General features: G+C 44.2%; 1 protein-coding gene and 1 long non-coding RNA gene across 6 annotated transcripts; one reads left to right on the top strand and one right to left on the bottom strand.

Annotated features, from left to right (window-relative positions):
- Nucleotides 1-11135: 11135 nt before the first annotated feature.
- On the bottom strand, nucleotides 11136-14626 carry LOC131925798 (uncharacterized). Of its 5 annotated transcripts, XR_009383350.1 has the most exons (4): nucleotides 14395-14626; nucleotides 13912-14141; nucleotides 12718-12822; nucleotides 11136-11622 (listed from the first exon to the last, which is right to left on the bottom strand). It is a non-coding gene; the product is annotated as an uncharacterized LOC131925798 (long non-coding RNA). The 5 variants fall into 5 exon arrangements; XR_009383352.1 differs by lacking the exon at nucleotides 12718-12822 and having other exon boundaries at nucleotides 11136-11639; nucleotides 14395-14624; XR_009383351.1 differs by lacking the exon at nucleotides 12718-12822 and having other exon boundaries at nucleotides 14395-14624.
- Nucleotides 13352-45074, top strand: Acbd3 (acyl-CoA binding domain containing 3). The gene is made up of 8 exons (XM_059281156.1): nucleotides 13352-13697; nucleotides 26558-26699; nucleotides 27411-27551; nucleotides 29864-30022; nucleotides 32025-32199; nucleotides 39833-40019; nucleotides 41445-41729; nucleotides 44559-45074. Exons 1-8 carry the CDS (start codon nucleotides 13415-13417, stop codon nucleotides 44768-44770), a joined length of 1584 nt encoding a protein of 527 aa, XP_059137139.1. The 5' UTR covers nucleotides 13352-13414; the 3' UTR covers nucleotides 44771-45074.
- Nucleotides 45075-60948: the final 15874 nt, after the last annotated feature.

The following is a 60948-nucleotide window of genomic DNA, read 5'->3' as shown; positions in this document are numbered from 1 at the left end:
ACCATGCCTGGTTAAAACGTCACTTTCTTTAATAAACTGATTTTTTTTTTTAGGCATTTTGTCACAGCAGAAGAAAATGATACTCAGTTCTCTCCATCCACCAGATGGTGTCTCTTCATCTTCAGCAAGAATCCAGTTCGGTCAGTTTAATCAGAATCCCCTTGACCGTTGGTGCTCCCTCTGGTAGTGCTCCACCCACTGCCTCCATCCTGCTCCATGGCTGCCCATTCACACTTGGCCCTGGTCAGTTGGCATTGAGCCCTAAGTCTCCTAAGCCCTAAGGAGACTCCATAACAGTCTTCTTAACTTCACATGGGTCCCCCGCACTAACAGGCATCACTGAATTTTTTTTTAAACCATCCAGCACAACCACCTTTTGTGACATGGCCTGCGCCCATTCCCAGGTGTGTCTGGGAGTCCTCTCTGCTTAGGTGAGTCCGTATGCTTGTCTGCTGTTGGCCAGGATATTTCACAGGGTGTAAGCGCCCTCTTGGAAACTTGGTAAAATAAACTGGCCTATGTTAATTCAAAGAGTATTTAGACTCCACAAAGAGACTGTGCTTTTTTTTTCTTTTCTTTCTTTCTTTCTTTTTTTTTTTTTTTTGTTTTTGTTTTTTTTTGTTTTGTTTTGTTTTTCGAGACAGGGTTTCTCTGTGTAGCTTTGCGCCTTTCCTGAACTCACTCTGTAGCCCAGGCTGGGCTCAAACTCACAGAGATCCACCTGGCTCTGCCTCCCGAGTGTTGGGATTAAAGGTGTGTGCCACCACCACCCGGCTTTTTTCTCTTTTTTTTTAATAAATCATTTTTTATTAAGTGTTCCACCTGTATGTATGTCTGCACACCAGAAGAGGGCACTAGATCTCATTTCAGATGGTTGTGAGCTATCATGTGGTTGCTGGGAATTGAACTCAGGACCTCTGGAAGAGCAGCCAGTGCTCTTGACCTCTGAGCCACTTCTCCAGCCCAAGACTGTGCTTTTTAATGTACTATTCCAAGAAGTGAGATGAAGAGTGAGCTGCCACGCAGGGTGGATAGTGCATTTGTGGGGCTGGAGAGACGGCTTAGTGGTTAAGAGGACTTGAGCTCATTCCTAGCTCTCACATCAGGCACCTGACAACTGACTAATTCTCCAGTTCCAGGGAATCCCATGCCCTCTTCTGACCTCAGCAGGGACTGCATTCACACACACACACACACACACACACACACAAGCCCATACTCTCTTATACACACATAATTAAAAACTGAAACTTGGGGTTGGGGATTTAGCTCAGTGGTAGAGCGCTTGCTTAGTAAGTGCAAGGCCCTGGGTTCGGTCCTCAGCTCCAGAAAAAGAAAAAAAAAAAACCTGAAACTAAAAATAAACTTTTTAAAGGCATAAGTGGGGGTAAATCCAATGATATGCTCTAAAAAAAGAGTTTAAACTAGGTGTGCGGTGCACGCCTCTAACCTCAGACACTGAGGAGACTGAAGAAAGAGGATTCAGATTTGGGGTCCAGTCTGAGCTACCTTAGGAGACTTCGTCTCAAAAACTAAGTAAGAGATAGATAAGATGTGGGGGAGGATGTATAAGGAAGAAGATTCCTTGGGCCCAGGGGTCGGAGGCCATTCTGGGTAATCTAATGAGACTCTATTTATAGAAAAGAATGAGGATGAAGAAGAGGAAGAGGAGGGAGAGGAGGAAGAAGAAGGGGAGAGAAGATGAAAGCAGCAGGGCATGATGGCTTATACCTCTGATCCTAGCACTCGGGAAGCTGAGGCAGGAGGATTGCTATGAGTTTGAGGCCAGGCTGGCTATGTTGTGAGTACCAGGTCCACCAAAGCTACGTAGCAGACCCTGTCTCAAAACTACAAATGACTGAGCTGGCTGGGGATGTAGGTAGAATGCTTGCCCAGCACGTGTGAGGTCATCTTTGGCTACATAGTCAGTTCAAGGCCAGCCTGGTGAGACCTTGTCTAAAATAAAATGAAAGAAAAGAAAGTGGAAAGAAAGAAGAAAAAATTACAAAAACAATATCACTTTTTAAAAATGAATAGATGCAACTTGACACGCAAGACTGTGCCTAGGGGAAGCCTGGTGGCCTGTGCCTTCAGTCCTTGTTATGAGGTCTTTTATAACTGAGGCTCTGTTAGCACCTCCGTATCTGCCTCAGCCGGAATCCTGAGGTCTGACACCTGGCAGCCAACACGCTGGCCTGGCTTCGGCTTGCACACCACATTTCCCTGGACGTCTGACTCCTGCTGCTAGGAGATATGCAGGGAGACAGCAGCCAGACCAGCCGCAACCTCCCGCTCTCCCCGGTTCCCCTAGCACAATCAGGGAGTGTTTCCTCGAGGCAGAAGCCTCTGCGGTGGCTCAGTCCCGGGGGTGGCAGATGATCCACGGTGCACCGGCAGGCTCACCCACCATGGTCTTAATGTACACTAAAATTTCCAGTGAAGGGTCAACCATATAAACTAATTTTTTTTTTTTTTTTTCCCGAGACAGGGTTTCTCTGTGTAGCTTTACACCTTTCCTGGAACTCACTCTGTAGCCCAGGCTGGCCTCGAACTCACAGAGATCCACCTGCCTCTGCCTCCCGAGTGCTGGGATTAAAGGCTTGCGCCGCCACCGCCCGGCATAAACTAATTTTTTTCCTTAGAATTTGTTTATAATTTAGAAGATCGTATCTCTGGGCTAGGGTACAGTGGTACAGCACTTGCCGAGAGTGGGTGAAGCTGGGTTTCATTCCTAGCACCACAGAACCCAAACAGAAAAACAAAACTCAAGCGACACCCACAAACACGCCACTCACTGCTATCCGCATACATCCGTGGCAGAGGTTTCCTCGATGCTTCTTCCATGGAGAAAGGCAAGTATCTCCTCTTCACTGTGCTCAGAGGGGTCATGCTCCAATATTCACAGTTCTATTAGGCGCTTTCCCCATGTTTCTCTTTTATATCACCATCAGGACACGTCCAAAGTCACTGTGTAAATACGCTTTTGGATGGATGAGTTTCCTTGAGTTAGTAAAAAAAGCTACTGAAAAATGATCTGCTTGACAAAGAGGCTTTAGGAAATGTTCTCTGGAGGAAAATGACCTGAATATCATGTTTGCTTAAACCACAACAAATGTTTATTCAGCATCGAACATGTGTCAGGCAGCAGGAGGTATGGCAGCCGTAGACTCTGACAAAAGATAAGAAGCCAGGTGTTTGTCGAGGCGCGGCGGCGGGGCACACCTTTAGTCCCAGCATTCGGGAGACAGCGGCAGGCAGATCATGGGGAGTTCAAGGCGGAGTCGCATTCAGGGGACAAGACAGAAGGATCTCCAGTTGAAGGCCAGCCTAGTCTGGGTGTACAGCTGGGGACATTGAGGAAGGAGTAAATATCCCAGTAAATATCACCTCTTTTTTCTTTGTTTTGATAGGAGCTTATTCTGCAGCCCTGTCTGGCTTTAAACTCATGGTAATTCTACTGTCTCAGTATCTCAAGTGCTGGCATTATTGCACTTGAATTTGTGAAAAGTGCTCAAACATTTGTTGAATGAATGTTTTCTCCAGGGAATAATACATTAAAAAAAAAAAAAAAAGCAAGATCAGTCCCCTGCCCATCTCTGTCTTCTTGTCTTGCCATGGAGTCCCTGGCACTGGCATGTGATGCCACCCACTATGTGGAGACAGCACCAAAGGGGCTCTCACCAGAGGCCAGACATTCAGGACCACTGATTCTGGACTTTCAGCTTCCAAAACTGTGCACTGAGTACCCCATACCCCATACCCCATACCCTATACCCCATACCCCCTACTCCCTACCCCATACCCCACACCCTGTACCCTGTACCCCACACCCCATATCCCATACCCCACACCCCACACCCCATACCACACATACTCCCTTTTTAAATAAAGTGCCAACTTCAGGGATTTGTTGTAACAACAACAACAACAAAAAATGATAACCATATCAAGCTGATAAAAGAATATGCTGGCTGTACTTCTAGGAGAGGAGGCTAAAATCTTTTTAAACTATGGATTAGCCTATAGAAAAATGTCTGCCATAAATCAAACAGTGAAGGGGAAGATGAACAGGAATCTCACTTACACAACTTAAGTAAAACATAGCTCTCTGAACAGATGAAGACAGGTTTCTTCTGTATCCCAGAATCTAATCAGTATTTATATGTATAATTCAGCTATTATTTGGCTTAAAAGGGCTTATTGGGAAATGTTATCATTTTTACTATTTTCTACAGAGAAAATATTTTCCAGTTTCAAATAACCCTGGACTTTTGAACTATAACCTGTTTTTATGTTCAAAAAAAGTCTGTATGGGGAAAAAAAAAAAAAGCCTGGAAGAAGGGGGAAAAAAAGATGAAGAAAGAAAGCCTGTCTAGGAAAAAAACAAAAACAAAAACAAAAAACCCAAAGGGAGTGGGGAAGGGTGTAGCTTAAGTTTTCCTGCCTGGCCCATGGTCAGGGCAAATCTCTCTCACCTGCCAGTCCCACAGCCGCTCAGACCCGACCAAGTAAACACAGAGACTTATATTGGTTACAAACTGTATGGCCGTGGCAGGCTTCTTGCTAACTGTTCTTACAGCTTAAATTAATCCATTTCCATTAATCTATACCTTGCCACATGGCTCGTGGCTTACTGGTATCTTCACATGCTGTTTGTCATCTTGGCGGCTGGCAGTGTCTCTCTGACTCAGCCTTCCACTTCCCAGCTTTATTCTCCTCCTTGTCCCGCCTACACTTCCTGCCTAGCCAATGGCCAATCAGTGTTTTATTTATTGACTAATTAGCAACACATTTGCCATACAGAACATCCCACAGCAGAAGGGATTAAATTATATTTGTTTATTCAGTGTGGGGGATTGAGAGGGATGCCCTGGCGTGGAATTGTGGAAGGAAAGGCACAGCTCCAAGGAATGGGTCCTTTCCCACTTGTGGGCCCCAGAAATCCAATGAGCTTGTTTAGCTTTCTGGCAAGGGCCTTTACCATTTCAGCCATCTCCCCGGCTCCAGTGGAAGGGATTAAAAGAGTCATACAAATAGAACGTTATAATGACAACAATTATATTTACTTTGTTCACTAAAGCAAATAATTGGAATCAACCTAATTGGCCATCAACAGATGAATGGATAAAAGAAAAATATAGATAGATGATAGATAGATATAGACATAGATACAGATAAAATGTAATATTACTTAACTCTAAAGAAAAATGAAGTTTAAAAATTTATAGGAAAATGGTAAACTTAGAATATACAATATTGTTTAAGGTTGGGAGATGGAGAGATGGTTAAGAATACTTGTTCTCGGGCTGGAGAGATGGCTCAGTGGTTAAGAGCACTGACTACTCTTCCAGAGGTCCTGAGTTCAATTCCCAGCAACCACATGGCAGCTCATAACCATCTATAATGAGTTCTGGTGCCCTCTTCTGGCATACAGATAGAACACATGTAATAAATACTGTATATATAATAAATAAATAAATGAAGGAATAAATCTTTAAAAAGAAAAAAGAATACTTGTTCTCTTTCACAGGACCTGAGTTTGGTACCCAGCACCCACATAGCAGCTCACAACCATCAGTGGCTCCAAATCCAGAGGATCCAATCCCTGCTCCTGGCCTCTAAGGGCACCGGGAATGCACATGGTACACATACATACATACATACATACATACATACATACATGCAGGCAAACGCTCATACACATAAAATAAATCTAAAAAAAAATAAAAATATTATGTAAGGTCACACAATCTCAGAAAGCACTCCATGTTCTCTCTCATATGCAGACTCTAACTAGTAAAACATGTGTGTATGTAAACAAATGTACATGTGACATGTGATGACCAGAAGAGAACAAGAGAGGCTGAATATAAGGGGCTGAGGAGGAACTAAATGTTGGTGATGGACATGAGTTATGAAGAAGGATAGAAAGCTAATTGATTTTCTAGTTTTAATTCTATCATGGAGTGTTTGGTTTTGGTGGTGGATAAGTAAATAAAATATATTCAATACCAAAAACTGTGGAATTTTTGTTTTGTTTTGTTTTTTCAAGACACGGTTTCTATGTATAACAGCTCTGGCTGTTCTGGAATTTGATTTGTAGCCCAGGCTGGCCTTGAACTCACAGAGATCCACCTGCCTCTGCCTCCTGAGTGTTGGGACTAAAAGTGTGCATCACCATCTCCTGGGCAAAAGTGTAAAATTTCATATGAAACTTCACAGCTTCCATTTCAGATGCCAATTCTAACTGTATAGTTCAAACACTGGGTCTGGTTAATTCTGGTGTGTAATGTTTTTATTTACCTGCAAGGTTTTTTTTTTTTTTTAGTAACAAAGTTTATAAACTAGAAATATAGAACAATTATAACAATATATTGTAATCAAAGTTACAAAGCTGTACCCTCCCAGTCTTACTGTGTGTGGTATGTTCACTCTTCTTTCAATGATAGATGAAACAATACCTGTGTGAGGATGAAGGTATTGAGACACAGCATTAGCTACCATGTAGGTGCCACTCACCACAGCCCTACTGTGTCAGGACTCTGCTAACAGAGAGAGCTAAGTGCCTTACAAGCAAACGATTATGTCCTGGCCGGATTGACCGGAGAGCATATTCCATCTTGCTACTAAGAACAGTGTGAAATTTAAAACTTATGAATTATTTATTCTTGAAATCTTGCCATTTACTATTTTTGGCCTGCAGTTGACCACCAGTACTTGAAACCACAGAAAGTGACAGCAAGGATTTGAGGAACGAGTGTATAAGATCAGAACACTCAAACACCAGAGTCATGGTGTAGACCTGTAATCCCAGTACTCAGAAGGTAGAGACAAGCAGGTCATGAGTTCAAGGCCAAGCTGGACTACTGGACTACACAGTGAGATTCTGTTTCAAAAAAAAAAAAACAGCAACATTAAATAGTACAGTAGAAATAACAGGTCAAGCCTCCCTCACCGGTCCCATCTGCTGTGTATGTGCATATGTGGAGGTCAGAGGTCAACTTCAGATGCCATTTCTCAGGAGCCATCCATCTTGGTTTTTTTGTTTGTTTGTTTATTTGTTTTTTGAGGCAGGGTCTCTCACTGGAGCATGGGACCTATTGACTAGGCCAGGCTGGCCGGCCAGTGACCTCCCCCCAATCCTCTTGTCTCCACCTCAGCCAGGGCTGGGATTACAAGTGTACATCACCACACCCGGCTTTTTACATGGTTCTAGGACCAAATTCAGGTCCTTATGCAATCATTTTGCCAACTGAGCTATCTCCCCAGCCACACGCAATCCCTTATCTTCTTGTCTCTTAAATCTGCGTAAGTGTTTTAACCCCAGAGAACTGTTCGTCCTGTAGCCTGGGTGTGTTGGCACACAGCTGGAATCCCAGCAGTGAAGAGACTGCAGTGTAAGGATTGAAGGAAGTTTGAAGTGAACCTGCTACATGTGGAATTCCAGGCCAGCCAGGCTACACAGCAAGACCTTGATTCAAAAAAATGAAGCCCAACAATAACAAAAAGAATGATTCTATAAAGCCACACTGTGCCTTCATGTATTTGGAGACTTTCCAGGCTCCCTGCCTCCTTAGAGCAATTAGAACATCACTGAACAGATGTTCCACAACGCACGTCACTTGGCTCTTATGAACAACACTCACTAGTTCCTATATTTTGAGTCTCTATCTTTGCACAGTTCTGAGAGCTGTCTGCATTAAAATCTCCAAGAGATGGGATTTTAATGGTGTCCTCTCCTGGGCAGCCCCAGGCAGAGAGAGGAGTGGCCTCTGTTTCTCAGCTGCTGCCACCTCTGCTGGCTGGACGTCTCATCAAAAATCACCTCAACAGCATTGATGGAATATAATTGATGGAAGCTCTCCGGTGGCAAAACCCTATGGGATTGTTTCTTTGTATTTTCCTATGTTAAAATACCTCCTATGCCAAAAAAAATTACATGTATAGTAAAAAGACAGACTTGGATAAAATATGAAGTGTGGGCCTGGAGAGATGACTCAAGGGTTAGGAGCACTTCCTCTTACAGAGGACCAGCTCCTAGCACCGTGTCAGAAGTGCATTGTGTATAGACCCTGGCCTCGCAAGGACAGAGCCCCTTGAAGAGTGTTCTCATTAAAGGCCTGTCACAGTAGCCAATGGAAGAGTGCTTGCTTCACAAGTCTGAGGCTCTAGGCTTAACTTCAAGTACTTCTAAAAAGAGAATGCCTTTATTCATGAGAGATGGTTCATTGGGTAAGAGTTTGGACTCCAGTGACTCCAGCACCACATTAAAAAAAAAAAAAAAAGCTAAGGACCATACATAGTGGTTACACACCTTTAATCCCAGCACTTGGGTGCAGACAAAGGCAGAGTTCATGTGAGTTCAAGGCCAGCCTGGTCTGGTCTACATAGAGAGTTCCAGGCCAGTCAGGGCTGCACAGTGAGACTTGTCTTAAGAAACAAAAAAGCTGTGTGTGGCCATGCACTCCTACAATCCCAGCTCCAGCACTGCTGTGGGTGCTGTGGGCGCTGTGGGGATGATCCAGAAAGAACTGGGGCTTCAGTGTTAGACCCTGTCTCAAAGGAGAAAGGTAGACAGTGATAGAAGAGGGTACTCAATGCTCTTCTCTGGCTTCCCGGAGTACACCCCTCACTCATACCTATGCATGCTACACACATATGCACACATACATACATGCAAATACATACACATGATCATGTCTGCACACTCACTCAGATACATACATGTGCACATATACACATGAAGACACACATATAATGAAGCTTAAATCATACGACCATGTCCTGTTGAACTTTAGTTCTTTTTTAATTTTTAATTTTTATTTATTTTTTCAAGACAGGGTTTCTGTGTGTAGCCCTGGCTGTCCTGCAACTCACTCTGTAGACCAGGCTGGCCTTGAACTCACAGCCTCCCAAATACTGGGATTAAAGGTGTTCGCCCCCACCGCCCAGCTGAACTTTAGTTCTTATTAGGAACATTTAGAAAATTTTTGTCCAGGGGTTGGGGATTTAGCTCAGTGGTAGAGCGCTTGCCTAGCAAGCACAAGGCCCTGGGTTCGGTCCTCTGCTCCGGAGAAAAAAAAAAGAAAGAAAAAAGAAAATTTTCATCCTCTGTAGAATACTACCTGGGGCCGACCAGCCCTTGACTGTGCTTGTCTGGCTCCCAGGCATGTCCACAGCACAGTGCTTCACCTCCCCTTGCCAGCTTCCCCCTCTTCTCCCACTAGGAGTGGATGGAGTAGCCACAGCCCCATTCTGCCCAGCTGACGGCAGCAGTACCGCTGCTGGGCAGCAGGTGGCGCAGAAGAACCTTGAAGCTTAAGTTTGGGCCTTGGACTGTCTTGAGTGGCTCCCCAGAAAAGAAGCCTTTACACCTCCTCCTCACCTTCGCTTCCCCTCTCCTCCCTTCCTTCTTCCTCTTCCTTTTGTGATTTTGTTTTTGCTATTTGTCTGAGATCCGGTCTCACTATGCAGACCAGGCTGGCCTCGAACTCACAGAGATCCGCCTCCTCTGCCTCCCCAGTGCTGGGATTAAAAGCTGGGCCAAAAAGAATGTTTTGAGCCAAGTGGAGTGATACACATCTGTTGTCCCTGCTACTGGGGAGGCAGAGGCAGGACGATGACTTGACCCCAGAAGTTTGAAGCCATCCTGGATAAGGTAAATGAGACCTTGTTTCCAAAAAGAGAAAAACGGAATTTTTAAAACACTTTCTGCAATCCAATACTCGGGAGGTCGAGGGAAGAGGATCTAGTGTTGAGTGCTGGGCCAGTGAGACGGGCCAGTGGGTAGAGGATATGCTGCAGGCCTGAGAACCTAAGTTGCATCACTAAGCCCCACACGGCGGAAAGAGAGAACAAGTTGTTCCCTGACCCTGGCATGCTCCCTGTCATGCGCAAATGATTAAAGTAATAGTTCAATGCATGCTTCAGTAAATAGCAATTTTAGACCAGACTGGGCTACATGTGACTCTGTCTCAGAAAGCAAGCAGGGAGGAAGGGAGGGGGGAAAAAGAGGGAGGGAGGGGACAAACGCCAAGTGCGGTGTGGTAGCACGCACCTGTAACATCAGCACTCAGCAGGCTGAGGCAGGAGGATTGCCTAAGTTTGAGACCAGCTTGGGCTACACAGTGAGTGTGAGGCCAGTTTGAGATACTAAGAAAGCTGTCTCAAATATAAGAGAGAGAGGAAGTTCTGTGCACGCGGGCAGAGAGGAATGGTGCCAGCCACTGGAAATTCCATCTTATCGCTCACCTTGTAGAGCTTCTGGAACACTTTTGAAGAGAAAACCTAAACCTACTAACACTGCACGATAAAGCCAGAGAAGAAACGAGTTCTGCCTCTTCTAGATACAGAGGTAGCGGCGTGGTGTGGGGTGTGGGGTGTGGGGTGTGGGGTGTGGGGTGTGGGTGTGGGCGTGTGGGTGTGGGTGGGTGTGGGCGTATATGTTTCAGGGAGCCCAGGCTGGCCTTAAATTCAGTTTGTAGCAGAGGATGATCTTAAAGGGTTTGTTGTTGTTGTTGTTCAATTTATAGTTTATGTGCATTGCTATTTTGCTTCCATGTAGGTCTATGTGAGGGTGTCAGAAGCCCTGGAACCGTAGTTACGGACAGTGTGAGCTGCCATGTGGGTGCTGGGAATTGAACCCAGGTCCTCTGGAAGACCTCTCAACCGCTGAGCCTTAAACTCTCGATCCTTCGACCTTCATCTCCACATGCTGGAATGACAGCTGTTTGCTGCAGTGTCCAGCCTCTTCTTCTGTATAAACACACACACACACACACACACACACACACACACACCGCTGTGGTGTTGCAGACTGAATGTCATGTCCCCCCAAATTCATGTTAAAATCTAACCTGATGTAATGGCACTATAAGGAAGAGAGTTGGGGAGGTGATTGGTCACAAGGGTATCACCCGCATAAAATAATCATCCTTCATTAGAGGCCCCAAAGAGCTGCCCTGCTCCTCCTACCATGAGAGAATATAGCAAGACCTGGATGCCTGGGGAGCAGAAAGTGGGCCCTTACCAATGTTGTGTGACAAAGCCTTTCCTGGGAAGATGCACCACACAGGTCTACTCACCCCTGATTGGAGCCCATGGCAGACAAAGTACGGCTACCACCAAAGTCCAACTTGGTGAACCGTAAGTTTTATTGAAGTTACTTACAGGAATACGGGGCAGAAACGACTCAAAGACAGCTGTATCACCAAGGCCCACCCCAGCACGGGTGACAGCTCACAAAGACAGCATCCTGCAGCACACTGCACAGCCCGTGGGCAGCCCAGCAGGTGGAAGAGGGTCCCTCCAGGTGCCTCAGTTGGTCTAAACCTCTTCCAGGCAGGACGGCTGGTTTTCTTGGCAGGTTGGTTTGTCTGACACTTTACAGCACAGCTCTCTAGATCTGAGGGGTATTTCAGCTTTAACTGTATACTCGGGCAGGGAGGGGCCTCGTGAATCTGGTCAGTTTCCGGGACTTCGGAAGCTGTTCTGAGTTGTTCACCTTCCTGCTTAAGGAGCTTCCTGCAGGATGGACTGTTTTAATCTTGGAGGAAACTATTACACAACAACCAGCCTTCTAAACAGCCAGTGTCTTGATCTTGAACTTCTTAGCCGTCAGAACTGTGAGAAACAAAGGACTGTTATTTATAAGCCACCCAGTATGTGGTAATGTAGTGATAGTGCAGAAACAGGCTGAGAGAAGTGACCGGACAGATAACATCCTCAATCTCTCATTTTATATAACCTGTGAGAGATAACAGCCTGGACAGTGTCTTGTCACAAGGGACAGGAATGGCTGTGAACTTGGAACACGTCTCAGAACCTCTTCTTAGCACCAGCTAGTATCAGTAAGCACCAGTGTTAGGCCTACAGTCACGAGAGTGATTAATTTTATATCAGATAGGTTCATGAGTCCAGTCTTCTCAACCAAGAGGTGGAGGACCTTCTTATTTCCATCTTACAAGGCAGGAAACAAGTTAGGAAACCTGCTCAGAGTCAGAGGCAGTAATACCTTCCAGCAGCCTGGTCCTACTACAGTGCTCTGGCATGGGCTCACCTCCTGGACCATGATGCCTTGGGGTTGGACACCACAACTACTCACCTTTGTATTTTCCACAGTACCTGATACACAAGGTAGTCTTTAAATGTCAGTGTTGACCTGAACTGATACTGCATGTAATTGAAGTGTGCCTTCATTCAGTCATTCACTCAATACAACATTCTTATTAGGCTGGAGTGCTTGTCCAGTGTATGATACAGGAAAAGCTTACAATTTTTCACTTTTAGTGATTGGGAGACTCTGCCAAGGAACAAACAAAACAAAAAAAGGTCGGGCACACCTTCAACGCCAACACTCTGGGTGGGCAGAGACAGGTGGATCTCTAGGTTCAAGGCCAGTCTAGTCTGGTCTACATAGTGAGTTCCAGGACAGCCAGAGTCATGTAGCTCTGGACCCTGTCTCAGAAACAAAACCAGTCTGGCACACGCCTTTAATCCCAGTACTCGAGGTGGACGCACGCGGATCTGAGTTCTAGGACAGCCAGAGAGACCTTGTCTTGAAAAGCCAAAACCAAACCAAACCAAACCAACAAAACAAAACAACAACAAAAAAAAACAAAAACAAAAACAAAAAAAAAAACCCACCAAAACCCAGAAAAGAGACTGCTATGTACTCTCAAGACTGTTTCTCCTTAACTACCTTCGTCCTTTCTGTACCCGACACTGCACGGATTCTGTCCTCTGGCCCTACACTTTTGTGGCACGGGTAGCTGAATGACTCGGCCTCACACGGTCCTTAGTGCTGGTCCCAGTGGTGTGCACCTGGAGTCAAAACCCTTGGGAGGTTGAAGCAGGAGGCTAGAGTTGAGTTACAGAGTGAGTTCAAGGGCAGACTCCTGAGCTACACAGCAAATGCGCAGTCAAACGCAGTTAAGGGAGGGTGAGAACGAACGCTCCGGGGGAGGAGAACCCTGCTTTCTACTTAGGAATAAAAACTGCCATTTGCCCTGCATCTCCTCGGCGTCTCCGTGGAGACGAACAGAAACTGGCGGGCAGAGAGCCCTGCCAGGAGCGACTCTTCACTGACGTCCCCTGCAGGGTCGGACGTGCGCTCGGCCACCGCCCGGAGCACGGCGTGTCGATCCCCTCCCGCGCCCCCGATCCACGCGGGAACCCTGGGGACGCCGCCGCGGGACCAGTGCCCGGGCAGAAGAGAGGGGCGTGGGGTCCCCGAGCGAGCGGAAGACGCGGCAGGGGCGCGACCCAGACGCCCGGGGGCGGGGCACCAGGCGCCTTCCCACCCCAGCCGCCTCGGCAGCGGAAGTTCCGGTGTCGGCGAGCGGAGGTGAGAGGTCAGCAGGAAGTCGATACGTGGCCGCCGCCTGTCCCCGCCGAGGAGGCGCTGCGAGCGGAGATGGCGGCGCCGCTGAACGTAGAGCAACTCGAAGTGTCGCTCGACGGCCTCACGCTGAGCCCGGACTCGGAGGAGCGGCCCGGCGCGGAGGGCGCTCCGCTGCCGCCGCCGCCGCCGCCGTCCTCGCCCCCCGCGGCCGGCCGGGGCTCAGACGCCGCGGGGCAGCCGCCGGAGCCCGGGGAGGCGGCGGCCGAGGGCGCGGCCGAGGAGGCGCGGCGCATGGAGCAGCACTGGGGCTTCGGCCTGGAGGAGCTGTACGGCCTGGCGCTGCGCTTCTTCAAAAGTGAGCGGGTCACTCGCCCCTGCCGGGCCGCGGGCCGCCCCGGCCTGCCCCACCCACCCGAGCTGAGGCCGGGGTGACCGGAGCGCCGCTCCGTCCTTGGCGGCACCCGGAGTTTGTCACTACCGGTCTGTCCCCCCCCCGGTCACACCCCTGAGGGGCCTGGAACCCTAGCTTTAGCAGCCCGTGTCGCCTGAGGTTGCTGGGGCGTTGTTACCTGGTTTAAGTTCTCCGGTTTCCGTGAGCTGGAGTGGGAGGAGGAGCGCGCGCTCCCAGGGGCTCCGGTTCCGGGATGGCTTTCTCCTTTCTGTTGCTCTCTATCCCCTGTTTGTCCGTTTCCCGTGGCTCGCCACATCAGACCGATTTTTTTTTTTTTAAACCTTTTTATCTTAGTGGAAGGAAATTGTCTATGGGTCCCAAACATACCTTTTCTAGCCTTCTTGGAAACTGTGAGCATGTATAGGACAGGACATGATCATCCGGCGGTAGGGATGTGGCGGAGGAGAAAGTAAAAATACTGAGTTCATTTATACCCTTTTGCTTGTGTAAGTAAATGATGGACACTGAAATTTTACCTTGTAAGTGAATTCTGAAGAGTAAGGCCCAAAAGTACACTCTCCCTTTCTCCCTCCCTCCCTCCTGTTTCTCCCTCTCCCCCTTTCCCCTCTCCCACTCTCCCACTACCCCCACCACAACTAACTTTTTTAAAGCAAAATTCCGGTGTGTGGTGGTTTTCTTCCTTTTTTCTTTAAAAAGCAAAAAACTGGGTGATTCATGTAGTTAACAGTGGAGGTACCTACCACTCAAAGATTTGGTCAGTGGGAAAGAGCTGGACTAAATAACCTGATTCTTAAAGATATTTAGGTCTTGAGTGGGAAAGTAAAGAGGGAGAGAGAGATAAGGGCAAATGCAACTTTAAAAGTGGTTGCTAGGTTCCACATGCATTCCAGAAGGGCATCTTTATGACGGTTTCCCAGAGAGAGTACTTTCAGATTACATATTTTACCAGCTGAAGTTGGGTTATTCATTGTGATCCATGTTAAGGTAGTTTTATTTTTAAACAATTTTAATTGTGCAAACTAGTGAAATTCTGTGAACATTTCCAGAACATTAAATGGTTCCTGTACATTCATTGTATTTTTTTGTTTCTTATTTAAAAAGTTTACCCTTGAACTGTTCACGGCCGTTGCACAAGGAGTTCAGCCCTTACTGTGTTCTAGCTGAGGAGTTGGTAATGAGTTTGGAATCACTATCTCTTGAGTCACTGGCTTGATTTTAGAGTTTGTTGTAAATGACTACAAATTCACTGGTTTCTGTGCAGTTCACATAGCTGTGCTTGCCCTTAAAAGCTCATTTTGGGGCCAGGTGGTAATTCCAGCACTTTGGAGGCAGAGGTAGGTGGATCTACAGAGAGTTCTAAGACTGCCAGGGCTACACAGAGAAACCCTGTCTCAAAAAACAACAACAAACGTTAATTTTTTGGAACTTGCTTTTCAATAACATAAACTGCAAGAAAGAACCAACTTTGTTTTTTGTTTTTGTTTTTTTTTTTAAAAAAAAACCTTAATTGTTCGTGTGTGTGTGTGTGTGTGTGTGTGTGAGAGAGAGAGAGAGAGAGAGAGAGAGAGAGAGAGAGAGAGAGAGAGAGAGAGAGAGAGACAGACAGACTTGGGTGCTGGAAATTGAACAAGAGTCCTTGGGAAGAGCACTGAGCCATTCTTAACCACTGAAATAGGGCACCAGACCGAGAAAGAACCAACTTCTAATCCTTGATTTTGCTGCATGGGTAACAAAAACAACAACAAAAAAACCGGGTAATTTCATCTGAGCAGGTCTTACTTGAAAATAGCAATGTCTGCTTCAAGAGATTAAAATGCTGGACATGATATTAAACACCTTTAATCTCAGAATTTGGGAGGCAGAGGCAGGTGGATCTCTGTGAACCTGATGTCAGCCTGGTCTGCATAGTGAGCTCTGGGACAGCCAGAGCTACATAGTGAGAACCTGTCACACACACAAAAGAAGCCCTAAACAAATTAGTTAATTTAAAAAATTGTATAATGGGCAGCAAATTTAGCATTGTTTGGGGTCATGAGCCTCAATTTAAATTATTGTTGCTATGTAAATTCCTAGAAAACTAACTTTGCTAGAATCAAGTTCTATATAAAGAAGAAGCTGAATTAGGTGACACTAATTTAATTTAATTTAGTGGTCTAAACAGATTATTTTAAATTGCCTTTTGAGTGACAAGGGTCTTCAGAGAACCCATATTTGAGGGGCCTAAGTTATCAGTCACTTTACAGAAGAAAGTACATTGATAGGGATAGTTTGCTCAATTCCTAAATTAAGTGCTCAAAATTATATCCAAGCATCTAAAGTAGCTACTTAGCAATTCAGAGCACTTTTCTGTGTGAATTATTTGAGATAACAGAGAAGGGCTGGCAGTGTATCAGGCACTAATTGGAAGAGGGAAAAGGATATAAAAGCAGAATTAACAGAAACTGGGGTGAGTCCAGCAATGCGGCCTTTGTTTCTTGTGGGTGTGTATATGTGCATGCCTCTGTGTGTGGAGGTCACAGGTCAATGTTGGGTATTGGTTCTTGAAGCAGGATCTCCTTTGCTGCTGTGTAGAGCAGCCTACTACCCCCATGAGCTTCTGGAAGTTTTCTTGTCTCGGCCTCTCACTGTAGGAGCACTGAATTTATAGATGGGACTACCACATCGTTCTTGATGTGGATTTAGGGGATCTGAACTCAGGTCTTCAGGCCTGTACATCAAGTGCTCTACCCACTGAGCCATCTCCCCAGCTCAGGCCTTCATTTGAACGTATGGTTTTCTCCTAGCCAAATAAGTCTGTGTTTTTGTAAGTATTGCAGTTGTAGTTTTGACCAGTGTCTCACTTTTTTTTTTTTTTTTTTTTTGAGACAGGGTTTCTCTGTGTAACAGTTCTGTTTGTCCTGGAACTCACTTTGTAGGCCAAGCTGGCCTCAAACTCAGAGATCCACCTGCCTCTGCCTCCTGAGTGCTGGATTAAAAGTGTGTTCCACAACCACCTGGCTCACAATTTTTTTTAATTATATTTTATCTTCTATGCACTAAGTATGAATCTTGAAAGCAAGGTTATCTTCTATTGAAAATAGCTGGAGGGGCCTGGAGTGTAGCTCAGTTAGTAGAGTGCTTACCTATCTGGCTTTAGGACCTGGGTTCCATCGCCAGTACCATGTAAGCAAGGTGTGCAAGCCTGTAATCACAGCACTCAGGAGGTGGAGCTGAAGTTTAAAGTCATTCATAGCTACACAGTGAGCACAAGACCACTCTGGGATAGATAGATACATGAGGTGAACCCACACACTCAAAAAATGAAAAGAAAGCAGGCAATGACAGCAGTATAGCCTGGAACCTGGAACTCTGTGTTCCACACTTGTCATAGTGATGATCATAGGCCAATGATGAGCTTGTTATGTCAACGCCTCTCAATTTTTTGATGAAGTGAAAGTGAAATGATGTGGGCTGGGGGTGTAACAGTGATAAAGTGCTTGCTCAGCATTTGTAACATAACATACATAGGAAGACCCTGAGTTCTACCCTAGGGGATGAGGTGTGTATACATCATAGATGAAAATGCCCCTTATGATGACCTTCAGTTAGTGTTTTACTATCTAAACACCAGGGATGTGTGTGCCCTTACTATGGATAAGATTTAATATTAGAATTACGACTGTGTCGATGGTACAATGCTCTTTGCTCTTAAGGAGCATGGAGTCAGACGACCTAAAGGTCTAGTTGACAGCTGAGGCACAAGTGGAGGTGGAGAGAACGGCCATTCCAGAAGGGACAGTGGAGAGGGCAAATAGGAGGTAGTGTGATGGAGAGAGGAGAAAGTTGAATTCACATCCTGGAAGGACACGGTAAAGTTGTAAAGCAGCTTAGGCTTTTTGTTAGATGAAGAACCAGGGAAGATTTTTCTGAGTAAATTGCTCTTAATTCTATTTTATTTTAGCAAAATTGTACTGTGCTTTCTTAGCTCTTTATGTTAAGGTCCTAAAGAATTCTAAAGCTTTATGTTTCTGGCATGGAGTTAACTTAGGGAATTGTGTTTTGTTTTTGTTGAGTTATTCAAATTTTTCCTTCTCTAATATTAAATGGCTGTATTATGTTAGTCTAATAGATTGGTGGTCAGTAGTTAGAGTGCGGATGGTTACTAGATGTTAGGTGAAGGTTGCATATACACTATTTTAACTAATCCTCTCCTGAGACTTCCATGTTGTATACATTTCTTAGTTAAGGGACCTGGCCCAAGCCACTCAGTCACTCCTAATAGGAGGCAAGGTTGGATCTCTGTCTGGTTTCAGACAGTTCTTCCACTGTAGGAGGTGAAAATAGATAGGACCCCTGCTTTCTGATAAAATACACTGAGGAAAATGATTCAAAAGCACTATCTAGTTACTTTATCACTTGAATATTTTTGGCATGGAAATATTAAAAACTAGTGGAAAGATCCAAGTTAGTTTTGTTTGTTTCAGATTTATTTTATTTTTATGTCTGTCTGTCTGTCTGTATGTATGTATGTGTGTGTACCACTTGGTGCCTGGTACCTGCAGAGGTCAGAAGAAGGTATCAGATCCCCTGAGCTGGAGTTGCAGATGGTTGTGAGCTGCCATGTGGATGCTGAGAACCAAACTTGAGTCCTCTGGAAGAGCAGCCAGTGTTCTTTAACCTTGAGCCATCTCTCCAGCCCCCAAATTGGCTTTTAAAGCATTATCATCTTAAGGAAAGTTTTAAATGTATGAAAAGAAGTAAGTGTGAGCGGGGCTGGAGAGATGCTTAGTAGTTTATTTTTGAGATAAGATCTTTATTATGTAGTTCTAGCTGTTCTGGAACTCATATGTAGGCCAGACTGGCCTCAATTCACAGAGATCCACCTGCCTCTGCCTCTCCAGTGCTACACCTGGCAAAATTACAAATTTTTTAAATTCAGAAATAAGTGTGAGAACTCTGAGTTTTTGCATTACATTTCCATCGGGTTGAAATTGTGAATAAAGGGCAGGTAACAGGGCTCAGTGGCTGCAGGTACTGCTTGCTGCCAAACGTGATGCCTGAGTCTTTGAGCTGAACACATACCATAGAAGAGAGTGACCAGCTTCCAGGGTGTCCTCTGACCCCCCACCCCCAATAAACATGTACAAGAACAGGTTCGGTTTTGTTTTGTTTATGAGACAAGGTCCCCCTTGGTAGCGCTGGCTGTCCTAGAACTCCCTTTGTAGGCTAAGCTGACTTCAGACTCAGAAGTGTGCCAGCTTTTGCCTCCCAAGCACCTAGAATTAAAACCATGTGCTACTACACCTGGCTAAAATAATGTTTGTTTTGTTTTTGAGACAGGGTCTCATTCTGTAGTCAGTTACACTAACATGGCTACTGATTATGCTCACTTACAGTATGGATAGTATTATATACGAGCAGAGAACTATACTAATGATAGCAGTCATATGGATGGATGAAATAGCTCCGTTTCCTGTCTTTAAACATAAATTTAGCTAGACATGGAGGTATACACCTCCCCCCCCCCCCCCCAGACAGGGTTTCTCTGTGTAGCTTTGTGCCTTTCCTGGGACTCACTTGGTAGTCCAGGCTGGCCTCGAACTCACAGAGATCCGCTTGGCTCTGCCTCCCGAGTGCTGGGATTAAAGGCGTGTGCCACCACCGCCCGGCGGAGGTATACACCTTTAATCCCAGCACTCAGGAGGCAGAAGCAGGCTGGTCTACATAGCAAGTTCCAGGCCAGCCAGAGATACATAGTGAGGCCCTGTCTGAAAATAAATCATTCATTAAAAAATAAGCATTTATAACAACTTTAACAAATGTTTTCAAATAATGGATAGCTATAACTTATTAATTAGTAACATATAATTATGTTTCTTGCACTCAGGTGGACTAGCCTCAGACAATTCTAATTAATTGCTCTGGAACTTGTTACAGTTGGAGTTTAATTTTCCCTTTACTGATTATCTTGCTTTAGGCACACAAGTGTATAATAATTTAGATACATATATAGACCTTAAAAATCCTAACCTTCAAGTTCACATTAAATTGGATAGGAACTAAAATTTTGATTTGACTAGACTCAGAAGTATGTATAGGTTTTGTTGTTATTGCTGGTTTTGTTGATTATTTTTTTTAAACAGTTGTGGAGCAAACCCAGGGCCTTGCTTGTGCTAGGCCACTGACTGACTAGTTCTTGGGCTTGGTTTTGTTTTGTTTTGAACCAAGGCCTTACTGTCCTTAAACTTTATGCTTCTGTGGATGGCCTTGAACTTAGGATCCTGCCTCAGCTTCCTGAGTACTGAGGTTTAGGATGTACTACTACACCTGGCTATGTTTTTTATGTAAACAGTTTTAACACTTGCCTGATAGATGGGGAAAAATACAGAAATTTCAAGTGTGTTGCTTGAAGAACTTTGACAAGGTGAATAACTTCTGTGGCCGACACCTAGGAGGACACTTGTTACTTCTGAGAGCACCACATTGACTCAGTCAACACTGCCAGGCCGTTTGTTTTTGTTTTTGTTTTTGTTTTCTTCCATCATTATTTAAACCCTGAATATTCCTTGTTTGAACTGGGTACTCTTTTTCTTAAATGGTATTAAGGATCCCTCTCTTTCACTGTCTCTTTCAGCAGAGTACCTGACAGTATTCTGGCTACATGTGCTGTTGGAAAAAGAGGCAAATAGTTAAATATTGGGTATAACATTAATTGGGATGGTCCCTTGCAATTTTAAGTCAAAGTATTTCATATTCACTGACTCGAATGCTGTACTGTATTGCTTTCTTATCGTAGTATAAGAATTTAAACTGGATATTCTCAGTACTCGGGAGGATCAGAAGTTCAAGATCATCTCTGCTACAAAGGGAGGTCAAGGCAAGCCTGGGCTACTTGAGATAGGATCTCAAAAACAAGTAGTTTAAGAGTTTGCTATTTTTTTTCTCAGTACAACTGGAGATACTTGTTTGTGGTTGCCATTTGAGACAGGATCTCACTGTGTAGCTCTGACTGTCCTGAAACTTACTGTGTGGTTTGGATTTGCCTGGAACTCACAGAAATCTGCCTGCCTCTGCCTCCTGAGGGCTGGGATTAAAGGTGTGTGCTACCATACCTGGCTGGAGATACAGTTTTAGTTTTAATAATCCTGACAGACTATGTTCAGTATATTTTTAGTGAGTCAACAGTGTGATGAAGCTGTGAAAGAAAACCTTTGACCTTGGGTTGCTTTGGTGGAACTACATAGTATCTGTAGTGAGAAAGAAAGTGCTCCATATTGTCTTTTTGAGGCTCATCTTTCAGAGTCAATGATGAGATGGAACTCTTTGGGAAGAGAGTGACTTGTGTCAAGCGGGGACTCAAATCCCTCCCACTGCTGTCCCTGCTATCATTGCTATGGTTGCTGTTTAGTCGGGTCTGCTCTATGCAGACTCTGAAATGCGTTACTTACAGCGTTCAGAAGAGCCTGAAGTATTACCTGTATTTTATTGGTGACAAAATTGATGTTGAAAATGTTTAATAACTTTGTGTTTATAGGTTTGTTTTTTTTTTTGGTTTTTCGAGACAGGGTTTCTCTGTGTAGCTTTGCGCCTTTCCTGGGACTCACTTGGTAGTCCAGGCTGGCCTCGAACTCACAGAGATCCGCCTGGCTCTGCCTCCCGAGTGCTGGGATTAAAGGCGTGCGCCACCACCGCCCGGCATGTTTATAGTTTTTATGAAGTAGGATTGACTAAGCAAGGGTAACTAGCCTAGAAAATGGGCCGTGATGTGCATGTAGACATCAGGGGACAACTTGCAAGAATCCTGTCTCTCCTTCCACCCCACGGTCAGGGATTAAACTCAGCTTGTCAGGCCTGGTGGCAGTGCCTGAATTGACCTTCTGCACCATTGCTCTAGCCCCTGGTTAGTTTGTTTTGTGGAGAATGATTAATCTGCCAGTTTTGTCCTAAAGGCTGTCTGTCGACAGCTTTGTCTCTTAAAAGGACAAGTCTTAGTGCCTTAGTTAGGGGTTTATGGCTGTGAGGAGACACCGTGACCACAGCAACTCTTGTAAAGGAAAACATGGAGCTGGCGTACAGTTTCAGAGGATTAGTCCATTATGGTCACGGCAGGAAGAAGCATGGCCGCACACAGGCAGACATGGTGCTGGAGAAGTAACTGAGAGCTCTACCTCTTGATCCACAAGCAACAGAAATTGAACTGAGTCCCATGCTGGGTGTAGTTGAGCATCTGAGACCTCAAAGCCTGCCCTCAGTGACACACTTCCTCCAACAAGGCCACACCTCCTAAGAGTAGTGCCACTCTGTATAGGCCAAGCATTCAAACACATGAGTCTATGGGGCCATACTTATTCAAACCACCACACTTAGGCTTATTAGTGTTTATGTAAATGATAATATAAAGGTTTGTTGATTTTTTGTTTTTTTGAGACAAGGTATCACTCTAGCCCAAGCTGTCCTGGGATTCACTGCATATCCCCAGCTGACCTCAAACTCAGCCTTCATATTGTCTCTGTAAACCCTAAGTATTTTTTTTTTATCTCAGTGTAATTGGGTGACAGCTTGTTTGCAGTTATATATGTAAAGTATGTGTGTCTATTTTTTTTTTTTTTTTTGAAGCAGAATCTCACTGTATATATAGTCCAAACTGTCTTCAAACTCAAAATTTTTCTGCCTCGGCCTCCCAAGAACAGGGATTACAAATATGTTTATAAGCCCTGAGGATGTTTCTAGACACAGTTGTTCACTAATTTGCCAAATTACAGGGTGGTTGATTGGGGTTTTTGTTTGTTTGTTTGTTTCAATTTTTAATTTTTTTATTTTTTGTTTTTGTTTTTCGAGACAGGGTTTCTCTGTATAATAGCCCTTTTCTGTCCAGGAACTTGCTTTGTAGACCAGGCTGAATTCACAGGGATCTGCCTCCCAAGTACTGGGATTAAAGGCGTGCCAGTTTACAGGTTTTTATTTATTTTGCTTTGCTTTGTTCTTTTGATAGAGGGTCTCAGGTAGTCCAGGCTGGTCTTGAGTTTGCTATGTAGCCAAAGATAAAGTTCCTTCCTGAACTTCCTGAATATTAGACAAATTACAGGTCTTTAATCAAACTTCAATACTTTATAAACTCTAGAATAATAAATTGCTAGCATGTAGCACAGTGGTTTGTATGCAAATAAAATTTGTATTAAGTTGAGCAGATTTTAAGAAGATGTTAAGTAGGGTTGAAGTGTAGCTTTGTTGGTAAAGTGTTTGCCAAGCGAGCGCGGCGAGTACCCGAGTTCAGATCTCTGGCATCCGTGTAAAAGCTGGGCTGGCCGTGTGCCTGTAATCCCAGTACTGGGAAGGCCAAGACAGGAGGCTCTGTGGGGCTTGCTGGTCCTCCAGAAATCAGGTGGAGAGTAACAGAGGAAAACACTGAACATTAACTTTAGCCTCCACATGTGCATATGTGTGCACATGGACATACATCCACAGACGTCTCAGTAATGAGCACCACTGATTAAATAACATTGTAAGAGTTGCCCTCGGAGTCTGGAAGAGAGCACTAGAGTTGGAGTTACAGGTGGTTATGAGCTGGGTGGTGGGTGCTGGGAACTGATCCTTTGGAAGAGTAGCACATGCTTTTAAGCACTGAGCCCTCTCCCTGGTCCTACAGTTTGTCTTTCAGAAGGTATTTGAGTGTGTGTGTGTGCTGAAGATGGCTCAGTGATTAAGAATGTAGAATGCAGAGGACCACCAAGAGTGGGCAGCGTGCAGCTGCTTGTAACTCCAGCTCTCGGGGATCCAGTGCCCTGGCCTCCAGGCACCGGCACTCAAATGCACATATGTACGTGGACACATGCATGTGTGCACACAAAATTTTAAAAAAATCTTTAAAAGCTTTTTTGGGGGGAGTGCTGGGTGCCCATTGAAATGGCTCCACGGCTTGGTGGATAAAAGTTCTTGCTCTGCGTGCCTGGAGACCTGAGTTCCATACCTATATCCTACATAAAGGTAGGAGAGAACACACACATGCACAGAAATACTAAAAGTAGTATTTGTTTCAAATGTTGCATAATTTTACTCTTGTTAGAAAACTTTTCAGTCACATACGGGGAAATTTTGTGAAGTTCCCCTCCAGTTTCATCAGCCCCTTCTCTAGAGGCCTCTCCTCTGAAGAGTTATATCCATCCCAATGTCTTCCTATGATAACAAATAGTACAGGGAGTAAATGCTACTACATTCTCTAGAAGCATCTCCTCCCTCCTAGTCCTCATCTCCATTTTGAGACTCATCTGCTGTGGGATGTTCTGTATGGCAAATGTGTTGCTCTGATTGGTTAGTAAATAAAACACTGATTGGCCAGTAGTCAGGCAGGAGGAAGTATAGGCAGGATAAGGAGGAGAATAAAGCTGGGAAGTGGAAGGCTGAGTCAGAGACACTGCCAGCCGCCACCATGACAAGCAGCATGCGAAGATGCCGGTAAGCCATGAGCCACGTGGCAAGGTATAGATTTATAGAAATGGATTAATTTAAGATATAAGAACAGTTAGCAAGAAGCCTGCCACGGCCATACAATTTGTAAGCAATATAAGTCTCTGTGTTTACTTGGTTGGGTCTGAGCGGCTGTGGGACTGGCGGGTGACAAAGATTTGTCCTGACTGTGGGCCAGGCAGGAAAACTCCAGCTACACTCATCTCCTTGGTGTGACTCTTTGAGGTCTTTTGCTTTGCATCCATGTAAGGTGTGTTATAAAGCCTAATTTCACTTTAGAGATAATTAAAGACTGTGTGCAATGTGTGCTTGTGTATGAGAGAGGGTTTAGGACTGATGAAATATTTTTATGGTGATGTTTTTTTACCACTTGCTTTTTTCTGAGACAAGATCTCAATGTGTAGCCCCGACTGTCCTGGCTCACTATACAGACTAGGCTGGCCCTGAACTCACAGAGATCCTCCTGCCTCTGTCTCACCAATGCTGGAATTAAAGGTGGGTGGCACCAACCTTTTTTTTTTTTTTTTTAACTTTTATGTATGTGGGTGTTTTGTCTGAATTTATATCTCTGCACCACATGCATGCCTGATGCCTGCCGAGACCAGAAGAGGGCATTGGATTCCCTGGAACTGGAGTTACAGATGGTTGTGAGTCAGCATGCTGGAAATGGAACCCATGTCCTCTGGAAGAGCAGTTAGTGCTCTTAACTGCTGAGCCAGTTCCCCAGCCCCTTCTTTTCAACTCTTGATAATGTCTAGCTTTTTAAAAGCTGAATGTGTAGGGATGTATTGGTTTTAATTTCAATTTCTTTGATGAGTGAAGTTGAATACCATTTTAGATGTTCATTGGCAACCTCTGTATTTCTTCTTCACTAAGCTTCCTGTTCATATACATTAACTCATGTTCTTACTCTTCAGTGATTTTATTTTGATCACCACTGTGTGTATGGATGAAATTTGTACATGGTTTATACTTAATTTTTTTATATTTTATATTTATGCAGAGGAGGGCAGTGTCATGCATGTGGTCAGAGGACAACTTGAGGGAGTCGATTCTTTCCTTCCAGTCTGTGGATTCTAGGGATAAAACTCAGTTTGCCAGATTATCTGCTGAGCCAATCTTGCCAGCTGGGGTTTTTGAATTTTGGTAGTCCGTTTTTACTACAATCAACCAAAAAACTATTAGGAATGTTACCATAATGGGGAGGGTTATTTAAAGATTTTTCATTTTACCAGGACCCAGTTTTATTACTGTTTTTGAATATTGGTAATGGTTAGGTCATTTTTTTGTCATACTGACTTAATTCTGCCTTTCTTTTTTGTTTACTTTGTTATTTTATTTTTTTCCAGAGACACAGTCTCACTCTAGTCTAGATTGGCCTTGAACTCACTGTGTAGCTTATACTGTCCTCAAACTCAGGGTGATCCTCCTGTCTCAGCTGGGATTATAGAAACCTCAACTGGGTTTCTCTGTGTAGCCCTGACTCTCTTGGAACTCTGTAGACCAGGCTGGCCTCAAACTGGGTCCACCTACCTCTGCCTCCTGAGAGCTGAGATTAAAAGTATGCACCACCATGCCTGGCTGTCTTCTTTCTTAAAAATAAGCATCTAAACCAGGTGGTGGTGCATGCCTTTAATCCCAGTACTTGGGAGGCAGAAGCAGGCGGATCCCTGTGAGGTCAAGGCCAGCCTGGGCTACCAAGTGAGTTCCAGGACAGGTTCCAAAGCTATACAGAGAAACCTTGTCTTGAAAAAATGAAAAAAATCCCAGTACTCAGAGTTCCAAGACAGCAAAGGCTACACAGAAAAACCCTGGGGGGGGGGGCACTTAAAAATGTATATTTTTTTAATATCTGTGTAGATGTTCAAATGATACTGTTTACAAACCTGTATGCAGTTTGACAGATGTATTTCTCTATGGTAACTTTAACATAAATAATGATAGTTGTTCAACAAAAATATAGTTCAAGCTGGATGTGGTGGCACATGCCTGCAATACCAGTGTTTAGGGGCTGGATCAGGACTGAGTTTGAGGCCTGCTTGGGCTGCATGAAGAGCTAGAAACCACCTTGGGCTATATTAGTAAGACCTGACTTACAGAAAAAAATGAAGAGGGGGAGGAAGAAGAGAAAAATCTTCTATAAAGGATTTCTATTTTAGGCCCCGATTATTAAAATTTAGTATATAAAATAACAGTGTTAATATACTGCTTTTATCTGTTATAGGAATTTTTTTAAAGTTTTTTTCCATTTTACATAACAGGCAGTTATTGACTCAATGGCAAACTTCAATACCTTTCCAGTGCTGAAACTGTGTATTTTGCCAATACCAATTATTTTCTTTAACTTTCTCCTCTTTCAGTAAAAGATGGCAAAGCTTTTCATCCAACTTACGAAGAGAAACTGAAGTTTGTGGCACTGCATAAGCAGGTTCTCCTGGGCCCGTATAACCCAGACACTTCCCCTGAGGTTGGATTCTTCGATGTGTTGGGGAATGATAGGAGGTAACAAGTGTTTTCTTATTTAGTAAATTTAATAATGATAGAAAGAGCCATGATGTGAATTGCTTAAGGTGTAAATAGTTAACTTCTTAGCATAGCATAGCAAATGAGACATTGATTTTGCTCATAATGGAAGAAGCTTATTTACCTGCTTATGAACATAAGACAAGTACAGTTTCATCTGACTCTTCCTAAATAATATTGAAGACAGAGATTTGAAACATGTACTACTATACTAGGGCTGGAGAGATGGCTTAGTCGTTAAGAGCTGTTAAGAATCAAACCATCTCTACTTCCAGTTTCAGGGTGTCTGAGGCCCTCTTCTGTCCTCCAAGGGCACCAAGCCTGTGAGTGGTGCACAGGTAAACATGTAGGCCAAACTGCATCAACATAAAACTGTAAAATACATACGATTGACTCCCTTATTGAGACATACATAATTGTGCCAGAAAATGGAGTGTTTTTGTTCAGTTCAAGCTAAAATATATAAAGAAAATAAACTATAGGTTGCTTTTTGACAAGTGTGAATAATCAAAATGCATTTGTATTTTGGAATATTTATGGCATCTTAATGTATTAGTATAGGTTTGTTGAAACTTGACATTCTAAACTTTTTGCTTCTAGTAATTGTAGTTGAATATTTTTCATGTAGGTTTAATTAAATAGATTCTCATTTTGCTAAGGGAAGGTAACTGTTCTTTTTATTCTTTGCAGGAGAGAATGGGCAGCCCTGGGAAACATGTCCAAAGAGGATGCCATGGTAGAGTTTGTGAAGCTTCTAAATAGGTGTTGTCCTCTTCTTTCAGCATATGTTGCTTCCCACAGAATAGAAAAGGAAGAAGAAGAAAAAAGAAGGTGATGTAACAGGGCGTGGTAGTGGGGCCATTGTACACTGATGCTTTTGCTTTGTGGAGTATTTGTTCTAGAGCAGGCATCTTTCTTTTCTTCCTCACTTCCGCTTCTTGTGGCAGTTTTTCAAAACTTCTGATGTGAGCAGGTTTTCATCTAAGTTTGAAGGAAAGGGGCTGCTTCCTTCTGTTACACCGGTTCAAGTGAACCCCCATCTACAGCAGCATTCTCTTCTTCTTCTTCCTTCGAGGCAGAGTCTTGCTGTGTAGCCCAGACTGGCCTCCTGAGTGCTGGGGTTACACCTGTGGACTACACCCCTGGCTACTTTTGTCTCACTGCAATACGCTTTTGAACAAGCTCGACCATGAGTTCATCCACTCCTTCCTCCCTGTTTTCTGGTCTGACATACCATTTGCTTCTGTCTTCTGGAGTGTTCCTATCCATTTTATGGTTTTTAACTGTGCTCTGTGGAGGGTTTACACAGACATGTGTTGGCTTTGGATCCTAGATAGCTTATTCGTTATTTCTAGCATTTGGAGTAGATGCTGCTGAGGTCACTGTTTATGTTTCTGAGATTCTCTGTTGTTATGAATTCGATCTTAGCTTGGTGTGGTGGCACACAGCTGTCTTGTGCCCCTACCCCTGCTATTTTGAGGTTTGTTGTTGTTGTTTTGTTTTGTTTTTTAACAACTTTGATCGTCTGAGTGTCTTCGGTAATGAAATCAATACAGTAAAGGTTAACGCTGATGTTCCTCAGATTGATATACTTTAGAAATAGCTGGGCCTCTGATTTCCTGCTTATCCTAGGTTAGAAATAACCATTTAGGGGGCTGGAGAGATGATTCAGTGGTCAAGAGAATTGACTGCTCTTCCAGAGGTCCTGGGTTCAATTCTCAGCACCCATATGGAGGAGACTGACAACTATCTATAACTCCAGTTCCACCCTCTCTTGGCGTCTGTGAGTGCCAGGCACACATGTGGTTCGCCTGGATATACATATAAGTAAAATACACAAAATAAACACATAAAATAAAAAGTAAAAAGTAAACTAAAAAATTAAAAGAAAAATAGCCTGAGAATGAATGAATTATAAAAGTGTGCATGCTCTGTAATTCTGGTATTTGGAAGGCAGAGGCAGAAGATTACTCAAAATTTAAGACCAGTCTGGTCTGCATAGCAAGTTCCAAGCCAGGAGGACTACATCATGACACCTTGCCTGAAACAAACAAACCCAGTGACATAAATTATATTTCATAGATAGTCAAAGTAAGATGTTTTATACTGTGCCAGGCGGTGGTGGCGCACGCCTTTAATCCCAGCACTCGGGAGGCAGAGCCAGGCGGATCTCTGTGAGTTCGAGGCCAGCCTGGGCTACCAAGTGAGTTCCAGGAAAAGGTGCAAAGCTACACAGAGAAACCCTGTCTCGAAAAACCGGAAGAAGAAGAAGAAGAAAAAAAAAAAAAGATGTTTTATACTGCAATGAAAATACTTGAGTTTTCGGGTTGCTTTTTTTTTTTTTTTTTTATTATTTTTATGCGTATGTGTATTTTGCCTGCACTGTGTTTGTGTGTGCGGTATCCTCAGAAGCCAGAAAACAGCATCGGAACACCTGGGACTGGAGTTAAAGATGATTGTGAGCCATCATGTGGATGCTGGGAACTGGATTCTGGTCTCTTAAAAGAGCAGTAAATGCTCCTAACTGCAGAGCCATCTCTCTAGTCCACCCCGCCCCATCTCTTTATTGTTTATTATTTATTTTTCTTTATTTTTTTTCAAAGCAGGGTTTCTAAGCTGTGTGTAGCTTTTGTTGTCCTAGAACTCACTCTGTACACAGGCTGGGTTCAAACTCAAGAGATTGCCTTTCTCTGCCTCCCAAGCACTAGGATTAAAGGCACCACGCACGGCCCAATCCCATTTTTTTTTTCCCCCAATCCCATTTTTAAAGGGATTTTACTATGTATCTCTGGTTAGCTTAGAACACAGAGATGTGCTTGCCTCTGCCTCCCCAGTGCTGAGAGCCACCATGCCAGAGTAAGACTTGATACTTAATGAAAATGAAATAACGTAGAGTTGATTTATATATTATAGTACGTTGTTGAATCAGATGTAATATCTTTGAAAGTTGCCTTTTTTGATTTTTGCTTACTTTTATTTATTTTGTCATTAAAGACTATGAAAGCACCCATCTAATAATTATTCTTGATATACTCATGTATGTTGTGAGATTGACTCCGTATTTTAAGTTTCTACTATATGGAAGTTTATGTGTAAAAGAAGATTGACTGCAGAGTTCATTCTCTTTGCTCTGTACCTTGTAGAAAGGCGGAGGAGGAGCGAAGGCAGCGGGAAGAGGAAGAGCGGGAGCGTCTGCAGAAGGAAGAAGAGAACCGGAAGCGGGAAGAGGAGGAGAGGCTTAGACGGGAGGAAGAGGAGAGGAGGCGGATAGAGGAGGAGAGACTTCGGCTGGAGCAGCAGAAGTGAGTTGTGTGTCTTAGAACGCTCCTGTCACCATGTGCCTGGGAGAGAGAACCCTGTCAGCTCCTTTTCTTTCCTTTTGGTTTTTCGAGACAGGGTTTCTCTGTGTAGTTTTGGTGCCTGTCCTGGATCTCACTCTGTAGACCAGGCTGTCCTGGATCTCACTCTGTAGACCAGGCTGTCCTCGAACTCACAGAGATCGCCTGGCTCTGCCTCCCGAGTGCTGGGATTAAAGGTGTGCACCACCAGCGCCTGGCTACTCCTTTTCATTTTTAACAGTGACTTTTGTTCTTTACCAAAGAATATTGAGCTGAAGAAATTTGGGGTTAGCTTATAAACCTGAAGACTAGAAGCAACGATCGAGGTCGCCCAGTTGCTCTGTCTTGAGTCGGATGTCGCTAAGTCCTCAAGACCGCTGGTCTTCTTAGTCCTCTCTGTTCACTGCTCTCTGCGGTTTCTCTTCTTCGTCTTTACAAGGCTGTCTTACCTGGGAGCTGTGTCATCTCTTTTTTGTGTATCTGAGAGGCTGGCTAGGTAAACATTGTGAGGACTTCGAGCCTGGCTAACCCATGTATACCAGATAGTCATTCCCAGCTCCAGTACAGGACGTGGGAGCTGAAGTTTCTTTACTCAGCAAAGGCTGAAAGCAGCTGTCTCAGAAAGGCCTGGCTTTCAAAGGACAGCTGTAGACACAAAGGTAAACACAGAAAAGGAGGTCTGGATCCAGGGGTGGCGTGGCAGCGAAGGTAAGCCGGAACACTTGAGGTACAATGAGTTCTCCTCACGGTTTCCAGCTAGTTTCTCGGAAAACCTTCCATGGTAGCTAGCCTCAAAGTGATGGCCTCATTCTACTGCGGAGTGAGGGTTTTTGTTTTTGTTTTTTCGAGACAGGGTTTCTCTGTGTAGCTTTGCGCCTTTCCTGGATCTCGCTCTGTAGACCAGGCTGGCCTCAAACTCACAAAGATCTGCCTGCCTCTGCCTCCCGAGTGCTGGGACTAAAGGCGTGCGCCACCACCGCCCGGCTACGGAGTGAGGTTTTTAAAGCCATTCTCTTTTGGATTTGGAGTTGAGCACCTAAGGTGGCCCAGTGTTGTGCATTAGTCGGTTTCTGAAGTTTTTGCTTTATTTATCTGTTTATTTCTTAATAAATAGACTTGAAGTCTTTGGTAAGTGATCACATAACAGTTCTGAAACATGTAGTTTTCTCTAAAAGAAAATAAAGAGAATTGTAATAGTTCAATAGAATCTGATGTTCTCCAAACAAGGTGCAGCGGTATACAGCTTTGATCCCAGCACTTCAGAGGCTGAGTTGGGGCCAGCCTGGGCTCTATACATAATATACCCCATGGAGAGAGGGAGGGAGGAAGAGAGAGATCACTAAACCAAGCAGCATGCCCTGCTCTTATTATCTTCATACTTCTTAATAAAGGCACCTTAAGTCAAGTGCCTATAACATCAATTAGCTGTTCTCCTGCCTTGTGCTATTCTGGGCTGTTTAGGTAGAGAAACCATAGCCAAAGTCAAACACCCATCTGTGCCCAAATGGCAGTCGATCATCTTACAGCATCATGGTGAATGGGTACGGTTTCTGGAGCCAGACCAGCTAGATTTGAGTCCTGGCTCTTGACTCTGGCTGCAGTCAAATCTTGGGCAATTGCTAAACAACCTCACAGTGTCATCAGAGACTAAGTGGGTTGGTAGTGTAAACGCTTTAAACATTGCGGGCCACATCAAAAGAGCACAGTAAGTGTTACTAATTAATGATGATGTTGACGGTGGTGATGTGCTTAGTATTCTCTATGCCAACTTTTCTTGAAAAACCTAAGTAAAAAATTAGAGGTCAGTTTTTTCCTTAAATATTCTGGGCCTGGAACACATGGTTTTGTTCAGCTTTATTAGTTTAGTCATTTTTAAGTTCTAAACTGTAAGAATGAACAGGACATTTTCTTTTGTCATGAACAGTCTCCTGTCGTTAGACTGGCATATATTTATTAATGTTTTTAGGCAGCAGATAATGGCAGCTTTAAACTCGCAGACTGCCGTGCAATTCCAGCAGTACGCAGCCCAGCAGTATCCAGGGAACTACGAACAGCAGCAGATTCTCATCCGCCAGCTGCAGGAGCAGCACTATCAGCAGTACATGCAACAGTTGTATCAAGTTCAGCTTGCACAGCAACAGGTATGACAGCAGCTTTAGAGAAGGTGTTGTGTTTCCATGGAACCCAGTTTCTTTCCTAACAGTTGCGGATGAATTTTGCATCAGCTAGCCTCTAAGGTATAAAGTAACTCTTTAGCTGATCTTTTAGGCAGTCTATTATATTAGCATTGTACAAGCAGTTACAAGAGAAAATACAGGCTCTTGAACCTCGGAGGATGTACCTTTCTATTATAAAGATTTTTATGTGTATATTGTTGTGTGGGAGTTGTATAAATCTAGCGTCCTAACAGTGAGTCTGGTATGGATTAGTAGTGCCCCGGTAATTATGAGGACTGGGTAGCTAGCCTTAGTGTAAGAACATCCCTCAGGCAGAGCATGCAGTGTGAGGGTCAGACAGCTTTAAAGGGATAGACTCCCCTCCCTCCCATGAGGCCATAGGCTGGTTCCTCAAAGCTGGGCCGGATCCATGTAACTCATGACAGCATATACTCCTTCTCTAGCATCCTATTCCTAAATATTTGCTTCAGCATTTAGATAGTTTGTTCTGGAGAGATGGCTCACAACCAAAAATATAGAAAGTGGTTTAAGTGAAAGACATGGTACTTGGATTCTGTCCTGATTCTGTCATTATCATTTGATTTTCTGACATGCTACTATTGCTGTGATTACCTGCTTTTTCTCAAGTTCTGTGAAACTGAGACACAAGATCAAGGTTCCTGACCTCACAGGACTATAAAGGGAAGAGAAGATAATAGCTAGGCCTGGTGGTATAAACCTGTAATACCAACTCCCCAGGTGGCTGAGAGTTCAGACTAGTCTGGGCAGCTTAAGAAGGACCCTGTCTCCAAGTGGAAAAGGGAGAGAGGTGGAGGAGGGGTATAGAAAGGTCAATTAATTGATTTATAAATGTTTACCATATTGGGCTGTGAGACTTTGACAAACAAAATCAGCATACACACATTATTCATTATATAATAATAAATATTTTTTAGAAAGGTAGAACATTTTTAAATGAAATAACTTCTTCCCCCTAGTTTTAGAAATCAGTGAGATGTTAAAAAGCCTATAGGTTCTATATAACCCATAAGAGGATCAGAAAGATACTAAACCACAGTTTAATGACATCATTTTTAGAGATGCTTTGCAACTGTCTATAGCCTGTTTCTGCTTTAGTATTTTACCACCCGCCCCCACTCTTGGTTAGTTAATAGGCAGTGAGATAATAAGATTGCTGTTATATACTTCATGTTCATAGACTGCTATCACTTTATGAGGAAGAAGTCATTCTGGTAGGATAAACCCAAGAAATGGAATTAGAAGTCTCAGAATTAGTATGATCAAACTCTAATTGGTTGCGTCTGGGAATAGACTGGTACAGTAGGCTGCCTGAGAATTCAGCCTTACAGTTTCGTTACCACTCAAGTTCTTTTTCTAAGTTACTAGTGAATTTTACGTAAGAGGAAGAAAGAAGGAACTTCACTACTCTAAAGGATTAGCCTTTGTGAACTGCTCTGCTGGCGTCTGCTCTGCTGTGTTGTTGCTCTACCTTTCTGCTTTTGTTTTCAAGGCAGGATTTTGTGTAGCTGAGGCTGAAACTCAAACCTTAACTCCCAGGTGCTGGAATTACAAAGTAGCATGCGCTATCAAACCTAGATCTTCCTGTCCTTTTGAACACTTCTCTCAAAGCGTGTGTGTGTGTGTGTGTGTGTGTGTGTGTGTGTGTGTGTGTGTGTGTATGGATAGACAGACAGACAGACAGATAGATAGATGGGGGCGGAGCGCTACATAAATAATTGCAGCCTGCTGTATATTAGAACTGGGCCTTGGGATCCAGAGAAGGGAGTTTATTGATTTTACTGTAGAGTTTTAAGAAATGATTAGCTCCAAGAATGCCTTCTCCTCCTCCACCATCCTGTATTGTTTTGAATGTACTGACTTGTTTTGGTTGTATGTATTTTTCTAATAGTTGGTGCTTTTTTTTTTTAAACCTTGCAAGTGATTTAGAATCTAAGCCTTAAGAGTATATCCTGTGTTGGGCAGTGGTGGTGCATGCCTTTAATTCCAGCACACGGGAGGCAGAGCCAGACGAATCTCTTGTGAGTTCAAGGCCAGCCTGGTCTATAGAGGGAGATCCGGGACAGGCACCAAAACACGGAGAAACCCTGTCTTGGAAAAATAAAAAATAAAAATAAATAATAAAATCTTGTGTTTTGGCTGGGTGATTATGTCACACACCTTTAATCCCAACACTCAGGCGGCAGAGGCAAGTGGATTTCCTTGAGTTTGAGGCCAGCCTGATCAACGAGCGAGTTCCAAGACAACTAGGGATACACAGAGAAACTCTGTCTTGAAAAACACACACATGAAAAGATAACCATTTTTTTTTAAAGATTTATTTATTCATTATGTATACAGAAGAGGGCGCCAGATCTCATTACAGATGGTTGTGAGCCACCATGTGGTTGCTGGGAATTGAACTCAGGACCTCTGGAAGAACATTCAGTGCTCTTAACCTCTGAGCCATCTCTCCAGCCCCGATAACCATGTTTTATATAGCAGCAAAGAGAGGTGTTTTTCCTTTAGAAATGATTTCTTATATGATTATATGTACAGATAGGCCAGCATACATGTCTCTCTTGGTAATCCCGTAAACATACTTACTTACGATTTTATGCTTTTGTTAAAAGAGTAGTATCAGTCCTTGGCCTCCTGGCAGAGGCCAAGTGTTTAAAAAGTACTTATGCTGTCAACTGCATTGCTCTGGCCTTGACCTGACTAGGGCTATGGGAATGAAGAAGTGACCCACATAAGTAACGTTAAGCTGGGATTGAGTGCTATGCACTCAGATGGAGACACTCCAGCAGCAGTGTAGAAAGTCACTGCACTTACTGCACACAGCAAAATCAGCACCACAGTCATTCAGGACTTTATCTGCTCCCCACATACATTCCCAAATGCCAGTGACTAGTTGTATAGATAAATTTTACATTTTCACAGTGCAATATCCCATAGCAATAATAACAAAATACAGTTATTTGTGACCCTTATAGATAGGCCTTACAAAATTAGTATTGAAGGGCCAGACGTGGTGATACCTGTCTTTAAACCCAGCACTCAAGAGGCAAAGGCAGGTGGGTCTCTGAGTTTCAGGCCAGCCAAGGTTGCATAGTGGGACCCTGCCTTTTTATTTAATGAAAAAAAATTTTTTTTGTTTTGTTTTTTTGAGACAAGGTTTCTTTGTGTAGCCCTGGCTGTCCTGGAACTAGTTCTATATATCAGGCTGACCTCGAACTCACAGAGATCACCTATCTCTGCCTCCAGAGGGCTGGGATTAAAGGTGTGAGCCATCCCCCAGTCATTCCCCCCCCTTTTTTTTTTAAGGAAAAGGTAGACTAATTTTTTCTTACAGCACATATTATACAATGATTTATATATGGTTTAAAAGTAGATAAAGTATATCTACAGCTATTAAATGTGAAAACAGTGTTAGAGACGGTGTCTAGAGGAAGGAACTAGAGAGGATTCTGGGGTATAAATAATTTCTTGTTCTAGGTGATGGTTACATAGATATGTTTGATATATGAAAATGGATTAAGCTGTATAATTATGATTTGCACACCTCTAGTTGAAATTGGGTCTCATGTAGCCTAGGCTTGCCCCAGTTTTACTGTGCATCCAAGACTGACACTGAACATCTTATCTTCCTGCCCCCCCTCTGGAGTACTGGGCTTCCTTCCAGGCTTAGGTCAGCACATTGTGTTGGGGAGTGAGTGCCCGACTGCATGCACGGGCTGTCACTGTTTGTACATCTTTCTGCGTGGATTTGTGATTCACATTTAAGTCCTCCAGAAGTTAATAGGGGCTAGAGAAATGGCTCACTGGATGACAGCATGTACTGATTTTGTAGTTCCCAGTTCCTAGATCAGGAGGTTCACAAACTGCCTGTAACTCCAGATCCAGGGGATCCAACACCCTATCTCGGACCTCTGCAGGCATCCATACTACCTGTACATACATACAGTTAAAAATGAAATACGCCTTTGTTTTTTGTTTTTTGTTTTTTGAGACAGGGTCTCTCTGTAGCTTTGCACCTTTCCCGGGACTCACTTGGTAGCCCAGGCTGGCCTCGAACTCAGAGATCCGCCTGCCTCTGCCTCCCGAGTGCTGGGATTAAAGGCGTGCGCCATCACCGCCCGGCTCACACCTTTTTTTTTTTTAAAGACAAAAATTACTTAATAGGGTTTTTGTTTTGTTTTGTTTTGTTTTTGAGATAGTGTTTCTCTGCATAGCCCCAGCTCTTCTTGAACTCACTCTGTAGACCAGGCTGGCCCGGAACTCAGAAATCTACCTACTCTGCTTCCCCAGTCCTGGGATTAAAGGTGTGCACCAGCATGTCATGCTGACTTAATAGGTTTTTGTTGCTGCTTATGTTTTTCAAGACAGGGTTTCTCTGTGCAGCATCTCTGGCTGGCCTGGAACTTGTTTTAAAGTAGCATTGATAGCTGCTTCCGTCTTGATGTGGAAATACCCTCACATAGGTGTCCTTTAGGTAAAGGTGTTTTTAACTCTCCCTCTTTTATTGTTTGTTTTTGTTTTTTTGAGACAGGGTTTCTCTGTGTAGCCCTAGCCATCCTAGAACTCACTTTGTAGACCAGGCTGGCCTTGAACTCACAGAGATGCACCTGCCTCTGCCTCCTGAGTGCTGGGATTAAAGGCGTGCACCACCACACCCAGCTAACTCTACCATTTTGACTCAGGACATTTTTTAAAATGTTCCTTATTTTATCTGTGTGTATAAAGGGGACAGAGAAGAACCTGCCGGAGCCAGTTTTCTCTTTGCATCATGTGGCTTGGTTCCAGAGATCAAATTTAGGTCAGCCAGCTTGGCAGCAAGCACCCTTATTTGTTACCCTAGATTCACGTCTGCTGTTGTGATAAAACACCCTGACAAGGTTTAATTTAGGAGAGAAAGGGTTTATTTTAGCTCACAATTCCAGGTTAGAGTCCATCACTTTGGGAAAGTCACAGTGGCCGGCAGGAGCTTGAGACAGCTGTTCACATCACCTCTACAGTTGACAGCAGAGAGCAGTGAGTGGGCAGATGCTTCAGGCCCGAGAGATGGCTCAGTGGTTAAGAGCATTGGCTGCTGTTCCAGAGGTCTTGAGTTTAATTCCCAGCAACCACTTGGTGGCTCACAACCATCTGTAATGGGATCTGTTGCTCTCTTTTGGCATGCAGATGTACATGCAGATATAGAGCACCATATACATAAAATAATAAATTAATCGTTAAAAAAAAAGATACTACTTTCAGCTGGGTTTTCCCACTCACATAGTTCAAGAAACTATGCCTAGGGAGTAGTGCTGCCCACAATGCACTGGGTCACATCAATTGATAAAGACAGCCTCTCACAGACATTTCCACAGGCCAATCCAATATAAATAGTGTTTCATTGAGACCTCCTTCCTAGCAGATTCTAGATTTTATCAAGTTGGCAAAACTAACTTGTATGGTAGGTCATCTTGCCAGCCCCCAGGAAATTTTTTTTTCTGGAAGATTTATTTATTTTATGTGTATGGGTGTTTTACCTGAATGTATCTGTGCATGTGTACGTGCCTGGTTCTTGCATACACCAGAAGAGGTCATCAGAACCCTGGAACTAAGTTGTGGACGGTTGTGAGCCACCATGTGAATGCTGGGAACTGAACCTGAGTCTTTTGTAAGAGTAGTCAGTGCTATTAGCCACCAGACCATCTCTCCAGCTCTTACAATCTAAATACATACTAGTGTGATAGTATACATGCTGAGGAATGACAGCAGGAAGTATTATGTCTTTGTTTTTATTTAAGTACAGAAAACTTTATGTGCAATAAACTGTAATTTATAACATAAAATAATCTTGAGTTTGAGCCAAGGTGTATCAGGCAGCTTTCATTGGTATTGTATGTCATGACAGCCATGGGCAAAGTGCCTGTGTTTTATGTTGAGAACCAAGGCAGTGTGGAAGTTACCTTGATGCAGCAGAGTTGAGCACTGCTGGAAACACCTCAGATTTATTATACTTGATTTTGAATGAATTTGTAGTCCTGTGCATTCGGAAACCTTGTACTGTTGCCAGATTTTTTGTGGACGCCCCCCAACATTCAGTTGTGGATTTGTAACACAGTTTAAAAAGCCAGGTGCTAGGCAAGTGCTATAGCACTGAAAGCTATATTCCCAGCCCTCTATATACTTTGAGACAGGGTCTCACTAAATAGCCCTGGTTGTCATAGAACTCATTCGGTATATCAGCCTGTTCTTGTACTGCAGTCTTCCTGTCTCAGCCTTCTGTCTGGAGTTACTGGCCCATGCCAGTGGACCTCACAAACTTCTATTCTTTGTACTTCCTCTTTCTCTGCCTTGATATGTAGATCAGTCTAGCTTCAAGCTCAAGACCTGCTTCCTCAGGCTCCCATGTGCTGGGATTGTGGGCGTGTACCATTGTACCCAGCCCAGTGTAAAATGTTAAATGAGGACATACTCTGACCTCTAACTTCACTATTGTGACCCTTGGATTTTAGACCAGTGGTTTTTTTTACAGTATGATTGATAGCTTTGTTAAATTTTAGTTAGGGCCTGAGGGTATGATTCAGTAGATGAGCACCTGACAAGGCTAATATTAGGGTCTGGGTTTGGTCTCTAACACCCTAAAACCTAAATTTAAAAAAATTTTTAAATTTGTGATCATAATCTTTCTGTGAGTATTTATTTCTATCCACAGTAGACTAGTTGTCCATATGAGGGTTTGGTTTGTTACTTTAGACAACTGTTGTATTCACCAATCACAGCTTCTGTTTTTGTGAATCTTCTGAAGTATAATTTTCTTAATTTTAATTTTCAGCAGTTGAAGGTGAGAGTGAGGGGGTTCAAGTGTTTTGTTGTTGTCGCCTTCCCTCCCCCCCCCTCGGCCTCTGAGTGGTGTGCTGGGTACAAGCATACTTAGCATATCTAGTTTTGTAGTTTGTATCCCTTGTTGACCTGGCACTCATTCTGGAGACCAGGCTAGCCTCAGACTCACAGAGATCTGTCTCACTCTGCCTCCTGAGTGCTGGGATTAATGGCATGTGCCATCAGACTCTGCATATAGTTGAATTTTATTTTATTTTGTTTTTTTTTCAAGACAGGGTTTCCCTGTGTAGCTTTGCGCCTTTCCTGGATCTCACTCTGTAGCCCACGCTGGCCTCAAACTCACAGAGATCCGCCTGCCTCTGCCTCCCAAGTGCTGGGATTAAAGGCGTGCACCACCACTGCCCGGCATAGTTGAATTTTATTAAAAAATAAATAAATAAACATTTTCTTCTACTCAATTTTAAGAATATATATCACTGCTGGGCATGGTGGCACATGCCCTTAATCTCAACACTTGGGAGGCAGCGGCATGTTATTATACTTAATTTTGCCTTTAGTAATTTTATCTGAGATTGATAGTTTAATCATGTTTAGCTATCAGTTGGTATTATAGTAATATTTATTACAGAAATGATAAAAACTGGCAAACGTTGATCAAGTTTCTTAGAATGCTTTAGTGTAGAGCCAATGCATGCCGTCAGACTTCACTCCTAGGTAAACGTTAGCCTTTCTGACGAGAGCATCTTCACTTCTTCTCAATTTGTAGGCAGCATTACAGAAGCAGCAGGAAGTGGTAGTGGCCGGGGCTTCCTTGCCTACATCATCAAAGGTGAATGCAGCTGGAGCGAGTGACATGGTGTCAGTTAATGGGCAGGCCAAAACCCACACTGTCAGTTCTGAAAAGGAAAGTGAGCCAGAAGTGGCAGAAGAAGCCTTGGAAAATGGACCAAAAGGTAGAGTTTAGCATATGTGTGTGTTTGTCTGTCCAGATACCATTCTCTAGACCTCATGAAAAGGGGGAATCAGGGAGACAAGCTGACTAGGTTTTGAGAGCACTTAGGTGTGTGAGAGTCCAACACAGACAGACGATCAGGGCTAGGGATAGTTGCTTAACATTCCCAAAGCCCTGGGTCAGTTTGAAGCACCACGTAAAACTGGGTGTGGTGGGACATGCCTGTTACCCTGACAGAAGTTTGTTACTTTTTGACATCTGTCATGTCATCAATTACAGCTTCTGTTTTTGTGAATTATTCTGTAACCATTTGTTTCTTTAAAGTATAATTTTCCTGATTTTAATTTTAGGCATGTAGGGGGGGTGGTTCAAGTGGTTTTGTTGTTTTGTTTTTTCACTTCAGCCTCTGAGTGCCATGCTGGATGTAAGCACACTTGGAACAAGGAAGATTCCTGAAACCCATTCTGCTCTTCCTTGACTTTTTAGAGCAAGTAACAGAGGAATAGCTTCAGAAAAGACCTTCTTTGGTCTTACCAAGAGTCTTATGTATGTGTGCACACAAAGAGGTCAGAAGAGAACTTGCCAAATTTTGTTCTCTCCCTCTACCATGTGGATTCTGATGAATAACCAAGCTATGAAGCTTGGTGGCAAGTATCTTTACCATTGAGGCTGCTCAGTGGCCCCTTTTTTTGAGACAGGATCTCACTGTGTAGCCGTGGCTGGCCTCCAAATCAGATCTGTCTGCCTCTGCTGCCACAGTGGGTGCTGGGATTAAAGGCATGCACCACCACAACTGTTGTTTTGTTTTGAAACAGCTTAGGGTGGCCTTAAACTCACCATGTAGCTGAAGATGACTTTGAACTCTAGATCTTAGTTTATGTAGTGCTAGTGATTGAACCCAGGATTTGTGAGTGCCAGGTAAACACTCACAGTTGAACTACATCCCAGCCTTACCTGGGTTTGCAAATGGGAGGAAATCTTTTCCTTAGTACATCTGACTTAACTGAAAGCCTGCTGAGTGCTACAGTACACATGCATATTGCTCAGTAACAAGACATTCGTCCTTTCCATGTGGTTCTAATATTGCCCAGGATTTTGTTTCTCTTACTTAGCTCTTTTCAGAAAAGCCCTTAGAAGCTCAGGATGCTTGGAGATAAGACTTTTCAACAGATAGAATGAAATGAAAGCAGAGTGTTAGGAAAAATCGCCTGTAAGATTGTGGATTCCATTTTATTGAAGGGATATGATGACCTCTCAGTACCTGGGACCTTCTTGGATCTTATAACCTGAGGGGCGTTTCTATTCCCCTCCGTCCTTGGTCTGAGCTATTTGCCATTGGTGTCAGAACAGAGGTGGCCCTGTGTAGATGTTCTCTGCAGGGGACGAACCTTTTTTCTTCAGCTTTTGTAAATCCTGTTGCCTTTAGAATCTCTTCCAGTGATTGCAGCTCCATCCATGTGGACAAGACCACAGATCAAAGACTTTAAAGAGAAGATTCGGCAGGATGCAGATTCTGTGATTACAGTACGCCGAGGAGAAGTAGTCACCGTTCGAGTCCCCACTCATGAAGAAGGCTCATACCTCTTTTGGGAATTTGCGACAGACAGTTATGACATTGGGTTTGGGGTTTACTTTGAATGGACAGACTCTCCCAACGCCGCTGTCAGCGTGCATGTCAGTGAGTCCAGTGACGAGGAGGAGGAGGAGGAAGGTAAGGCTTTGGTCCATATTCAGTAGCTACTGAGTTGTGTGTGTGTGATGTCTTTGTCACTTTAGAGTTCCTGCTGAACACTTCATGGACAGGAATACTCTGTTCAGTAGTGGGATGTTGGCTGGAAAAGCTCTGAGAAAGGCCAGTCTCTCACAAAGAAGGCCCTGAGCATGAATTTCTCTAAGTGCCAGGACAGTCTGATTGGCAGTGTGTTATTTTACTACTTTCTGGGTGTTGTTTTACTTATAGCCTTGTGTATTGACAAGCTAAATATAGGAAATCACTTTGAGATTTGTTGAAGTATATTTTGTTTGTTTTTGAGACAAGATCTTGCTTTGTTGCCCAAGCTGTTCTTGAACTGGTAGACTCAACCAGTCCTCTACCTCAGCATTCTTAATAGCTGAAACTAGCAGTGGAATGCCACCATGCCCCATTTTGAAAACATTGGAAAGAGCATGTAAGAATTCTTGTAACAAGGAATTTATTTGAAAATTGAAATAAAGGAAATTTTAAGGTTATAAGAAAAGAGCTGGTAAAAGACAGCTGAGGTCCTTGACCTTAGCTCTCCTGTGTGTCCTCAAAGGGACAGTGGTATTGCCTACCCATATACCATTCCTGGAACTCACTTTGTAGACCAGGCCTGCCTCAGTTTCCCCTGTGCTGGACCACAGGCGTGAGCCACTACGTCTGGATCTCCTACCGTTTTTAAAAGAGTATCATTTTACATTCACAGAAAACTTTTGGGGGGGGGGCGTTTTGAGACAGGGTTTCTCTGTGTAGTTTTGGAGCCTGTCCTGGAACTCACTCCAAAGACCAGGCTGGCCTCAAACTCACAGAGATCCGCCTGCCTTTGCCTCCCGAGTGCTGGGATCAAAGGCGTGCGCCACCACCGCCCAGCTCACAGAAAACTTTTAAAGATGACACAGTATTAGCATATGCCTTTCTCCTAGTTTCTCCTGGTTTTGTTGTTGGGTTTTTGTGGGTTTTGTTTGGTTTGGTTTGGTTTCTTCAAGACAAGGTTTCTCTATGTAACACCTCTGGCTGTCTTGGAACTCACCCTATAGACCAGGTTGGTCTCAAAACTCACAGAGATCCACATGCCTCTGTCTCCTGAGTGCTGGGATTAAAGGTGTACACCACCACTGCCTGGCATTTTTAACTTCTTAAATTGTACATTGTATTTTCTTTTTTTTTAAACGTTTATTTATTCATGTGTTTAATGTGCATGAGTACCTTGTCTGCGTGTATATCTGCACACCAGAAGAGGAAATTGGATCCCATTATAGATGGTTGTGAGCTACCATGTGGTTTCTGGGAATTGAACTCAAGACCTTTGGAAGAACAGCCAATGCTCTTAACAGCTAAACCATCTCTCCAGCCCCAATGTATTTATCTTAATGAACCATTATTGATAATAGTGCTGGTAAATCTGTCTGTATTTATTCATTTTTTTTTTTAGTTTTTCTGAGGTGCTGCATGATATATAATTGGTCCTATTTCCTTAAATTCCTCTTGAGAGCTTTTCACACTTTTAAAATTCCTGGCTGTGACCATCACATACAATTAGTAGATGTTGCCAGGATTCACTCTGCCATGTTAGAAACCTAAAAGTCTTTTATCTTCTATACTGAAGTGCCCTTGACCTATTTTCCTTGAGGTTGTTCATATTTAATATCTTAGACTGAGGCAATTTGGCATAATTATCTCATTCTTACGAGTTTCTAGAAGTGTTTCTTCCCTGACTTGATATCATTGTATTCCAGAAACTATTAACAGTGACAGTCTGTGATCAGAGCTGATTTTTTTTATCCACTTGTATCATCTCTGTGTTAAATAGGCTTAGTGGAAATGTGGTGATATTGTGTTCCCCGATATATTGTGCACCTTAATAAACTTATCTAGGGTCAGAGAACAGAACAGCTGCTAGATAGACATAGAGGCCAGATAATGGTGGCACACACGCCTTTAATCCTAGCATTCCAGAGGCAGAGATCCATCTGGATCTCTGTGAGTTCAAGTCCACACTGGAAACAGCCAGGCATGGTGACACACACCTTTAATCCCAGGAAGTGATGGTAGGAAGCAGAAAAGTATATAAGGCGTGAAAACCCCTGAACTAAGCTGTTAAGCTTTTAGGCTTTTGAGCAGCAGTTCAGCTGAGATCATTCAGATGAGGACTCAGAGGCTTCCAGTTTGAGGAAACAAGATCAGCTGAGGAACTGGTGAGGTGAGGTAGCTGTGGCTGGTTCTGTTTCTCTGATCTTCCAGCATTGACCCCAATACCTGGCTTCGGGTTTGTTTTTATTAATAAGACCTTCTAACAATTTGTGCTACATTTGTGGCTGTCTCTGAATACCTCTCTACTGTGGTTTTTATATTAGGATATACAGAAACAATAGTCTGCCGTGGCTCCCCTCCACCATTTCTAAATGAAGGTGGCCTCATTGTGGAAGAGATCAGCACAGCATTTTCTTTGTGTTGCATGAGCAAGATTGTTTTATAGAAGAAGAAGTTAGGAATTGGATGGATATGGAGTGGGCAAAAGAAGGCTGGGAAATGTGAGCAGTAGTAACCCAGAGGGCTGGGGCACTGGTTGTTCCCACCACTCGATGTTTGTCCCTGGGCTCCCAGAGTCCAGCAGCTGTGTGTAGTGGAGGTTGGGCATTGAAATGAATGACTAACACATGCCTGCGGTGCAGAGTTGGAGACTAAGAGAATTCTAACAAGTCACTCCACTACGGAGAGTGTAGTTTCATTACTTGGTGAATAAGGTGGCTCTCCTGGGTCTGTCATTTGACCTGTGTCTGTCCTTTTGTCACTTCCTCCTAGAAAATGTCACTTCTGAAGAGAAAGCCAAAAAGAATGCCAACAAGCCTCTGCTGGATGAGATTGTGCCAGTGTACCGGCGGGACTGCCATGAGGAAGTGTATGCGGGCAGCCACCAGTATCCAGGGAGGGGAGTCTACCTCCTCAAGTTTGACAACTCCTACTCTTTGTGGAGGTCCAAGTCAGTCTACTACAGAGTCTATTACACTAGATAAAGCCCATGTCACAGAGCCTGGAGTCCAAGGTTGGGCAGAAGATGACATTTAATTTCTTTTGACTTTTGTGGCGCATTGGAGTCAGTGTTTACCTTCTTGATTTTGTTCTGATGGTTTATGAACTCTTGCTGGGAACCAGGATTTCCTGAGACTCTTAGCATTGATGCTCTGAGGTTAAAAGCAATTCTGAAGACTCATCTAGCCCTTGGGTGCTGACCAGCAGAGCCACTAGTGGATACTGGAGTTACGTGAGCTACATGTTAAATATTCAGTCTCCAAAATAAACGTCCCAGCGTTGACCCGACCTGGCTGGTGGTTAGTCCATTGCTGTCTGCTCCGTGTGTTCTACTAGAGCCCGCTGTTACAGCTCTAATTGAGAATGCTTCTCTTGTAGTCGACATCAGCTCTGACTGAATGAAGCTCAACAGTTTGAAACTTAAAAACTCAAGACTTCACGGATTATAGTAGAAACAGAAATGGCCTCAACTTGGTCTTACCTGAGTGACCCAGGTGGTTTTTGCTTTGGACACAGCTGTTTAGTTAGTTATGTTACAAAGAATTATTTTCTGAGAGAATCTTAAACTTAGAATGTTCAAACTCAGTAGATAATTGACATGTCAAGATACATAGAACACCTCAGCATCCTTCCTGCCGGGTCCTCAGCTCTCAGGCCTTTTCTTCCACTTGCCATTCACACTACTGCTAACAAAACTAGTTGATTTCGTTTCGATATAGCTTTGTAAAACATCTCAAATTGAAATTATTTTCTGTAAAAAACATACAGCCAGGAGTTTTATGAACTCAAATTGGCACCTACTGAATTAAAATATGCAAAATCACTTTAATGTAATTGAGCATTTGAGGAGTACCATTGCACTAATAGAAAATCACTGCCAGGGACAGTCCAAATTTCTTTCTGTGTGTTATTAGGGCACAAACTCCACGATCCAGTTTGGAAAGACATACTAGAGAAAATTGGAAATGCATAGGCCCGTGCTTAAATGTTACAGCTTTAATCTGTATTACGACCTACTGGTGGGAAAAGGTACATCTTTGGTTTTCTTATGAAAACAAATCCACATTTACTATTTTAAATTTGTGTGAGTGGTTAAGTATCCAGAGGGAGGGAGATGTAGAAAGATAGTGACAGTGCACACCTTGTTACTTTGTCACTGAAACCAGGACTTCCATTTGACACCACAGACCACTTCCACAGGGATCCCATTGGCTGGCTGCAGTGTGCACAGTTCACTACACAAGGCTGTTTGAGGTTTTCACATGCTGCATTTCTTCTGTTTTTAATACCTGGTTTTATAGGTATTTAACTTTGTTCTCTTGGTTGTTAAGAAACTGGATTGTTTTCTCCTAACCAGTGCTTAATCTGTGTTTTTGAATTTTGATTCAGAAGTAGTCGAATGTCTATGCTGTTACATCCAGAATATTCGTTAGGCTGCCCTGCAGCTCTTCTGTATATATAGAAACCACAGAGTTAGGATTTTTTTTAATGAGAAAAAATACTGTATTTAAAATGTAAAATAAACTTTTAAAAAGCAGGCACTAATATATATTTCTTTCAGCCTTTGATTACAGTTTTGTCCTTGCACATGTTAAGAAATTATCTTCTAAAAATATTGTTCTTGGGAGCGGTGTATGTCACTCTACATAACAGTCTCTTCACGTGCTCAGACCTGAACAGTTTGTTCTAAACTTTTTTATATCGCCTTTGGCTGTTGATTAGTACCGTACAAGTATGATTTCAAAAAGATCTTGAAAGTAATATATTTAATCAATTAAAATGTTTATCTGTAACTTGTTGATGTTTCTGTTAATACAGTTCCCTGAAGCATTTAGCTGTCTTTTTTCATTTTGACAGAATAAGGAGAAATGCCTTAGATGATCTTTTCTGTTTATCTAGTTGAAAAATACCAAACTCTTTCTGATTAGCTCGCTTTCTCTATGAGTTATAATGGATTTTAAATTGTCCAGACTTGACGAGAAGTGTTGGCTTTTCATCCTGCAGATGACCAGGTTATAAAGTTACTTTCCAAAGCTGCCCTGTGTGGCCTTTGCTGTGATGTGGGGAGGTAGTCTATTTTATAATGGTTCCTGGGGTGTGTAGCCTCTAATTGGGATGGATGATTACAGAGCATAAGACCACACTGGGTACAGGGTACCAGGGCTTGTTGGTTTTTTGTTTTTTTGTTTTTTGTTTTTGAATTTGGAGAGACTAAGTGAGACGATTCTCTTGGTCCCCATGCTGTGTGGTGTACCCTGAAGTCAAGCCTAAGAACGACAGTTAAGGGGAGCTGTTGTGATGGTAGCCTGTTTTGGAGGCCATATTTCAGAGTTTAACCACTCATCTTAGGGAAGAAGAGAAGCAGCTGCTTCCAGATGGCTGCCAGTTGTCCACTGAAGATCAGAATGTGACGCTTCAGCAACCCAGGCTGTCTTTGTTTCATTCCCACGCTTTTTTTCCATGCAACCTAAAAATGTATGCCAGTATATCTATTAGGGGTAGAGAAAATCTTAATTCATTTCTATTCATCAACTTTTTAAAATGTGTATGAATTGGTATTAGACATTAGGATGTTGCTATGTGGCCCAGGCTGGCCTCAGACTTGCTATATAACCCATGCTGCCTTGAATTCTTAGTCCTCCTCCTTCTGCCCTCTGAGTACTGAGATTATAGATGTGTAATACCATACCCAGCTAGTGTTAGACTTCTTTAATTTATTTATTCATGTGTATGGGTATTTTGCCTAGATATGTATGCCTGTGCACCATGTTCACGCCTAGTTCATGCAAAGGCCAGAAGAGGCATGGGACACCCTGGAACTGGAGTTACAGACAGCTGAGTTACCATGTGGATGCCGGGAAATTGAACCCAGGTCCTCTGGAAGAGCGGCCAATGCTCTTTTAACTGCTCAGCTATCTCTAGCTCCTGTTGACTTTTATCTTATTATATTTACCTGCAATCCTTAACTTTCTTGCTGAGTTGGGTGTCTGTTTTGTTTTGTTTTTGAGAGTAAATGCTTTGATCTCATCGCTCCAGCAGTTTCCAAGCACTTAACCATCTCTTCCAGTTATGATAAAATGTAGGTCCACTAAACTACCTCCATTTTAAAAAGTCACATGCCACTTGTGAGCTGTGAATTGATTATTTGAATTATTTGACCAGGTACTTAATTTGGTACAGGAAATTAAGGGGCTGACTTTGCCGTATAATTGACACTGCCCCCTTTTTTTTTTTGGTCCAGGGTCTTACTCTGTAGTCCAGGCTGGCCTGGAGATCCCTATGTACCCCAAACAGGCTTCAAACTCACAATGATCCTTCTGCCTCAGCCTCCTTCGTTCTGGGACCACAGGTATGAACCACTGCACCTGGCTGAATTTACCTTTTGAATGTAGGCAGTCAAAATGTAGTAGACGAACAAAGTGAAACACTTAACCTTATTTCTGAAAAAAACGCGTACACATTGGATTATACATGTAAAAATTATTTTTAACTTTAAAAGCATACTTGGGGCTGCAGAGGTGACTCAGTAGTTAAGAGCTTTTACTGTTCTTCCAGAACATGAGTTCAATTCCTAGCACCCACATCAGGCTGCTCACAACTATAACTCGAGCTCCAGAGAATCTGAGGTTCTTTTCTGGCCTCCTTGGGCACCCATACACCTGTGAGCATACTCTTGTTAACATATACACACATACACATAAATAAAAATAAATCTCTTCTAAAAAAAAGTCCAGGTGGTTTTGGGAAACTTGCAGATACTAAATACACGTTGAATAACCAATATCCTAAATGCTTGATAACACAAATGTTTCTGGTTTTAGGCTTTTTCAGATATTGGAATGTTTCTATAGACATTATGAGATGTCTTGGGACCTGAATGTGAGCATGAAAGGCACTCATGTTTGATATGCATGTTATACTCATAGCCTGAAGATGAGTTTACTCAGTCTGCCTGCATTTGACTGTAGCCCATCAGGTGAGATTAGTTATGGATTTTTCTCCACTTGTGCATCAGTGCTCGGAAAGTATTGGAACTTTAAATTTTCAGGTGGTTCAGCGGGTAAAGGCTCTTGCTGTGCATGTTTGAGCCAGCTCAGTCAGAACTCCATGTAAGGGTAGAAGGAGATATCCACATTCTACAAAGTTGTCCTCCAATTTCCACGTGTGAACTGTAGTGTGTATATGCCCTCATACACATGCACACACAACAATAAAGTTTAATTCTAAAAAAATGAAATTCCAGTGTGTCTCCCTGGTAACTACTAACAGGATAGAGCATTTCTTTTATTGATTGGATTTCCTCTCCTGAAAATTTCCTGTGTCCTTTACCCATTTCAATTAAGCAAACTTCTTTTTCGATGTATCAGTTTTATTTGTGTGTGTATTTGGCCTGCTTGTATGCCCGTGCACCCCGTGTGTACATGGTGCCCACAGAGGTCAGAAGAGGGTGTCAGATACAGTGGATTGAGTTACAGACGGTTGTGAGCTGCTGTGGTGGGACCTGGACCTGTGCAAGAAAAGTAAGCTCACTCAGTCACTGAGCCATCAGTTGAATAATTTTATATCATTTCATTATCTTTAATTCAGTTTAAGCAGGGTGTGGTGGTGCATGCCTTAAATTCCATCACTCAGAGGCAAGTGGATCTCTGGATTTGAGGCCAGACTGGTCTCCACAGCAAATCCTAAGACAGCCAGGGCTACATAGACCATCTCTAAATAAATATATATAGTTTACAAGGCTGGCAAATGGCTCACTGAGTAGAAGCACCTGCCACCAATCTTGAGGACCTGAGTTCAATCTCCAGGCCCCATAGGGTGGAAGGAGAAGTTCTGCAAATTGTCCTCTGACCCCCACATTCAAGCCCTGGCACGTGTGCACCCACATACACACCCGCACACGAAAAACAATTTAAAAAGATTTCCCAGTTCTAGTCTGTATATTGCATGTGTGCATATGCTGTGGGATGTCATTCTGTATGCTGTGAATATGTGTTGCTCTGATTGGTTGACAAATAAAATGCTGATTGGCCAGTAGCCAGGCAGGAAGTATAGGTGGGATAAGCAGACAAGGAGAATTCTGGGAAGAGGAAGGACAGAGTTAGGAGTCGCCAGCCAGCCACAGGAAGCAAGATGTCAAGGCAGAACTGAAAAAAGGTAATAAGCCACATGGCTAAATATAAATAAGAATTATGGGTTAATTTAAGTGTAAGAGCTAGTCAGTAATAAGCCTGAGCTAATGGCCAAGCAGTTATAAATAATATTAAGCCTCTGTGTGATTATTTTATGAAAGGCTGCGGGACTGTGGGTGAGAGATTTGTCCCGACCATGGGCCACGCAGGACATAGGAAATCTTCCAACTACACGTATAGATGTTTTTAAGTTGTTAGTTTTTATTCCTGTATAGATTTTTGCTTATTTCCATGTGTATGAGTTTCTATACTGCTAGATTTATGTTTGTCCATTTACATATTTTTTTAATTTTTGTTTTGGTTTTTTGTTTTTCAAGACAGGATGTTTTAGAGTTTTCTATTGCTGTGAAGAGACATCATGACCATGGCAACTCTTATAAAGGAAAACATTTAATTGAGTTGGCTGTGGCGGCTTAGTTTCAGAGGTTTAGTCCATTATCATGGGGAGCATGGTGGCATGTAGCAGACATAGTGCTGGAGGAATAGCTGAGTTCTACATATTGCAGGCAACAGGAAGCTAAATGAGACACTGGACTACCGGTATCCTGACCATGGGAAACCTCAAAGCCCGCCCCCACAGTGACACACTTCCTCCAACAACAGACCCACTCCAACAAAGCCACACTTTCCAGAGGTCCTGAGTTCAATTTCCAGCACCCACATGGTGGCTCACAAAGCCACACTTCCTAGTAGTGCCACTCCCAATGAGATGGGGGTCAAGTACATTCAAACTACCACACAGTGTTTCTGCCCCTGGCTGTCCCAGAACTCACAGAGATCTGCCTGCCTCTACCTCCAGAGTGCTAGGATTAAAGGTATGCATCACCACCACCACCACCACCACCTAGCTTAATTTCTTTCTTTTTGGTTTTTCGAGACAGGGTTTATCTGTATAGCTTTGCGTCTTTCCTGGAACTCACTTGGTAGCCCAGGCTGGCTTCAAACTCACAGAGATCCTCCTGCCTCTGCCTCCCGAGTCCTGGGATTAAAGGTGTGCACCACCACCTCACGGCCTTAATTTTATTTTTTAATGTGTGTGTGTGTGGGGGGGGGGGGTTGTGTGAGCCTTAGTGTAGGTGCCCTCAGGCCAGAAGAGGAAGTCAGATCTCCTAGGACTGGAGTTAGAGGAGAGCTTTTTTTCTTTCCCTAGTCAGTGTTGTATTGCTGTGAGGAGACACCATGACCAAGGTTGCAAAAACTCTGGGCTACAGAGTGAGACCTCGAAGGAAAAAGGGATAAGAAGGCCAGAGAGATGGCTTAGAAGTTAAAAACCCTTGTTTTTGTTCTGCGGGGAACCCAGATTCACTTCCACATACATTCAGTCAAGTATGTACATAAAGTTATTAGTACATAAAGCTAATATGATGCTCCCCCTTGAGAAGTTCAAGCCTACCCCTGCCTTGGGCCATACAATGTGGCACACACACACATGTACCCAGATCCCTGCTACATCAGGAGGATCATGAATCATGAATTCAAGCCTGGGTTACATTGAGTTCCAGGGCTACATAGCAAGGCTGTCTCAGAAAAAAAATTCCAGCCGGGCACTGATGATGCACACCTTTAATCCCAGCACTAAGGAGGCAGAGGTAGTTGAATCTCTGTGAGTTCGAGGCCAGCCTGGTCTACAGAGTGAATTCCAAGTCAGCAAGGCCTACGCAGTGAAACCCTGTCTCAAATAAAACAACAAATCTACCCTTAGCTGGTTGAGCTTTCTGAAAAGCCCTCATGATTTAAGAGTTCAGCTGCATCTCCACTACAGCTGACATAGCACAGATCACAGGAAAACCACCTCCAAAGCCTGACAATCCCCATACATGGTGTGGGGGGGTGGGGGGTGGTATTCGGTTCTGTTGACCTGTGACCTCCTCTTGTGATCTAGGAAATGAGAGCTAGCCCTGGCAGGTGGAAGGAGGTATGTGTAAAACACCTTTGGCAGCCAGTGAGCAATAAAAATAGTCATTTGGCCTTTGCACCCCCTCAGTAGGGTGTTGAGATTCCCCTGGAAGCAGCACCCCCCAGAACCCTGCTGCAGAAGGAGGACATGTGGGCCCTTTTCTCCCTTTGGACCTTGCTATAATAAACTGATCAGAGAAACCAGTGCCCCTGGACTGCTGTTGTCTTCATGACCACTGACTCCTCCAATCCCAGCAAGGAAGGTTCGGCCTCCCTCTAAAGAGTGTCACTTCCCCAGCAGGAAGTACAGCGGACTTTGGCACCGGGAAAGCAGAAAGGTGTGAGCTGCTAAAGGGTCCAGCCTGGCGCAGGTGGCAGTGGGGGTGCCATCTGCCCGGGTCCCTGAGCTGTGTGGAAGATAACTGGGTGTGCACAGAGCCACAGACCGGGTCATCCTGTTGTCCCTGTTACTCATACCTCGGCCTGGCATGTGTAATTAGGTGCTGATTTAGGGACAGGGATGTCATCAGGCCTCCCACATCAGCTTGGGAGCAGCTTGCGTCAGAGTCTCTGTCGCACTCAATAACAACTTACTAAAACTGGGCATGAGCTTTTTTCCACGTTGCTTCCAAAGGGGTCCGCTGTGTCAGGATGAAGCTGTCACCTTCCCACAGGCTAGCTGTCAGAAACTCATTGAAACTGGACAGCAAACTTTGTACTTTTTTTTTTTCTTTCAAGACGTGGTTTCTCTGTGTAGGTCTGTCTGTCCTGGAACTCACTCTGTAGACCAGGCTGGTCTCAAACTCAGAGATCCACCCACCTCTGCCTCCTGAGTGCTAGGATTAAAGGGGTGCACCATCATACTTGGCTCAGCCCCACCAACAATGAATAAGGGTCTCCTTCTCCATATCCTCTCCAACAGTTGTTGTCCGATTTGTTGACGATAGCCATTCTGACTGGAGTGAGACACTTAAATCTTTTTTAATGTGCATTGGTGTTTTGCCTGTGTGTATGTCCATGTGAGGGTCCCTTGGAACTGGAGTTACAGTTGCGAGCTGCTATGTGGGTGCTGGGAATTGAACCCAGGTCCTCTGGAAGAGCAGTCTGTGCTTTTAACTGCTAAGCCATCTCTCCAGCCCTGATAATTAATCTTAAAGTAGTTTTAGTTGGCATTTCCCTGATGACTGGGGGTATTGAACGCTTTTTGAAATAGTTTTTAGCCATTTGGGGCTTCCATTCAGTTTGTTTGCCCGTTTGTTTATTATCAGTTTTATTTTCACTCCATGAGTTCAAGGCCAGCCTGATCTACATAGTTCCAGGCTAGCCCAGGCTGCATAGTAAGAGCCTGTCTCAAACGTTTTTCTGCAATTCTCTGTGTATTCTGTCCATGCCAACACGGGTATTGGAAGTGAAACTGGGAAAGATTTTCTCCATCCTGTGGGCTGTCACTCTGCTGACTGTGTGTTGTTGTGCAGAAACTCTTTATTCCTCTAGGCCCTTGTGTCAATGCTGGGGTTGGTTCCTGGGCTGTTGGTGTTCTATGTAAAAGGGTCTTGCCTGCCCCAGTATCTTATAGGGAATCCCCTATTTGCTTGGAAAACTTTCAGTGCTTTGGGTTTTAAAATAAGGTCTTTGATCCATTTTGAACTGAGTTTTCTGCAAGGTGAAAACTAAGAATCCAACTCCACCCCAGTTTGCCAGCACTATTTGTGAAATACGCTATCTTTCCCTCAGTGTATGATTTTTGCCTCTTTCATCAAAAATTAAGTGGACATAACTTTGTCATTTTATTTCAGAGTCTTCTGTTCGGTTCCATTGGTCTGCTCATCTGTTGTTTTATGCAAGCATGAGGCTGTCTTTATCATATAGCTCTATAGTGTGATCTGAGGTCAGGTATTAATACCTCCAGCAGTGTTCTTACCCCTTAGAATTGCCTTAGCTATTCATAGTCTCTTGTGGTTCCATATGAATTCTTCTAATTGATTTTTTTAACCTGTGAAATATAACATCAGAATTTTTACAGCTGTTGTGTAAGTCTGTAATTCATCTTAGTTGCATAGCCATTTTCACAATATTCTGCAATCCAGGAACGTGTTATATCTTGCCTCTATCGAGTATCTTCTGTGATTTTCTTTTGCAATATTTTGGAGTTTTTTTAATTAAAGGTTTATTTTATTTCTGTATGTGTATGAAGGTTTTGCTTGCATGTATGTATGTGCACCTTGTGTGTGCCTGTGGATGGTTGTGAGCCACGATATGGATGCTGGAAATCGAACTCAGGTCCTCTGCAAGACCAGCAAGTGCTCTTAACTGCTCAGCCATCTCTCCAGTCCCATATTTTGAAATTTGAATTGTAGAGGTCCTCTACTTACTTGGTTAGATATATTCCTAAATACTTAATTTTGGGGGTTATTTTTGAATGGGATGCTTTTTCTAATTTCTTTCTCTGCATATAGACTGTTGGTATAGATGAAGGTACTGTATATTATTATTATTATTATTATTATTATTGATTTTGTATCTTGCCAATTTATTGTAGCTGTTTATTAGGTCCAAAGGTTTTCTATTGAACTCAATAGGATCTTTTTATTGTTGTTTTATTTTTTTGAGACAGGGTTTCTCTGTGTAACAGCCCTGGCTGGTCTGGAACTCACTTTGTAGACCAGGCTGGCCTGGAACTCACTTGGTAGACCAGGCTGACCTTGAATTCACAGAGATCATCTGCCTGCCTCAGCTTCCCAAGTGCTAAAGGCATATTCCACCTTACCTGCCCACCTGGGCTTTTTGTTTTTGTTTGTTTTGGATGAGCTTCAATCTCATTGCGTGTGATGGGTCTGCTTAAATTCTCCCTCAGGGCTTAATTTTGGGCTATAGCTGAGATGCATTTAGAAATATGCATGCATGTAGAGTTGGAGAGATGGCTCAGCCATTAAAGGCTAGGCTCACAATCAAAAATACAAGAAGTACATATGCATGCACATATAGGACATGAAAATGAAGGCAGGCTCTTTGGGAAAGGAAGGAGACCCGCAGGAGGGAGGGTAATGAGGCATATGAGCGTATCATACAGTGATATGTATATATGAAAATGTCGGGGCTGCCTGTGAGGCTCAGTTGGTAGAGCGATTGCCCAGCAGTTACAAAGCCCCAGGTTTGATCCCCAGTTCCACATGAATTGGGCCTGGAATCTCACATGTGTAATGCCAGCACTTCGAAGATGGAGGCAAGAGGATCAGAAGTTCAAGGCCAGGCCTCCGTTATTTAAGACCTTGGAGAGAGAGAGGATTGAACCGGAGCATTGCATCTGTGAGGCCAGTGTCCCTCTGGACTCCATCTAGAAACCGTAGTTTAAGGAGAACCAAGTGCTGCCAGCAACACAAACTGCTTGGGAGCAACATTCCAGCCAGGAGGGAGGAATTCCACAGATGCCCGAGGGGGAATCTTGCTCTCAGTGGTCCGCCTGGGCACGTCCTGCCACTCACAGCCTGCAGCCTGCCCGCTTAAAGGCAAGGGCCAGGCCCGGTGACACAACCCTGTAATCCCAGGACTTGAGAACTAGGGGCAGGAAGATCAGAAGTCCAAGGCCAGCCTGTCTCAATAAAACCAAAGAAAAAGAGGAAGTCCGGGACTAGTGAGTGTGGATCAGTGGTGGTGCCTGTGCCCAGCATGCACCTGGCCCTTGGTTTCATCCCCATAACTCAAAAATAGAGGTTGCAGCTTCTGGAATTAAAAGCCCAGCCGCTGGTTTCCTTTCCCAGAGGCTGGTCTCAGAGCATTCAGAGCTGCTCTTTCTGGCCCCTGACCGGGTGGAGCCCATTTCAGGTTGCTCTCAACAAAAGGCAGGGACCCCAGCTCTCACTGGGCAGAGGCTGGCCGGTCTTGACTAAGCCTTGTTGCTATAAACAGCCACCCTTTCAGGGAGGCTCGAGATTTTTTTCTTGGTTAACAACAAAAGGCCACTGCTGTCCTCTGCTCTGAGCCACCCCGCTGGTCCAGCCCCTGGAGAAGATGCTGGGATTAGCAATAATTTGGAACTTGAAGATGCCAGGCCCAGCATTGCGTTGAGACCGGTCCTTCTGGAAGTTTGTGCTCCAGCCAACAGAGGCAAGCTTGTTAGAAATGCAAATTATCAGACACCACCCTTGACCTAACCAGAAACTCTGGGGGTAGGACACCTGCCTGCCATCACCACCTGTCCTTGTGGAAGTCCCCAGGTGTCTCTGATGCACCCTTGAACGTGAGAGCCCCGCTTTGTTGAGACCAGCTGGTGCAGCTGGTCTAGTGATCTGTCACTGCAGGCACTGAGAGTCTTCTGGGCGGGGGGAGTGGAAACAGTCTAGTTATACAGTTCCTGCCTCGCCCTCCTGAGAGCTGTGATTACAGGGGTGTGTGCCACCACTCCCGCGCTCAAGTCAAGGTGTCCCGGAAACCTTCCAGTGCCAAGCAAACAGAGATGGTTGGCCACCAGGAACTTTGGGTCTTATGTTTTATTGGGTTCCGGGCTAGTTTGCTCTTTGTTGCTATGATAAACACCATAACCGAAAGGAACTTGGGGAAGGTTTGTTTGGCTTACACGTCTGCACCCCAGTCCATGATCAAGGGAAGCCAGGCAGGAATCTTAAGCAGGATCATTAGAGGAGCCTCTGCCTCCCGACTTGCTCTCCGTAACTTGCTCAGCCTGCTTTCTTATACAACCCAGGACCACCTGCCCAGGGGTGACACTGTGCACTACATGCTAAGCCCTCCCACATCAACCATCAATCAAAAAAAAAAAAACCACGCCCCACAGACACGCCCACAGGTCAGTCTGTCAGAGGCAATTACTCAGGTGCGGTTCCCCCTTTCCCGGTGACTCTAGTTGGTCAAATTGACAAAAACTAACCCAACCAGCTCCTGTGAAACCATTTCCACCCAAAAAATAAGAAAGAAAAATTGTTGCTTAACACGACTCGCTCATGAATCGGCGGCAGCATGGCCTGGGCGAGCTCGTCTCTGCTCTGCTTAGTAAGCTCAGATGGCTGAAAGCGAGTGTGGATTCACTGGAAGTCCTGTGTCCTGCGCTCAGTCCTGTGTCCTGCTTTCTGTTCTCAGGCCCCTCACCCAGACCTCGGGTCTCTCTGGCTATTGGTAGTTGCACAGGGGTTCCCAGGTAGATGGACTTCAGATGTGGGCCCCCACCATCAGGAAACATCACACACAACTGAGTCACGAGCTCCCAGATCCAAGGGAAGGGAACCGACTCCAGGGTCTGTAGAAGACCGTCTGCCCCATGTTGTGAGAAGTGCATGAGGAAGAAGAGTGGGTGCTGCTGTCTTTGGGAGACACACTGTCACCTGTTTTCAGTTGGCCAGCATCCATTTTCTTTTCTCCGTCCCTCCTTCCGGTCCTTTGAGTGAAGGGAGCGCATACAGTGCAGGATGTATTAAAACTGCAGCTGGGGCTCTGTAAACCTGGTCTCTGGTACTTGGACTCTGAGATGTTGGGAGAGGGACAGATGTGGGCCCTGCAGGGGGTGGTGGCTGAACAGCCGGGCTGGCTTTGCAGTTAGTGATTGCTGCTGTTGTTCCTTTCCTAGATACATAAGGACAAAGACACGACCCTTATGTGGGTGAGGACTTCAAGCAAGGCATCTTCGTCTCCGGTACCTGTACCCTGCCTGGTGTCCACTGAGTCATTCCGTTTGGGGCAGGGGGATCTGTGGTATCATCCTTGAGTCTTCATACCTGACAGAGTGGGTCTTCCAGCTGGACCTGTATTTTCTGCGGTGCCCATATTCCTCACCCCCACCCCCAGATTTGCAGGTTCCTACCCTTCCTGGGCGGGCCTTTTGAATCTGTGCAAATTAGGAAGAAGTTGCAGCTCCCCTGGGCTGTCGCAGTCTGTGCCACAACCTGCATTCCAGCCCCATCTCTAGCCAGGACACAGCCTATGTAACCATCCACAGCCACCATACTCCCCAAGTCTCAATCTCTCGCAATTATATGCGGCTCAGCCAGGTTTCCGAGAGAACATTCAGGTCTCCCAGGAGCGGAGGGGTCAGACCTCGTTCACTCTTCTTGGGAGTCCGCCTGGGAAGATGATCTTATAGCTTTGATGCCATCTAGTGGACACATTTGGGCCTGCAAGAACTTACTTGGTCCTACATTCAGCCTTATTTCCCTTTCTAAAACCTTCATTAAGTTTATTTACTTTTGTGGGGTAGAGGCACTCACCACTGAATGAGTAGAGGTCTAAGGACAACTTGTAGATGGTTCTCTCTTCCATTGTGTGGGTCCTCAGGATCCCACTCAGACCTTCAGGGTTGGCAACATGTGGCTTTACCCATTGAGTCAACTTGCTGGTCCATTGATCAGGGTGGGCCCTTCTTTTCCTTCATCTGTCCTTCTCTCCTCCTCCTCCTCCTCTTCCTCCTCCTCCCCCTCCTTCCCTCCCTCCCTTCCTCCATCCTTCCCTCTTTGAGATGAGGTCTAAGTATTTAGCCCAGGCTGGCCTTACATTCATGATCATCCTCTCAAGTGGTAGGATTTCAGGATGCTACCACACTGTGCTATACATTGAATTTTTGAGACTCCAGTCCACAGTCCAGTCTCTCACCCAGGATGCAGCTCACCACACACTACCAGCTGCCTGGCCAACACCAAATCACCGCACCTTCAGATGGCACCAACAGAGCCTCAGATGGAGCCACTCACTCAGGCCCCGGACCTGCACTTAAATGTCTGTGCAGAATAGCCCCTAGGATGAGCATTGGTTCACATCTGTAATCTCAGTGCTCTGGAGGCTGAGGCAGGAGGGTAGAAAGTTTGAAGCCAGCCTTGGCTACACAGTGAGATCCTGTCTGAAGAAACAAACAGCACACAAAGAGTCTCTGTTGCTCCTGATGCAGCAGAGGGAAACAGCACAAATGTATCAAGTGCTGACGTCCATCCTGTGGTACCCTCGGCTGCACTGAAGACGCTTCTACCAGTCACACTGAAGGACAATGTAAGCTGGGCATGGTGGCTCACATCTGTAATCCCGGCCTTTAGGAAGCTGCAGCAGGAGAATTGCCTTGAGGTCCAGGCTACTGGGGCTACATGGTGAGTTCCAGGTCAATTTGGACTATGACACTGTCTCCCCTTTCTCTTACTTACTTTTTGTTCTTTGGTTTTTGGTTTTTTTGGTGTTTGTTTGTTTGTTTTTGTTTTTTGTTTTTTGAAACAGGGTTTCTCTGTGTAACAGTCCTGGCTGTCCTGGAACTTGCTTTATAGATGAGGCTGGCCTTGAACTCACTGAGACCCACCTGCCTCTGCCTCCCAAAGTGCTGGGTTTAAAGGTGTGCACCACCACTGCCTGGCTGACAGGGCATCTCTATGTAGCCCTTCCTCTCCTGGAACGCACTGTGTAGACCAAGCTGGCTTTGAATTTGAAAAGATCCCCCTGTCTCTGTCTATAATTGTAATTAACGAGGCAATTCCATGTAATTTATCTGGTAATCAAGAGAGGTTTATTTCTGGGGTGACTTACATCCAATAGGGGTTGGTTACAGGATTCTGGAGAGGTGAGATATCATCCAGTGGAGAAATCTGGCTTGGTCTATCATCCAGCTTCCAGGACCACGAGGTATCCAGAAGGGGCAAGCACATATACACCTCAAGTCTTAAGGGGCTCCCTCTCAGGCACACCCCAGGGGCAGGTCATAGGCAGGTGTGGCAGTTTCCTGCTGTCACTCTAGGGGCAGTGTTTCAAGGTCAAAGCTGGAACAGCTACCCACTACATCTCCCCCGTTTTGTCTAAATAAGAAAATTCTAACCTAATACAAAACTATTTACAGTAGGGATGATTACTAAATATTGCTCTGATTGGTTGATAAATAAAGCTGTTTGGCCAATGGTGAGGCAAAATAAGGTTAGGCGGGACATTCTAAAGAGAGAGAGAGGAAGAAGACAGAGCAGGGGAGACGCTGCTAGTCGCTGCCTGAAGAAGCAAGATTACAAGGTACCGGTAAGCCATGAGCCACGGGGCAAAGTATAGATTTACAGAAATGGGTTAATTTAAGATGTAAGAACTAGATAACAACCGGCGGTGGTGGCGCACGCCTTTAATCCCAGCACTCCGGAGGCAGAGCCAGGCGGATCTCTGTGAGTTCGAGGCCAGCCTGGGCTACCAAGTGAGTTCCAGGAAAGGCGCAAAGCTACACAGAGAAACCCTGTCTCGAAAAAAAAAAAAAAAAAAAAAAAAAAAAAAACTAGATAACAAAAAGTCTGCCATGGCCGTAGTTTAAAAATAATATTAGCCTTCGTATGTTTATTTGGGCCTGAGTGGTTGCAGGACCAGCAGATGAGAGAGATTTGTCCTGACCTTGGGCCAAGGCAGGACACAGAAAAACTTTCAGCTCCATCTGTCTCCTGAGCACTGGGATTAAGGGCGTGCGCCACCACACCATCCACACTTTCTCTGAAGTTCTGAGTAGTTTCCTGAGCATCTCATTTGCTTTCCACTGCCCAGACCTCTGGGAGCTGAAGCCCGGTGTGTGGCCCTTCCTGGTATTATAAGTGACATCGGTGAGGAACGCCATCTGGTCAGTACAAAAGGCCACAGGCCACATAAGCAAGATAAAGCCGTCTACATAGCAGGAGCTGCGTCAGGACCAGCACTTGGGATGTGACTCCACAAAGGCAGTTTCCACGCAGTGGGAGAAAACTGTCCTGTGCTGTGTCCCAAGGTCGTTGGGGACCCAGGAAGCCCAGTGGCTCTCACCTGTGCTGTCCCAGGCTTTGCAGACTGTGATGGTTATTTTTGTGTCGTTGTGAGAAAATACCTGATGGAAACAACTTAAAGAATGAAGGATTTCCACCCACAGTCCTTTCGTCCGTCAATTCTGGGTCCCAGTGAAGGCAGAGCCATCTGGGCAATGGGCAGCGTGCAGAAACAAGGTTGTTTACTTCTAGGTAGATGGAAAGTAGAGACAGGAGGGGAGAGGGACTCTGTATAACCTTCAAAGGCACCCCACCCCAAGTAACCTACTTCCTCTAGCTACACCCCACCTACTAAAGATCCCACTGTCTCCCCAGAGAGCACCAACAGCCAAGGACCAA

The sequence above is a fragment of the Peromyscus eremicus genome, chromosome 15, assembly GCF_949786415.1.
Source record: "Peromyscus eremicus chromosome 15, PerEre_H2_v1, whole genome shotgun sequence".
NCBI classification, from domain to species: Eukaryota; Metazoa; Chordata; class Mammalia; order Rodentia; family Cricetidae; genus Peromyscus; species Peromyscus eremicus.
Note: the sequence above shows the minus strand (reverse complement) of the source record. Positions and strands in the feature narration are given on the sequence as shown.

Bases quoted from the DNA above. Each gene is read 5' to 3' on its own strand.
- Acbd3 (XM_059281156.1), top strand. From the start codon at position 13,415: ATGGCGGCGCCGCTGAACGTAGAGCAACTCGAAGTGTCGCTCGACGGC. The intron at 40,020-41,444 runs GTAGAGTTTAGC...TGTTGCCTTTAG, and splicing joins CTTGGAAAATGGACCAAAAG to AATCTCTTCCAGTGATTGCA. The intron at 41,730-44,558 runs GTAAGGCTTTGG...ACTTCCTCCTAG, and splicing joins CGAGGAGGAGGAGGAGGAAG to AAAATGTCACTTCTGAAGAG.